We start from the raw sequence: 71,882 nt of genomic DNA, 5'->3' as shown, positions 1-71,882 counted from the left end.
CGGCTCTTACCTCCGGAGAGCATCCTACCTTCGTCTTTCGCGTCTTTTGTAGTCTACATCTTAGCAAAACGCTTTTCCACTATGTCTGGCTAGGAAAAACTGTGCCAGCACAGAAAACATCTCCCATCGTGTTCTAGAAGTTGCACGGATGTCTGCCAAGTGTTTGGCAGGAAGAAAAGAAAAGTTGTCCAAAACAGCTTCCAATCGAATGTTCCTGTGATTGGAAAAGTCAGGAGAGTGCAAAGGTACTGTTTTCTATCAGTTGGCAAGGTGCGCACACAATCCCAGTGTTGTACAGCTTGCTTCTTCACCTTCCCGAAGCTGCCGCTCTCGCCGGCTGCCGGAGCCCAAGAAGCGGCTTCTTCGCGCAAAGACGATTGTGCCGCTCACAGTGCTCTCCTTAGCGCGGCTTCTGCCGAAAGACGCCCGGCAGCGGCTCTTACCTCCGGAGAGCATCCTACCTTCGTCTTTCGCGTCTTTTGTAGTCTACATCTTAGCAAAACGCTTTTCCACTATGTCTGGCTAGGAAAAACTGTGCCAGCACAGAAAACATCTCCCATCGTGTTCTAGAAGTTGCACGGATGTCTGCCAAGTGTTTGGCAGGAAGAAAAGAAAAGTTGTCCAAAACAGCTTCCAATCGAATGTTCCTGTGATTGGAAAAGTCAGGAGAGTGCAAAGGTACTGTTTTCTATCAGTTGGCAAGGTGCGCACACAATCCCAGTGTTGTACAGCTTGCTTCTTCACCTTCCCGAAGCTGCCGCTCTCGCCGGCTGCCGGAGCCCAAGAAGCGGCTTCTTCGCGCAAAGACGATTGTGCCGCTCACAGTGCTCTCCTTAGCGCGGCTTCTGCCGAAAGACGCCCGGCAGCGGCTCTTACCTCCGGAGAGCATCCTACCTTCGTCTTTCGCGTCTTTTGTAGTCTACATCTTAGCAAAACGCTTTTCCACTATGTCTGGCTAGGAAAAACTGTGCCAGCACAGAAAACATCTCCCATCGTGTTCTAGAAGTTGCACGGATGTCTGCCAAGTGTTTGGCAGGAAGAAAAGAAAAGTTGTCCAAAACAGCTTCCAATCGAATGTTCCTGTGATTGGAAAAGTCAGGAGAGTGCAAAGGTACTGTTTTCTATCAGTTGGCAAGGTGCGCACACAATCCCAGTGTTGTACAGCTTGCTTCTTCACCTTCCCGAAGCTGCCGCTCTCGCCGGCTGCCGGAGCCCAAGAAGCGGCTTCTTCGCGCAAAGACGATTGTGCCGCTCACAGTGCTCTCCTTAGCGCGGCTTCTGCCGAAAGACGCCCGGCAGCGGCTCTTACCTCCGGAGAGCATCCTACCTTCGTCTTTCGCGTCTTTTGTAGTCTACATCTTAGCAAAACGCTTTTCCACTATGTCTGGCTAGGAAAAACTGTGCCAGCACAGAAAACATCTCCCATCGTGTTCTAGAAGTTGCACGGATGTCTGCCAAGTGTTTGGCAGGAAGAAAAGAAAAGTTGTCCAAAACAGCTTCCAATCGAATGTTCCTGTGATTGGAAAAGTCAGGAGAGTGCAAAGGTACTGTTTTCTATCAGTTGGCAAGGTGCGCACACAATCCCAGTGTTGTACAGCTTGCTTCTTCACCTTCCCGAAGCTGCCGCTCTCGCCGGCTGCCGGAGCCGAAGAAGCGGCTTCTTCGCGCAAAGACGATTGTGCCGCTCACAGTGCTCTCCTTAGCGCGGCTTCTGCCGAAAGACGCCCGGCAGCGGCTCTTACCTCCGGAGAGCATCCTACCTTCGTCTTTCGCGTCTTTTGTAGTCTACATCTTAGCAAAACGCTTTTCCACTATGTCTGGCTAGTAAAAACTGTGCCAGCACAGAAAACATCTCCCATCGTGTTCTAGAAGTTGCACGGATGTCTGCCAAGTGTTTGGCAGGAAGAAAAGAAAAGTTGTCCAAAACAGCTTCCAATCGAATGTTCCTGTGATTGGAAAAGTCAGGAGAGTGCAAAGGTACTGTTTTCTATCAATTGGCAAGGTGCGCACACAATCCCAGTGTTGTACAGCTTGCTTCTTCACCTTCCCGAAGCTGCCGCTCTCGCCGGCTGCCGGAGCCCAAGAAGCGGCTTCTTCGCGCAAAGACGATTGTGCCGCTCACAGTGCTCTCCTTAGCGCGGCTTCTGCCGAAAGACGCCCGGCAGCGGCTCTTACCTCCTGAGAGTGGCAGCTTCGGGAAGGTGAAGAAGCAAGCTGTACAACACTGGGATTGTGTGCGCACCTTGCCAATTGATAGAAAACAGTACCTTTGCACTCTCCTGACTTTTCCAATCACAGGAACATTCGATTGGAAGCTGTTTTGGACAACTTTTCTTTTCTTCCTGCCAAACACTTGGCAGACATCCGTGCAACTTCTAGAATACGATGGGAGATGTTTTCTGTGCTGGCACAGTTTTTCCTAGCCAGACATAGTGGAAAAGCGTTTTGCTAAGATGTAGACTACAAAAGACGCGAAAGACGAAGGTAGGATGCTCTCCGGAGGTAAGAGCCGCTGCCGGGCGTCATTCGGCAGAAGCCGCGCTAAGGAGAGCCCTGTGAGCGGCACAATCGTCTTTGCGCGAAGAAGCCGCTTCTTGGGCTCCGGCAGCCGGCGAGAGCGGCAGCTTCGGGAAGGTGAAGAAGCAAGCTGTACAACACTGGGATTGTGTGCGCACCTTGCCAACTGATAGAAAACAGTACCTTTGCACTCTCCTGACTTTTCCAATCACAGGAACATTCGATTGGAAGCTGTTTTGGACAACTTTTCTTTTCTTCCTGCCAAACACTTGGCAGACATCCGTGCAACTTCTAGAACACGATGGGAGATGTTTTCTGTGCTGGCACAGTTTTTCCTAGCCAGACATAGTGGAAAAGCGTTTTGCTAAGATGTAGACTACAAAAGACGCGAAAGACGAAGGTAGGATGCTCTCCGGAGGTAAGAGCCGCTGCCGGGCGTCTTTCGGCAGAAGCCGCGCTAAGGAGAGCCCTGTGAGCGGCACAATCGTCTTTGCGCGAAGAAGCCGCTTCTTGGGCTCCGGCAGCCGGCGAGAGCGGCAGCTTCGGGAAGGTGAAGAAGCAAGCTGTACAACACTGGGATTGTGTGCGCACCTTGCCAACTGATAGAAAACAGTACCTTTGCACTCTCCTGACTTTTCCAATCACAGGAACATTCGATTGGAAGCTGTTTTGGACAACTTTTCTTTTCTTCCTGCCAAACACTTGGCAGACATCCGTGCAACTTCTAGAACACGATGGGAGATGTTTTCTGTGCTGGCACAGTTTTTCCTAGCCAGACATAGTGGAAAAGCGTTTTGCTAAGATGTAGACTACAAAAGACGCGAAAGACGAAGGTAGGATGCTCTCCGGAGGTAAGAGCCGCTGCCGGGCGTCTTTCGGCAGAAGCCGCGCTAAGGAGAGCACTGTGAGCGGCACAATCGTCTTTGCGCGAAGAAGCCGCTTCTTGGGCTCCGGCAGCCGGCGAGAGCGGCAGCTTCGGGAAGGTGAAGAAGCAAGCTGTACAACACTGGGATTGTGTGCGCACCTTGCCAACTGATAGAAAACAGTACCTTTGCACTCTCCTGACTTTTCCAATCACAGGAACATTCGATTGGAAGCTGTTTTGGACAACTTTTCTTTTCTTCCTGCCAAACACTTGGCAGACATCCGTGCAACTTCTAGAACACGATGGGAGATGTTTTCTGTGCTGGCACAGTTTTTCCTAGCCAGACATAGTGGAAAAGCGTTTTGCTAAGATGTAGACTACAAAAGACGCGAAAGACGAAGGTAGGATGCTCTCCGGAGGTAAGAGCCGCTGCCGGGCGTCTTTCGGCAGAAGCCGCGCTAAGGAGAGCACTGTGAGCGGCACAATCGTCTTTGCGCGAAGAAGCCGCTTCTTGGGCTCCGGCAGCCGGCGAGAGCGGCAGCTTCGGGAAGGTGAAGAAGCAAGCTGTACAACACTGGGATTGTGTGCGCACCTTGCCAACTGATAGAAAACAGTACCTTTGCACTCTCCTGACTTTTCCAATCACAGGAACATTCGATTGGAAGCTGTTTTGGACAACTTTTCTTTTCTTCCTGCCAAACACTTGGCAGACATCCGTGCAACTTCTAGAACACGATGGGAGATGTTTTCTGTGCTGGCACAGTTTTTCCTAGCCAGACATAGTGGAAAAGCGTTTTGCTAAGATGTAGACTACAAAAGACGCGAAAGACGAAGGTAGGATGCTCTCCGGAGGTAAGAGCCGCTGCCGGGCGTCTTTCGGCAGAAGCCGCGCTAAGGAGAGCACTGTGAGCGGCACAATCGTCTTTGCGCGAAGAAGCCGCTTCTTGGGCTCCGGCAGCCGGCGAGAGCGGCAGCTTCGGGAAGGTGAAGAAGCAAGCTGTACAACACTGGGATTGTGTGCGCACCTTGCCAATTGATAGAAAACAGTACCTTTGCACTCTCCTGACTTTTCCAATCACAGGAACATTCGATTGGAAGCTGTTTTGGACAACTTTTCTTTTCTTCCTGCCAAACACTTGGCAGACATCCGTGCAACTTCTAGAACACGATGGGAGATGTTTTCTGTGCTGGCACAGTTTTTCCTAGCCAGACATAGTGGAAAAGCGTTTTGCTAAGATGTAGACTACAAAAGACGCGAAAGACGAAGGTAGGATGCTCTCCGGAGGTAAGAGCCGCTGCCGGGCGTCTTTCGGCAGAAGCCGCGCTAAGGAGAGCCCTGTGAGCGGCACAATCGTCTTTGCGCGAAGAAGCCGCTTCTTGGGCTCCGGCAGCCGGCGAGAGCGGCAGCTTCGGGAAGGTGAAGAAGCAAGCTGTACAACACTGGGATTGTGTGCGCACCTTGCCAACTGATAGAAAACAGTATCTTTGCACTCTCCTGACTTTTCCAATCACAGGAACATTCGATTGGAAGCTGTTTTGGACAACTTTTCTTTTCTTCCTGCCAAACACTTGGCAGACATCCGTGCAACTTCTAGAACACGATGGGAGATGTTTTCTGTGCTGGCACAGTTTTTCCTAGCCAGACATAGTGGAAAAGCGTTTTGCTAAGATGTAGACTACAAAAGACGCGAAAGACGAAGGTAGGATGCTCTCCGGAGGTAAGAGCCGCTGCCGGGCGTCTTTCGGCAGAAGCCGCGCTAAGGAGAGCACTGTGAGCGGCACAATCGTCTTTGCGCGAAGAAGCCGCTTCTTGGGCTCCGGCAGCCGGCGAGAGCGGCAGCTTCGGGAAGGTGAAGAAGCAAGCTGTACAACACTGGGATTGTGTGCGCACCTTGCCAACTGATAGAAAACAGTACCTTTGCACTCTCCTGACTTTTCCAATCACAGGAACATTCGATTGGAAGCTGTTTTGGACAACTTTTCTTTTCTTCCTGCCAAACACTTGGCAGACATCCGTGCAACTTCTAGAACACGATGGGAGATGTTTTCTGTGCTGGCACAGTTTTTCCTAGCCAGACATAGTGGAAAAGCTTTTTGCCGAGGTGTAGATGAGAAGAGGAGCTAAAGACGAAGGTAGGATGCTCTCCGGAGGTAAGAGCCGCTGCCGGGCGTCTTTCGGCAGAAGCCGCGCTAAGGAGAGCCCTGTGAGCGGCACAATCGTCTTTGCGCGAAGAAGCCGCTTCTTGGGCTCCGGCAGCCGGCGAGAGCGGCAGCTTCGGGAAGGTGAAGAAGCAAGCTGTACAACACTGGGATTGTGTGCGCACCTTGCCAACTGATAGAAAACAGTACCTTTGCACTCTCCTGACTTTTCCAATCACAGGAACTTTCGATTGGAAGCTGTTTTGGACAACTTTTCTTTTCTTCCTGCCAAACACTTGGCAGACATCCGTGCAACTTCTAGAACACGATGGGAGATGTTTTCTGTGCTGGCACAGTTTTTCCTAGCCAGACATAGTGGAAAAGCGTTTTGCTAAGATGTAGACGACAAGAGAGGCTAAAGAGTGGATGTTAGCAAATGACACCCATCTTCAAAAAAGGCAATTAAGAGGACTCGCCATAGTACAAACCAGCCAGCCTCTTTTTTATCCCCAGGAAGTTGATGAAGCAGCTCTTCCTGGAAATCCTTGCCAGGCACATGACAGATGACCAAATAATGTAGTTAGCATGATTTTTCAGGGGAATTTCATGCTGAACATCACTTTAAACTCCTCTGATGAATCAACTTGACTGGTAGATGAAGGGAATATTATCTGCCTGGGCTTCAGGGAGGTTTTTGACATACCTCTACATGGCATCACACATACATATGGAAGCAATAGTGCAAAGGGGAGGGAATCAGTGTCTTTTCAGTGATGCTGAGGGAAAAGACAAGAGGCAGTGGGCACACACTGAAATACAGTAGATTGCCTTTGAACATCAGTAAATGTTTCTTTACTGTCAGGGTGACTGAACCACGGCACAGACTGCCCAGAAAGATTGTGGAGCCTGGATCTTTGAAGACATTAAAAGTACACCCAGATAGAATCCTGGGCAAGAGGCTCTAGGTATCCTGGTTTAGGCAGGGGGGTTGGGCCTGGTTAGCCCCACCAACCCCTTCCACTCTCTTTCATTCTGTGCTAGTGAATTCTCTTCAAGATGCATTTCAAAGCACTGGCATGACAAAGTTCTGTGCAGACAGAGATCCAAATGGACATGGCATCTAAGTTCCTTAAGCAGTGTTCAAGAAGAATGTAAAACTCTGGCACAAGTGTCTCTTCCCTAACTGAATCCCTTTCATGGGAAAATTCCCAGCTCTAGAAAGATCTTCTGATACGCATGCTTAAGACTGACACTGGCTGAGCAAATTTCTCCCTATGTATATCTAAGACCAGTTAGGATCTTCACCCAAAGTGCTGTCAACATAGTCACAGAATGCCTATTGTTAAGAAGTGACAGCTTCCATCAGAATGGCAGCTATTGGTCCACAAAATGGATTAATGGATGGGAATTATCTACGTGGGTTAAAAACAAAAATAAAGAGTTGGTCTTTATTTATCAATTTCATGGCAATATTGATAAGGGAAGAAAAAGATCTAAGTCCTTGACTTTCTGGACTCGAGGAAAGATTTTAAAAATTCCTTGTAAAAATGTATGATCACAATCAGACTATTGAAACCATTTTAGTTGGGAACAAAGTTCCAAAATTGTCTAGATAGTGGCAAAGAAGCCAAGAAAATAGGAAAGAAACAAAAAGAGAGCAAAAGAGTCAGCTTCAGTGTACAAGCTCGTTCTAGAAGTAGTCTGCTGGGAAAAGGAACCCCCAGCTAAATTTCCAATGTATTCCTGCGCTTGATTCAGTAACTGGTCAATGTAAAAACCAATCCTTTTGTACAACTTCTTCCAGCAACAAAAACTCCAACAGGTTGACACTACCATCATGCCTGTTCCAGACATATTTAAAAGAGAAATGATGATTTTCTTGAAAACCTACTTACATAAAAGTTGCAAGATGGTGGAGGGATTCCCACATCCTCCTTCCTCCATCTGGCTTGAAAGTATATTTGATAAAATATGCAACAAAGCACATGATTTATAAGGGAGAGTCAAATGGATGATTTGGGAATCGATCTCTTGTTGATAGTAAACTTCATATCCACTCGGTGTGACCTTTTTAAAACAAAATGTGGAGCTGAGGCATGAATCTGCCACAACAATTGTAAAGCAAACATACACACTCCCCTTCATATGCCCCCCCCTCCACACACACCTAGGCACACACAGAGATCAGCATAGCAGATCATGAACACCTTGGAAAAGACTGAAATGCTAAATGCCTCTCTTGATGGGCAAAAGAGCTGGTGCAGTAATTCAAATGCCTGGTACAAAAATTCTGTTTAATATTTAGCTCCTATTTAAAACACAGCTTTTCATTTCATTCTATTTACAGAATATTTTCATTTCATTTGTTTCTTTAAAATTACTTAGTTCTCACCTGTTGTATGTCTAGGAATATTTTCTTCCAAAAATAGAAAAAAATAGATGATATCTTTTCAGCAGAAAACATTGGTTGATACAATTTTAAACCATCATGATATGGAAGAATTCTTCTGTCCCTCTCGAAGGTGGAAGAAGCATTTGGATCACAGATCATCTACAATGAAATACTTGACATGTTTAAGATGCTTTCAATCAATTTTGATTGTCAATTGCTTATTTGTTGTAAACAGTAATTTTTCAGTGAAGGGAAAGTGTGTGTGGTATATCTACATGATATGTTCAAAGGCAGTTCCTACTAATGGCCAGGCTGAATTCCAGTAAATAATGTCCCGAATGATATTTTGCCGCCTTCTTTGGCACTTCATGAAATCTTACCCCGATGAAGTGCTGAAACACAGAGATTTTCTCTTAGAGAGTGTCTCATGTTGTAACCTATCCCATGGATTTTATGCTGTAATTCTTATCTCTTTTAAAATTTACTATCTTCTGTACAGTTTTCATGAAACTTTCTGTTACAGTAGTGAATAGCACAGATAAATGTCATTTTGTACAACTTTGAATTTACCCCAAGAGCTGAGAGAAAACTTGATCCTATACTTCAATCCGAGTTTCTTCTATAGTCCAACTTTGTTTCTCTACCATCAAGCTTCTCCTTTGTTGCTGCTCCAAGCCCCGTCCAGGGTGACCTTGAATACTTTCAGGGATGGGACACCCACAACTTCTCTGGGCAACCTGTTCCAGTGTTCCAGCACTCCCACAGTAAAAAAGGCCTTCCTTTCATCTAATATGTGTAGGAAATCATAAATCTAGGCATAGAAGCTTGGAGTGCAAATTTGAAATTCTTTGGATTTGAAGCACATTTTATATGAATACTGACTTACAGATGACTAAAAGATGTTGATGGGCATTTGAGCTGACAAGTTTTGAAAAAGTGCACGGAAATTAAAATTGAAACCACTAAAATTAAAAACTCCTTGCCATTTTCTTTTTCCTCTCCTATTCAAAATTGCATATGTCAGATATCAGTGCTTCATGCAAACCTCTCAGATGCTCTCAGAGAAAAAGCTTTTCTTTCAGACTAAGTTGCGGTTGACGTAGAACACTAGCAGGAGTGAAAGATTTTCTGGGCATCGGGGCAGCCCGTTCTCCTTGGATTTGTGTGCAGAATGCATTTTATCCAAACTGGAAAATAGATCCCAGCTCTGTTCTATTCATCATCCTTACTTCATCAGGCCAGAAGATTCTGTGAAAAGTAGCCTGTGGACCTTGAAGACAGCGCATGTGAACCAGATGAGAGGTGATAGAGAAGTTGAGGGAGAGAAGAAAGAGCATGAGGCTGAAACCAGAAAGTATTTCTCCACGTGATCATGGAAGATTGCAGGAGCCACTTGGTACTATCAAACCAGCCCAACTTGGCACTTGTGCCACCTTGGGTCTGGGAGCCATGTTGCATATCGTGCATTTTAAGGAGCCAGCTGGCCACACCCAGCCATATGCCCCCAAACACAAACCAAGGCCCTTTTCTCTGGCAAACAAAACTCAACTGCCCCTCTTCTGGATGGCAGATTGCAGGAACCACTTGGTACTATCAAACCAGCCCAACTTGGCACTGGTGCCACCATGGGTCTGGTCACCATCCTGCCTATTGTAGCTTTTCAGGAGCCAGCCGGTCACTCTCAGCCATAGGCCCCCAAACACAAACCTCGGCCCGTTTCCCTGGCAAACAAAAGTAAGCTGCCCCGCTTCTGCATGGCAGATTGCAGGAGCTACTTAGTACTATCAAATCAGCCCGACTTGGCACAGGTGCCACCTTGGATCTGGGAACCATCCTGTGTATCGTGGATTTTCAGGGGCCAGCCGGCCACTCTCAGCCATATGCCCCCAAAAACAAACCACGGACCTTTTCTCTGGCAAACAAAAATCAGCTGCCCCACTTCTGGATGGCAGATTGCAGGAGCCACTTGGGACTATCACACCAGCACAACATGGCACTGCTGCCACCTTGGATCTGGGAACAATCCTGCGTATCGTACATATTCAGGAACCAGCCGAACACTCCCAGCCACAGGCCCCCAAACACAAACAACGGCCCTTTTCTCTGGCAAACAAAACTCAACTGCCCCTCTTCTGGATGGCAAATTGCAGGACGCACTTGGTAGTACAAAAAGAGCCCGACTTGGCAGTGGTGCCACCTTGGCTCTGGGAACCATCCTGCGTATCGAGCATTTTAAGGAGCCAGCCGGCAATTCCCAGCCGTATGCCCCAAAAAGAAACCATGGACCTTTTCTCTGGCAAAAAAAACTCAGCTGTCCCGCTTCTGGATGGCAGATTGCAGGAGTTACTTTGAACCATACAACCAGCCTTACTTGGCACTGGTGCCACCTTGGATCTGGGAACCATCCTGCCTATCGTTGATTTTCAGGGGCCAGCCGGCCACTCTCAGCCATAGGCCCCCAAACACAAACCACAGCCCTTTTCTCTAGCAAACAAAATTCAACTGCCCCGCTTCTGGATGGCAAATTGCAGGAGCCACTGGGTACTACAAAAACAGCCTGACTTGGCACTGGTGCCACCTTGCGTCTGGTTACCATGCGGCGTATCGTGCATTTTAAGGAGCCAGGTGGCCACTCCCAGCCATATGCCCCCAAACACAACCCACGGCCCTTTTCTCTGGCAAACAAAACTCAGCTGCCCCGCTTCTGGATGGCAGATTGCAGGAGACACTTGGTACTATCAAACCAGCCCGACTTGGCACTGGTGCCACCTTGGGTCTGGGAACCATGCTGCGTATCGTGGATTTTCAGGAGCCAGCCGGCTACTCCCAGCCACAGGCCCCCAACAAAAACCACGGCCCTTTTTTCTCGCAAACAAAACTTAGCTGCCTCACTTCTGGATGGCAGATTGCAGGAGCCACTTGGTGTAATCAAACCAGCCCGACTTGGCACTGGTGCCACCTTGGGTCTGGGAACCATCCTGCGTATCGTGGATTCTAAGGAGCCAGCCGGCCACTCCCAGCCACAGGCCCCCAAACAAAATCAACGGCGCTGTTCCCTGGAAAACAAAACACGCCTGCCAACTTTTTGATGGAGTTTGCAGGAGCCACTTGGTACTATCAAACCAGCCCGACTTGGCACTGGTGCCACCTTGGGTCTGGGAACCATCCTGCGTATCGTGGATTCTAAGGAGCCAGCCGGCCACTCCTAGCCACAGGCCCCCAAACAAAAACCTAGGCCTATTTCTCTGGCAAACAAAAGTAAGCTGCCCTGCTTCTGGATGGCAGATTGCAGGAGACACTTGGTACTATCAAACCAGCCCAACTTGGCACTGGTGCCACCTTGGATCTGGGAACCATGCTCTGTATCGTGGATATTCAGGGGCCAGCCGGCCACTCTCAGCCATATGCCCCCAAAAACAAACCACGGACCTTTTCTCTGGCAAACAAAACTCAACTGCCCCACTTCTGGATGGCAGATTGCAGGAGCCACTTGGGACTATCACACCAGCACAACATGGCACTGCTGCCACCTTGGATCTGGGAACAATCCTGCGTATCGTACATATTCAGGAACCAGCCGAACACTCCCAGCCACAGGCCCCCAAACACAAACAACGGCCCTTTTCTCTGGCAAACAAAACTCAACTGCCCCTCTTCTGGATGGCAAATTGCAGGACGCACTTGGTACTACAAAAAGAGCCCGACTTGGCAGTGGTGCCACCTTGGCTCTGGGAACCATCCTGCGTATCGAGCATTTTAAGGAGCCAGCCGGCAATTCCCAGCCGTATGCCCCAAAAAGAAACCATGGACCTTTTCTCTGGCAAAAAAATCTCAGCTGTCCCGCTTCTGGATGGCAGATTGCAGGAGTTACTTTGAACCATACAACCAGCCTTACTTGGCACTGGTGCCACCTTGGATCTGGGAACCATCCTGCCTATCGTTGATTTTCAGGGGCCAGCCGGCCACTCTCAGCCATAGGCCCCCAAACACAAACCACAGCCCTTTTCTCTAGCAAACAAAATTCAACTGCCCCGCTTCTGGATGGCAAATTGCAGGAGCCACTGGGTACTACAAAAACAGCCTGACTTGGCACTGGTGCCACCTTGCGTCTGGTTACCATGCGGCGTATCGTGCATTTTAAGGAGCCAGGTGGCCACTCCCAGCCATATGCCCCCAAACACAACCCACGGCCCTTTTCTCTGGCAAACAAAACTCAGCTGCCCTGCTTCTGGATGGCAGATTGCAGGAGACACTTGGTACTATCAAACCAGCCCGACTTGGCACTGGTGCCACCTTGGGTCTGGGAACCATCCTGCGTATTGTGGATTGTCAGGAGACAGCCAACCACTCTCGGCCACAGAGCCCAATCAAAAACAAAGGTCCGTTTCCCTGGCAAAAAAAACTCAGCTGCCCCGCTTCTGGATGGGAGATTGCAGGAGCCACTGGGTACTATGAAACCAGCCCTACTTGGCACTGGTGCCACATTGCATCTGGGAACCATGCTGCGTATCGTGGATTTTCAGGAGCCAGCCGGCCACTGCCAGCCACAGGCCCCCAAACACAAACCACAGCCTTTTTCTCTGGCAAACAAAACTCAGCTGCCCCGCTTCTGGATGGCAGATTGCAGGAGCCACTTGGTACTATCAAACCAGCCCGACTTGGCACTGGTGCCACCTTGGGTCTGGGAACCATCCTGCCTATCGTGGATTTTAAGGAGCCAGCCGGCTACTCCCAGCCACAGGCCCCCAACAAAAACCACGGCCCTTTTTTCTCGCAAACAAAACTTAGCTGCCTCACTTCTGGATGGCAGATTGCAGGAGCCACTTGGTGTAATCAAACCAGCCCGACTTGGCACTGGTGCCACCTTGGGTCTGGGAACCATCCTGCGTATCGTGGATTCTAAGGAGCCAGCCGGCTACTCCCAGCCACAGGCCCCCAACAAAAACCACGGCCCTTTTTTCTCGCAAACAAAACTTAGCTGCCCCGCTTCTGGATGGCAGATTGCAGGAGCCACTTGGTACTATCAAACCAGCCCGACTTGGCACTGGTGCCACCTTGGGTCTGGGAACCATCCTGCGTATCGTGGATTCTAAGGAGCCAGCCGGCCACTCCTAGCCACAGGCCCCCAAACAAAAACCTAGGCCTATTTCTCTGGCAAACAAAAGTAAGCTGCCCTGCTTCTGGATGGCAGATTGCAGGAGACACTTGGTACTATCAAACCAGCCCAACTTGGCACTGGTGCCACCTTGGATCTGGGAACCATGCTCTGTATCGTGGATATTCAGGGGCCAGCCGGCCACTCTCAGCCATATGTCCCCAAACAGAAACCTCGGCCCGTTTCTCTGGCAAACAAAACTCAACTGCCCCTCTTCTGGATGGCAAATTGCAGGATGAACTTGATACTAAAACCGCAGGCCGACTTGGTAGTGGTGACACCTTGGGCCTGGGAACCATCATGCGTATCGAGCATTTTAAGGAGCCAGCCGGCCACTCCCAGCAATATGCCCCCAAAAACAATCCACGGAATTTTCCTCTGGCAAACAAAAATCAGCTGCCTCGCTTCTGGATGGCAGATTGCAGGAGCCACTTTGCACCATCAAACCAGCCCGACTTGGCACTGGTGCCACATTGCATCTGGGAACCATGCTGCCTAGCGTGGATTTTCAGGAGCCAGCCGGCCACTCTCAGCTATATGCCCCCAAACAAAACCCACGGCCCGTTTCCCTGGCAAACAAAATTAAGCTGCCCCGCTTCTGGATGGCAGATTGCAGGACGCACTTGGTAGTATCAAACCAGCAAAACTTGGCACTGGTGCCACCTTGGGTCTGGGAACCATCCTGTGTATCGTGGGTTCAAAGGAGCCAGCCGGTCACTCCCAGCCACAGGCCCCCAAATACAAACAATGTCGCTTTTCCCTGGAAAACAAAACTCGCCTGCCAACTTTTTGATGGCAGATTGCAGGAGCCACTTGGTACTATCAAACCAGCCCAACTTGGCACTGGTGCCACCATGGGTCTGGTAACCATCCTGCCTATTGTAGCTTTCCAGGAGCCAGCCGGACACTCCCAGCCATAGGTCCCCAGTCACAAACCTCGGCCCGTTTCCCTGGCAAACAAAAGTAAGCTACCCCGCTTCTGGATGGCAGATTGCAGGAGCCACTTGGTACTATCAAACCAGCCCAACTTGGCACTGGTGCCACCTTGGGTCTGGGAACCATGCTGCGTAACACAGATTCTAAGGCGCCAGTCGGCCACTACGAGCCACAAGCCCCCAAACACAAACAACGGCGCTATTCTCTGGCAAACAAAACTCAACTGCCCCTCTTCTGGATGGCAAATTGCAGGACGCACTTGGTACTATAAAAACAGCCCGACTTGGCACTGGTGCCCCCTTGGGTCTGGGAACCATCCTGCGTATCGATCTTTTTAATGAGACAGCCGGCCACTCCCAGCCATATGCCCCCAAACAAAACCCACGGCCCTTTTCTCTGGCAAACAAAACTCAACTGCACCGCTTCTGGATGGCAGATTGCAGGAGCCACTTGGTACTATCAAACCAGCCCGACTTGGCACTGGTGCCACCTTGGGTCTGGGAACCATCCTGCGTATTGTGGGTTATCAGGAGCCAGCCGAACACTCTCGGCCACAGACCCCAATTAAAAACAACGGCCGGTTTCACAGGCAAACAAAACTCAGCTGCCCCGCTTCTGGATGGGAGATTGCAGGAGGCACTTGGTGTAATCAAACCAGCCCGACTTGGCACTGGTGCCACCTTGGGTCTGGGAACCATCCTGCGTATCGTGGATTCTAAGGAGCCAGCCGGCCACTCCTAGCCACAGGCCCCCAAACAAAAACCTAGGCCTATTTCTCTGGCAAACAAAAGTAAGCTGCCCTGCTTCTGGATGGCAGATTGCAGGAGACACTTGGTACTATCAAACCAGCCCGACTTGGCACTGGTGCCACCTTGGATCTGGGAACCATGCTCTGTATCGTGGATATTCAGGGGCCAGCCGGCCACTCTCAGCCATATGTCCCCAAACAGAAACCTCGGCCCGTTTCTCTCGCAAACAAAACTCAACTGCCCCTCTTCTGGATGGCAAATTGCAGGATGAACTTGATACTAAAACCGCAGGCCGACTTGGTAGTGGTGACACCTTGGGCCTGGGAACCATCATGCGTATCGAGCATTTTAAGGAGCCAGCCGGCCACTCCCAGCAATATGCCCCCAAAAACAATCCACGGAATTTTCCTCTGGCAAACAAAAATCAGCTGCCTCGCTTCTGGATGGCAGATTGCAGGAGCCACTTTGCACCATCAAACCAGCCCGACTTGGCACTGGTGCCACATTGCATCTGGGAACCATGCTGCCTAGCGTGGATTTTCAGGAGCCAGCCGGCCACTCTCAGCTATATGCCCCCAAACAAAACCCACGGCCCGTTTCCCTGGCAAACAAAATTAAGCTGCCCCGCTTCTGGATGGCAGATTGCAGGACGCACTTGGTACTATCAAACCAGCAAAACTTGGCACTGGTGCCACCTTGGGTCTGGGAACCATCCTGCGTATCGTGGGTTCAAAGGAGCCAGCCGGTCACTCCCAGCCACAGGCCCCCAAATACAAACAATGTCGCTTTTCCCTGGAAAACAAAACTCGCCTGCCAACTTTTTGATGGCAGATTGCAGGAGCCACTTGGTACTATCAAACCAGCCCAACTTGGCACTGGTGCCACCTTGGGTCTGGGAACCATGCTGCGTAACACAGATTCTAAGGCGCCAGTCGGCCACTACGAGCCACAAGCCCCCAAACACAAACAACGGCGCTATTCTCTGGCAAACAAAACTCAACTGCCCCTCTTCTGGATGGCAAATTGCAGGACGCACTTGGTACTATAAAAACAGCCCGACTTGGCACTGGTGCCCTCTTGGGTCTGGGAACCATCCTGGGTATCGATCTTTTTAATGAGACAGCCGGCCACTCCCAGCCATATGCCCCCAAACACAACCCACGGCCCTTTTCTCTGGCAAACAAAACTCAACTGCACCGCTTCTGGATGGCAGATTGCAGGAGCCACTTGGTACTATCAAACCAGCCCGACTTGGCACTGGTGCCACCTTGGGTCTGGGAACCATCCTGCGTATTGTGGGTTATCAGGAGCCAGCCGAACACTCTCGGCCACAGACCCCAATTAAAAACAACGGCCCGTTTCACAGGCAAACAAAACTCAGCTGCCCCGCTTCTGGATGGGAGATTGCAGGAGCCACTGGGTACTATGAAACCAGCCCTACTTGGCACTGATGCCACCTTGGGTCTGGGAACCATGCTGCGTATCATGGATTTTCAGGAGCCAGCCGGCCACTGCCAGCCACAGGCCCCGAAACACAAAAAACAGCCTTTTTCTCTGGCAAACAAAATTCAGCTGCCCCGCTTCTGGATGGCAGATTGCAGGAACCACTTGGTACTAACAAACCAGCCCGACTTGGCACTGATGCCACCTTGGGTCTGGGAACCATCCTGTGTATCGTGGATTCTAAGGAGCCAGCTGGCCACTCCCAGCCACAGGCCCCAAAACACACACAACGGTGCTTTTCCCTGGAAAACAAAACTCGCCTGCCAAACTTTTGATGGCAGATTGCAGGAGCCACTTGGTATTATCAAACCAGCCCAACTTGGCACTGGTGCCACCATGGGTCTGGTCACCATCCTGCCTATCGTAGCTTTTCAGGAGCCAGCCAGCCACCCCCAGCCAGAGGCCCCCAGACAAATATTTCGGCCCGTTTCCCTGGCAAACAAAAGTAAGCTGCCCCGCTTCTGGATGGCAGATTGCAGGAGCCACTTGGTACCATCAAACCAGCCCAACTTGGCACTGGTGCCAACTCAGGTCTGGGAACCATGCTGCGTATCGTGGGTTCTAAGGAGCCAGCTGGCCACTCCCAGCCACAGGCACCCAAACACAAACAACGGCGCTTTTCCCTGGAAAACAAAACTCGCCTGCCAACTTTTTGATGGCAGATTGCAGGAGCCACTTGGTACTATCAAACCAGCCCAACTTGGCACTGGTGCCACCATGGGTCTGGTCACCATCCTGCCTATCGTAGCTTTTCAGGAGCCAGCCGGTCACTCCCAGCCATAGGCCCCCAGACACAAACCTCGGCCCGTTTCCCTGGCAAACAAAAGTAAGCTGCCCCGCTTCTGCATGGCAGATTGCAGGAGCTACTTAGTACTATCAAACCAGCCCGACTTGGCACTGGTGACACCTCTGGTCTGGGAACCATCCTGCCTATCGTGGATTTTCAGGGGCCAGCCGGCCACTCTCAGCCATATGCCCCAAAAACAAACCACGGCCCTTTTCTCTGGCAAACAAAACTCAACTGCCCCTCTTCTGGATGGCAAATTTTAGGACGCACTTTGTACTACGAAAACCGCCCGACGTGGCACTGGTGCCACCTTGTGTCAGGGAACCATCCTGCATATCGAGCTTTTTAAGGAGCCAGCCGGCCACGCCCAGCCATACACCCCCAAAAACAAACCACGGACCATATCTCTTGGAAACAAAAATCCGCTGCCCCGCGTCTGGATGGCAGATTGCAGGAGCCACTTTGCACCATCAAACTAGCCCGACTTGGCACTGGTGCCAACTCAGGTCTGGGAACAATCCTGCATATCGTGGATTCTAAGGAGCCAGCCGGCCACTCCCTGCCACAGGCCCCCAAACAAAAACAACGGCGCTTTTCCCTGGAAAACAAAATTCGCCTGCCAGCATTTTGATGGCAGATTGCAGGAGCCACTTGGTACTATCAAACCAGCCCAACTTGGCACTGGTGCCACCATGGGTCTGGTCACCATCCTGCCTATCGTAGCTTTTCAGGACCTAGACGGTCACTCCCAGCCATAGGCCCCGTGACACAAAGCTCAGCCCGTTTCCCTGACAAAAAAAAGTAAGCTGCCCCGCTTCTGGATGGCAGATTGCAGGACGCACTTGGTACTATCAAACCAGCCCGACTTGGCACTGGTGCTACCTCAGGTCTGGGAACCATCCTGCGTATCGTGGAGTCTAAGGAGCCAGCCGGCCACTCCCAGCCTCAGGCCCCCAAACACAAACATCGGCGCTTTTCCCTGGAAAACAAAACTCGCCTGCCAACTTTTTGATGGCAGATTGCCGGAGCCACTTGGTACTATCAAACCAGCCCAACTTGGCACTGGTGCCACCTTGGGTCTGGGAACCATCCGGCGTATCGTGTGTTTAAAGGAGCCAGCCGGCCACTCCAGCCACAGGCCCGCAGACACAAACAACGGCGCTTTTCCCTGGAAAACAAAGCTTGCCTGCTGACTTTTGATGGCAGATTGCAGGAGCCACTTTGTACTTTGAAATCAGCCGAACATGGCTCTGGTGCCACCATGGGTCTGGTCACCATCCTGCCTATCGTAGCTTTTCAGGAGCCAGGCGGTCACTCCCAGCCATAGGCCCCCAGACACAAAGCTCGGCCCGTTTCCCTGGCAAACAAAAGTAAGCTACCCCGCTTCTGGATGGCAGATTGCAGGACGCACTTGGTACTATCAAACCAGCCCAACTTATCACTGGTGCCACCTCAGGTCAGGGAACCATCCTGCGTATTGTGGATTCTAAGGAGCCAGCCGGCCACTCCCAGCCACAGGCCCCCAAACACAAACAACGGCGCTTTTCCCTGGAAAACAAAACTCGCCTGCCAACTTTTTGATGGCAGATTGCAGGAGCCACTTGGTACTATCAAACCAGCCCAACTTGGCACTGGTGCCACCATGGGTCTGGTCACCTTCCTGCCTATCGTAGCTTTTCAGGAGCCAGCCGGTCACTCCCTGCCATAGGCCCCCAAACACAAACCTCGGCCCGTTTCCCTGGCAAACAAAAGTAAGCTGCCCCGCTTCTGGATGGCAGATTGCAGGACGCACTTGGTACTATCAAACCAGCCCGACTTGGCACTGGTGCTACCTCAGGTCTGGGAACCATCCTGCGTATCGTGGAGTCTAAGGAGCCAGCCGGCCACTCCCAGCCTCAGGCCCCCAAACACAAACATCGGCGCTTTTCCCTGGAAAACAAAACTCGCCTGCCAACTTTTTGATGGCAGATTGCCGGAGCCACTTGGTACTATCAAACCAGCCCAACTTGGCACTGGTGCCACCATGGGTCTGGTCACCATCCTGCCTATCGTAGCTTTTCAGGAGCCAGCCGGTCACTCCCAGCCATAGACCCCAGACACAAACCTCGGCCCGTTTCCCTGGCAAAAAAAAGTAAGCTGCCCCGCTTCTGGATGGCAGATTGCAGGAGCCACTTTGCACCATCAAACTAGCCCGACTTAGCACTGGTGCCACCTCAGGTCTGGGAACCATCCTGCGTATCGTGGATTCTAAGGAGCCAGCCGGACACTCCCAGCCACAGGCCCTCAAACACAAACAGCGGCGCTTTTCCCTGGAAAACAAAACTCGCCTGCCAAATTTTGATGGCAGATTGCCGGAGCAACTTGGTACTATCAAACCAGCCCAACTTGGCACTGGTGCCACCATGGGTCTGGTCACCATCCTGCCTATCGTAGCTTTTCAGGAGCCAGCCGGTCAATCCAAGCCATAGGCCCCCAGACAAAACCTCGGCCATTTTCCCTGGCAAACAAAAGTAAGCCACCCCGCTTCTGCATGGATGATTGCAGGAGCCACTTTGCAGCATCCAACTAGCCCGACTTGGCACTGGTGCCACGTCAGGTCTGGGAACCATCCTGCGTATCGTGGATTCCAATTATAAAGCCGGCCACTCCCAGCCACAGGCCCCCAAACACAAACAACGGCGCTTTCCCCTGGAAATCAAAACTCGCCTGCCAAATTTTTGATGGCAGATTGCAGGAGCCACTTGGTACTATCAAACCAGCCCAACTTGGCACTGGTGCCACCATGGGTCTGGTCACCATCCTGCCTATCGTAGCTTTTCAGGACCTAGACGGTCACTCGCAGCCATAGGCCCCCAGACACAAAGCTCGGCCCGTTTCCCTGGCAAACGAGTAAGCTGCCCCGCTTCTGGATGGCAGATTGCAGGAACCACTTGGTACTATCAAACCAGCCCAACTTGGCACTGGTGCCACCTCAGGTCTGGGAACCATCCTGCCTATCGTGGATTCTAAGGAGCCATCCGGCCACTCCCACCCACAGGCACCCAAACACAAACAACGGCGCTTTTCCCTGGAAAACAAAACTCGCCTGCCAACTTTTTGATGGCGGATTGCAGGAGCCACTTGGTACTATCAAACCAGTCCAACTTGGCACTGGTGCCACCATGGATATGGTCACCATCCTGCCTATCGTAGCTTTTCAGGACCTAGCAGGTCACTCCCAGCCATAGGCCCCCAGACACAAAGCTCTGCCCGTTTCCCTGGCAAACAAAAGTAAGCTGTCCCGCTTCTGGATGGCAGATTGCAGGATCCAATAGGTATTATCAAACCTGCCCGACTTGGCACTGGTGCCACCTCTGGTCTGGGAACCATGCTGCGTATCGTGGATTCTAATTAGCCAGCCGGCCACTCCCACCCACAGGCGCCCAAACACAAACAACGGCGCTTTCCCCTGGAAAACAAAACTCGCCTGCCAACTTTTTGATGGCAGATTGCAGGAGCCACTTGGTACTATCAAACCAGCCCAACTTGGCACTGGTGCCACCATGGGTCTGGTCACCATCCTGCCTATCGTAGCTTTTCAGGAGCCAGCCTGTCACTCCAAGCCATAGGCCCCCAGACACAAACCTCGGCCCGTTTCCCTGGCAAACAAAAGTAAGCTGCCCCGCTTCTGGATGGAAGATTGCAGGAGCCACTTGGTACTATAAAACCAGCCCTACTTGGCACTGGTGCCACCTCTGGTCTGGGAACCATGCTGCGTATCGTGGATTCTAAGGAGCCAGCCGGCCACTCCCAGCCACAGGCCCCCAAACACAAACAACGGCGCTTTTCCCTGGAAAACAAAAATCGCCTGCCAACTTTTTGATGGCAGATTGCAGGAGCCACTTGGTACTATCAAACCAGCCCAACTTGGCACTGGTGCCACCTTGGGTCTGGTCACCATCCTGCCTATCGTAGCTTTTCAGGAGCCAGCCGGTCACTCTCAGCCATAGGCCCCCAGACACAAACCTCGGCCCGTTTCCCTGGCAAACAAAAGTAAGCTGCCCCGCTTCTGGACGGCAGATTGCAGGAATAACTTGGTACTATGAAACCAGCCCAACTTGGCACTGGTGCCACCTTGGGTCTGGGAACCATCCTGCGTATCGTGGATTCTAAGGAGCCAGCCGGTCACTCCCAGCCACAGGCCCCCAAACACAAACAACGGCGCTTTTCCCTGGAAAACAAAACTGGCCTGCCAATATTTTGATGGCAGATTGCAGGAGCCACTTGGTACTATCAAATCAGCCCAACTTGGCACTGGTGCCACCATGGGTCTGGTCACCATCCTGCCTATCGTAGCTTTTCAGGAGCCAGCCGGTCCCTCCCTGCCATAGGCCCCCAGAGAAAAACCTCGGCCCGTTTCCCTGGCAAACAAAAGTAAGCTGCTCCGCTTCTGGATGGCAGATTGCAGGAGCCACTTTGCACCATCAAACTAGCCCGACTTGGTACTGGTGCCACCTCTGGTCTGGGAACCATCCTGCGTATCGTGGAGACTAAGGAACCAGACGGCCACTCCAGCCACAGGCCCCCAGACACAAACAACGGCGCTTTTCCCTGGAAAACAAAACTCGCCTGCCAAGTTTTTGATGGCAGATTGCAGGAGCCACTTGGTACTATCAAACCAGCCCAACTTGGCACTGGTGCCACCATGGGTCTGGTCACCATCCTGCCTATCGTAGCTTTTCAGGAGCCAGCCGGTCACTCGCAGCCATAGGCCCCCAGACACAAAGCTCGGCCCGTTTCCCTGGCAAACAAAAGTAAGCTACCCCGCTTCTGGATGGCAGATTGCAGGAGCCACTTTGCACCATCAAACTAGCCCGACTTGGCACTGGTGCCACCTCAGGTCTGGGAATGAGCCTGGGTATGGTGGATTCTAAGGAGCCAGCCGGCCACTCCCAGCCACAGGCCCCCAAACACAAACAACGGCGCTTTCCCCTGGAAAACAAAACTCGCCTGCCAACTTTTTGATGGCAGATTGCAGGAGTCACTTGGTACTATCCAACCAGCCCAACTTGGCACTGGTGCCACCATGGGTCTGGTCACCTTCCTGCCTATCGTACCTTTTCAGGAGCCAGCCGGTCACTCCCAGCCATAGGCCCCCAGACACAAAGCTCGGCCCGTTTCCCTGGCAAACAAAAGTAAGCTGCCCCGCTTCTGGATGGCAGATTGCAGGAGCCACTTTACACCATCAAACTAGCCCGACTTGGCACTGGTGCCACCTCAGGTCTGGGAACCATGCTGCGTATCGTGGATTCTAATTAGCCAGCCGGTCAATCCCTGCCATAGGCCCCCAAACACAAACAAGGGCGCTATTCACTGGAAAACAAAACTCGCCTGCCAAATTTTGATGGCAGATTGCCGGAGCCACTTGGTACTATCAAACCAGCCCAACTTGACAGTGGTGCCACCATGGGTCTGGTCACCATCCTGCCTATCGTAGCTTTTCAGGAGCCAACCGGTCACTCCCAGCCATAGGCCCTTAGACACAAACCTCGGCCCGTTTCCCTGGCAAACAAAAGTTAGCTGCCCCGCTTCTGGATGGCAGATTGCAGGACGCACTTGGTACTATCAAACCAGCCCGACTTGGCACTGGTGCCACGACAAGTCTGGGAACCATCCTGCGTATCGTGGATTCTAAGGAGCCAGCCGGCCACTCCCTGCCACAGGCACCCAAACACAAACAACGGCGCTTTTCCCTGGAAAACAAAACTCGCCTGCCAACTTTTTGATGGCGGATTGCAGGAGCCACTTGGTACTATCAAACCAGCCCAACTTGGCACTGGTGCCACCATGGATGTGGTCACCATCCTGCCTATCGTAGCTTTTCAGTACCTAGCAGGTCACTCCCAGCCATAGGCGCCCAGACACAAAGCTCGGCCCGTTTCCCTGGCAAACAAAATTAAGCTGCCCCGCTTCTGAATGGCAGATTGCATGAACCACTTGGTAGTATAAAACCAGCCCGACTTGGCACTGGTGCCACCTCTGGTCTGGGAACCATCCTGTGTATCGTGGATTCTAAGGAGCCAGCCGGTCACTCCCAGCCACAGGCCCCCAAACACAAACAACAGCGCTTTTCCCTGGAAAACAAAACTCGCCTGCCAACATTTTGATGGCAGATTGCAGGAGCCACTTGGTACTATCAAATCAGCCCAACTTGGCACTGGTGCCACCTTGGGTCTGGTCACCATCCTGCCTATCGTAGCTGTTCAGGCGCCACCCGGTCACTCCCAGCCATAGGCCCCCAGAGAAAAACCTCGGCCCGTTTCCCTGGCAAAGAAAAGTAAGCTACCCCGCTTCTGGATGGCAGATTGCAGGAGCCACTTTGCACCATCAAACTGGCCCGACTTGTCACTGGTGCCACCTCAAGTCTGGGAACCATCCTGCGTATCGTGGATTCCAATTAGCAAGCCGGCCACTCCCAGCCACAGGCCCCCAAACACAAACAACGGCGCTTTTCCCTGGAAAACAAAACTCGCCTGCCAAATTTTTGATGGCAGATTGCAGGAGCCACTTGGTACTATCAAACCAGCCCAACTTGGCACTGGTGCCACCATGGGTCTGGTCACCATCCTGCCTATCGTAGCTTTTCAGGACCTAGACGGTCACTCCCAGCCATAGGCCCCGTGACACAAAGCTCAGCCCGTTTCCCTGACAAAAAAAAGTAAGCTGTCCCGCTTCTGGATGGCAGATTGCAGGACGCACTTGGTAGTATCAAACCAGCCCGACTTGGCACTGGCGCCACCTCACGTCTGGGAACCATCCTGCGTATCGTGGATTCTAAGCAGCCAGCCGGCCACTCCCAGCCACAGGCCCCCAAACACAAACAACGGCGCTTTTCCCTGGAAAACAAAACTCGCCTGCCAATTTTTGATGGCAGATTGCAGGAGCCACTTGGTACTATCAAACCAGCCCAACTTGGCACTGGTGCCACCATGGGTCTGGTCACCATCCTGCCTATCGTAGCTTTTCAGGAGCCAGCCGGTCACTCGCAGCCATAGGCCCCCAGACACAAAGCTCGGCCCGTTTCCCTGGCAAACAAAATTAAGCTGCCCCGCTTCTGGATGGCAGATTGCATGAACCACTTGGTAGTATAAAACCAGCCCGACTTGGCACTGGTGCCACCTCTGGTCTGGGAACCATCCTGTGTATCGTGGATTCTAAGGAGCCAGCCGGTCACTCCCAGCCACAGGCCCCCAAACACAAACAACAGCGCTTTTCCCTGGAAAACAAAACTCGCCTGCCAACATTTTGATGGCAGATTGCAGGAGCCACTTGGTACTATCAAATCAGCCCAACTTGGCACTGGTGCCACCTTGGGTCTGGTCACCATCCTGCCTATCGTAGCTGTTCAGGCGCCACCCGGTCACTCCCAGCCATAGGCCCCCAGAGAAAAACCTCGGCCCGTTTCCCTGGCAAAGAAAAGTAAGCTACCCCGCTTCTGGATGGCAGATTGCAGGAGCCACTTTGCACCATCAAACTGGCCCGACTTGTCACTGGTGCCACCTCAAGTCTGGGAACCATCCTGCGTATCGTGGATTCCAATTAGCAAGCCGGCCACTCCCAGCCACAGGCCCCCAAACACAAACAACGGCGCTTTTCCCTGGAAAACAAAACTCGCCTGCCAAATTTTTGATGGCAGATTGCAGGAGCCACTTGGTACTATCAAACCAGCCCAACTTGGCACTGGTGCCACCATGGGTCTGGTCACCATCCTGCCTATCGTAGCTTTTCAGGACCTAGACGGTCACTCCCAGCCATAGGCCCCGTGACACAAAGCTCAGCCCGTTTCCCTGACAAAAAAAAGTAAGCTGTCCCGCTTCTGGATGGCAGATTGCAGGACGCACTTGGTAGTATCAAACCAGCCCGACTTGGCACTGGCGCCACCTCACGTCTGGGAACCATCCTGCGTATCGTGGATTCTAAGCAGCCAGCCGGCCACTCCCAGCCACAGGCCCCCAAACACAAACAACGGCGCTTTTCCCTGGAAAACAAAACTCGCCTGCCAAGTTTTTGATGGCAGATTGCAGGAGCCACTTGGTACTATCAAACCAGCCCAACTTGGCACTGGTGCCACCATGGGTCTGGTCACCATCCTGCCTATCGTAGCTTTTCAGGAGCCAGCCGGTCACTCGCAGCCATAGGCCCCCAGACACAAAGCTCGGCCCGTTTCCCTGGCAAACAAAAGTAAGCTACCCCGCTTCTGGATGGCAGATTGCAGGAGCCACTTTGCACCATCAAACTAGCCCGACTTGGCACTGGTGCCACCTCAGGTCTGGGAATGAGCCTGGGTATGGTGGATTCTAAGGAGCCAGCCGGCCACTCCCAGCCACAGGCCCCCAAACACAAACAACGGCGCTTTCCCCTGGAAAACAAAACTCGCCTGCCAACTTTTTGATGGCAGATTGCAGGAGCCACTTGGTACTATCCAACCAGCCCAACTTGGCACTGGTGCCACCATGGGTCTGGTCACCTTCCTGCCTATCGTAGCTTTTCAGGAGCCAGCCGGTCACTCCCAGCCATAGGCCCCCAGACACAAAGCTCGGCCCGTTTCCCTGGCAAACAAAAGTAAGCTGCCCCGCTTCTGGATGGCAGATTGCAGGAGCCACTTTACACCATCAAACTAGCCCGACTTGGCACTGGTGCCACCTCAGGTCTGGGAACCATGCTGCGTATCGTGGATTCTAATTAGCCAGCCGGTCAGTCCCTGCCATAGGCCCCCAAACACAAACAAGGGCGCTATTCACTGGAAAACAAAACTCGCCTGCCAAATTTTGATGGCAGATTGCCGGAGCCACTTGGTACTATCAAACCAGCCCAACTTGACAGTGGTGCCACCATGGGTCTGGTCACCATCCTGCCTATCGTAGCTTTTCAGGAGCCAACCGGTCACTCCCAGCCATAGGCCCTTAGACACAAACCTCGGCCCGTTTCCCTGGCAAACAAAAGTTAGCTGCCCCGCTTCTGGATGGCAGATTGCAGGACGCACTTGGTACTATCAAACCAGCCCGACTTGGCACTGGTGCCACGACAAGTCTGGGAACCATCCTGCGTATCGTGGATTCTAAGGAGCCAGCCGGCCACTCCCTGCCACAGGCACGCAAACACAAACAACGGCGCTTTTCCCTGGAAAACAAAACTCGCCTGCCAACTTTTTGATGGCGGATTGCAGGAGCCACTTGGTACTATCAAACCAGCCCAACTTGGCACTGGTGCCACCATGGATGTGGTCACCATCCTGCCTATCGTAGCTTTTCAGTACCTAGCAGGTCACTCCCAGCCATAGGCGCCCAGACACAAAGCTCGGCCCGTTTCCCTGGCAAACAAAATTAAGCTGCCCCGCTTCTGGATGGCAGATTGCATGAACCACTTGGTAGTATAAAACCAGCCCGACTTGGCACTGGTGCCACCTCTGGTCTGGGAACCATCCTGTGTATCGTGGATTCTAAGGAGCCAGCCGGTCACTCCCAGCCACAGGCCCCCAAACACAAACAACAGCGCTTTTCCCTGGAAAACAAAACTCGCCTGCCAACATTTTGATGGCAGATTGCAGGAGCCACTTGGTACTATCAAATCAGCCCAACTTGGCACTGGTGCCACCTTGGGTCTGGTCACCATCCTGCCTATCGTAGCTGTTCAGGCGCCACCCGGTCACTCCCAGCCATAGGCCCCCAGAGAAAAACCTCGGCCCGTTTCCCTGGCAAAGAAAAGTAAGCTACCCCGCTTCTGGATGGCAGATTGCAGGAGCCACTTTGCACCATCAAACTGGCCCGACTTGTCACTGGTGCCACCTCAAGTCTGGGAACCATCCTGCGTATCGTGGATTCCAATTAGCAAGCCGGCCACTCCCAGCCACAGGCCCCCAAACACAAACAACGGCGCTTTTCCCTGGAAAACAAAACTCGCCTGCCAAATTTTTGATGGCAGATTGCAGGAGCCACTTGGTACTATCAAACCAGCCCAACTTGGCACTGGTGCCACCATGGGTCTGGTCACCATCCTGCCTATCGTAGCTTTTCAGGACCTAGACGGTCACTCCCAGCCATAGGCCCCGTGACACAAAGCTCAGCCCGTTTCCCTGACAAAAAAAAGTAAGCTGTCCCGCTTCTGGATGGCAGATTGCAGGACGCACTTGGTAGTATCAAACCAGCCCGACTTGGCACTGGCGCCACCTCACGTCTGGGAACCATCCTGCGTATCGTGGATTCTAAGCAGCCATCCGGCCACTCCCACCCACAGGCCCCCAAACACAAACAACGGCGCTTTTCCCTGGAAAACAAAACTCGCCTGCCAACATTTTGATGGCAGATTGCAGGAGCCACTTGGTACTATCAAACCAGCCCAACTTGGCACTCGTGCCACCATGGGTCTGGTCACCATCCTGCCTATCATAGCTTTTCAGGAGCCAGCCGGTCACTCCCAGCCATAGGCCCCCAGACACAAACCTCGGCCCGTTTCCCTGGCAAACAAAAGCAAGCTGCCCCGCTTCTGGATGGCAGATTGCAGGAGCCACTTCGCACCATCAAACTAGCCCGACTTGGCACTGGTGCCACCTCAGGTCTGGGAACCATGCTGCGTATCGTGGATTCTAATTAGCCATCCGGCCACTCCCACCCACAGGCCCCCAAACACAAACAACGGCGCTTTTCCCTGGAAAACAAAACTCGCCTGCCAAATTTTGATGGCAGATTGCCGGAGCCACTTGGTACTATCAAACCAGCCCAACTTGGCACTGGTGCCACCATGGGTCTGGTCACCATCCTGCCTATCGTAGCTTTTCAGGAGCCAGCCGGCAACTCCCTGCCACAGGCCCCCAAACACAAACAACGGCGCTTTTCCCTGGATAACAAAATTCGCCTGCCAATTTTTTGATGGCAGATTGCAGGAGCCACTTGGTACTATCAAATCAGCCCAACTTGGCACTGGTGCCACCATGGGTCTGGTCACCATACTGCCTATCGTAGCTTTTCAGGAGCCAGCCGGTCACTCCCAGCCATAGGCCCCCAGACACAAACCTCGGCCCGTTTCCCTGGCAAACAAAAGTAAGCTGCCCCGCTTCTGGATGGCAGATTGCAGGAGCCACTTGGTACTATCAAACCAGCCCAACTTGGCACTGGTGCCACCACTGGTCTGGGAACCATGCTGAGTATCGTGGATTCTAAGGAGACATCCGGCCACTCCCAGCCACAGGCCCCCAGACACAAACAACGGCGCTTTTCCCTGGAAAACAAAACTCGCCTGCCAAGTTTTTGATGGCAGATTGCAGGAGCCACTTGGTACTATCAAACCAGCCCAACTTGGCACTGGTGCCGTCATGGGTCTGGTCACCATCCTGCCTATCGTAGCTTTTCACGAGCCAGCCGGTCACTTCCAGGCTTAGGCCCCCAGACACAATCCTCGGACCGTTTCCCTGGCAAACAAAAGTAAGCTGACCCGCTTCTGGATGGCAGATTGCAGGAACCACTTGGTACTATCAAACCAGCCCAACTTGGCACTGGTGCCACCATGGGTCTGGGAAGCATCCTGCGTATCGTGGATTCTAAGGAGCCATCCGGCCACTCCCACCCACAGGCCCCCAAACACAAACAACGGCGCTTTTCCCTGGAAAACAAAAGTAAGCTGCCCCGCTTCTGGATGGCAGATTGCAGGAGCCACTTTGCACCATCCAACTAGCCCGACTTGGCACTGGTGCCACCTCAGGTCTGGGAACCATCCTGCGTATCGTGGATTCTAATTAGCCATTCGGCCACTTCCACCCACAGGCCCCTAAACACAAACAACGGCGCTTTTCCCTGGAAAACAAAACTCGCCTGCCAATTTTTGATGGCAGATTGCAGGAGCCACTTGGTACTATCAAACCAGCCCAACTTGGCACTGGTGCCACCATGGGTCTGGTCACCATCCTGCCTATCGTAGCTTTTCAGGAGCCAGCCGGTCACTCCCAGCCATAGGCCCCCAGACACAAAGCTCGGCCCGTTTCCCTGGCAAGGAAAAGTAAGCTGTCCCGCTTCTGGATGGCAGATTGCAGGAGCCACTTTGCACCATCAAACTAGCCCGACTTGGCACTGGTGCCACCTCAGGTCTGGGAATGAGCCTGGGTATCGTGGATTCTAAGGAGCCAGCCGGCCACTCCCAGCCACAGGCCCCCAAACACAAACAACGGCGCTTTTCCCTGGAAAACAAATCTCGCCTGCCAACTTTTTGATGGCAGATTGCAGGAGCCACTTGGTACTATCAAACCAGCCCAACTTGGCACTGGTGCCACCTTGGGTCTGGTCACCATCCTGCCTATCGTAGCTTTTCAGGAGCCAGCCGGTCACTCCCAGCCATAGGCCCCAGACACAAACCTCGGCCCGTTTCCCTGGCAAACAAAAGCAAGCTGCCCCGCTTCTGGATGGCAGATTGCAGGAGCCACTTTGCACCATCAAACTAGCCCGACTTGGCACTGGTGCCACCTCAGGTCTGGGAACCATGCTGCGTATCGTGGATTCTAATTAGCCATCCGGCCACTCCCAGCCACAGGCCCCCAAACACAAACAACGGCGCTTTTCCCTGGAAAACAAAACTCGCCTGCCAAATTTTGATGGCAGATTGCCGGAGCCACTTGGTACTATCAAACCAGCCCACCTTGACACTGGTGCCACCATGGGTCTGGTCACCATCCTGCCTATCGTAGCTTTTCAGGAGCCAGCCGGTCACTCCCAGCCATAGGCCCCCAGACACAAAGCTCGGCCCGTTTCCCTGGCAAACAAAAGTAAGCTGCCCCGCTTCTGGATGGCAGATTGCAGGAGCCACTTTTCACCATCAAACCAGCCCAACTTGGCACTGGTGCCACCACTGGTCTGGGAACCATCCTGCGTATCATGGATTCTAAGGAGCCCGCCGGCCACTCCCAGCCACAGGCCCCCAAACACAAACAACGGCGCTTTTCCCTGGATAACAAACTCGCCTGCCAAGTTTTTGATGGCAGATTGCAGGAGCCACTTGGTACTATCAAACCAGCCCAACTTGGCACTGGTGCCACCATGGGTCTGGTCACCATCCTGCCTATCGTAGCTTTTCAGGAGCCAGCCGGTCACTCCCAGCCATAGGCCCCGAGACACAAACCTCGGCCCGTTTCCCTGGCAAACAAAAGTAAGCTGCCCCGCTTCTGGATGGCAGATTGCAGGACGCACTTGGTACTATCAAACCAGCCCAACTTGGCACTGGTGCCACCTCAGGTCTGGGAACCATCCTGCGTATCGTGGATTCTAAGGAGCCAGCCGGCCACTCCCAGCCATAGGCCCCCAAAAAAAAACAACGGCGCTTTTCCCTGGAAAACAAAACTTGCCTGCCAAATTTTTGATGGCAGATTGCAGGAGCCACTTGGTACTATCAAACCAGCCCAACTTGGCACTGGTGCCACCATGGGTCTGGTCACCATCCTGCCTATCGTAGCTTTTCAGGAGCCAGCCGGTCACTCCCAGCCGTAGGCCCACAGACACAAAGCTCGGCCCGTTTCCCTGACAAACAAAAGTAAGCTGTCCCGCTTCTGGATGGCAGATTGCAGGACGCACTTGGTACTATCAAACCAGCCCGACTTGGCACTGGTGCCACCTCTGGTCTGGGAACCATCCTGCGTATGGTAGATTCTAAGCAGCCAGCCGGCCACTCCCAGCCACAGGCCCCCAAACACAAACAACGGCGCTTTTCCCTTGAAAACAAAACTCGTCTGCCAACTTTTTGATGGCAGATTGCCGGAGCCACTTGGTACTATCAAACCAGCCCAACTTGGCACTAATGCCACCATGGGTCTCGTCACCATCCTGCCTATCGTAGCTTTTCAGGAGCCAGCCGGCCACTCCCTGCCACAGGCCCCCAAACACAAACAACGGCGCTTTTCCCTGGAAAACAAAATTCGCCTGCCAACTTTTTGATGGCAGATTGCAGGAGCCACTTGGTACAATCAAATCAGCCCAACTTGGCACTGGTGCCACCATGGGTCTGGTCACCATCCTGCCTATCGTAGCTTTTCAGGAGCCAGCCGGTCACTCCCAGCCATAGGCCCCCAGACACAAACCTCGGCCCGTTTCCCTGGCCAACAAATGTAAGCTGCCCCGCTTCTGGATGGCAGATTGCAGGAACCACTTGGTACTATCAAACCAGCCCAACTTGGCACTGGTGCCACCTTTGGTCTGGGAACCATGCTGAGTATCGTGGATTCTAAGGAGCCAGCCGGCCACTCCCAGCCACAGGCCCCCAAACAAAAACAACGGCGCTTTTCCCTGGAAAACAAAACTCGCCTGCCAAGTTTTTGATGGCAGATTGCAGGAGCCACTTGGTACTATCAAACCAGCCCAACTTGGCACTGGTGCCGTCATGGGTCTGGTCACCATCCTGCCTATCGTAGCTTTTCACGAGCCAGCCGGTCACTTCCAGGCTTAGGACCCCAGACACAAACCTCGGACCGTTTCCCTGGCAAACAAAAGTAAGCTGCCCCGATTCTGGATGGCAGATTGCAGGAGCCACTTGGTACTATCAAACCAGCCCAACTTGGCACTGGTGCCACCTCTGGTCTGGGAACCATCCTGCGTATCGTGGATTCTAAGGAGCCAGCCGACCACTCCCAGCCACAGGCCGCCAAACACAAACAACGGCGCTTTTCCCTGGAAAACAAAACTCGCCTGCCAACTTTTTGATGGCAGATTGCAGGAGCCACTTGCTACTATCAAACCAGCCCAACTTGGCACTGGTGCCGCCATGGGTCTGGTCACCATCCTGCCTATCGTAGCTTTTCACGAGCCAGCCGGTCACTCCCAGCCATAGGCCCCCAGACAAAAACCTCGGCCCGTTTCCCTGGCAAACAAAAGTAAGCTGCCCCGCTTCTGGATGGCAGATTGTAGGACGCACTTGTTACTATCTAACCCGCCCGACTTGGCACTGGTGCCACCACTGGTCTGGGAACCATCCTGCGTATCGTGGATTCTAAAGAGCCAGCCGGCCACTCCCAGCCACAGGCACCCAAACACAAACAACGGCGCTTTTCCCTGGAAAACAAAACTCGCCTGCCAACTTTTTGATGGCAGATTGCAGGAGCCACTTGGTACTATCAAACCAGCCCAACTTGGCACTGCTGCCACCATGGGTCTGGTCACCATCCTGCCTATCGTAGCTTTTCAGGAGCCAGCCGGTCACTCCCAGCCATAGGCCCCCAGACAAAAACCTCGGCCCGTTTCCCTGGCAAACAAAAGTAAGCTGCCCCGCTTCTGGATGGCAGATTGCAGGATCCACTTGGTACTATCAAACCAGCCCGACTTGGCACTGGTGCCACCTCTGGTCTGGGAACCATCCTGCGTATCGTGGATTTTATGGAGCCAGCCGGTCAGTCCCAGCCATAGGCCCCCAAACACAAACAACGATCCGTTTCCCTGGCAAACAAAAGTAAGCTGCCCCGCTTCTGGATGGCAGATTGCAGGAACCACTTGGTAGTATCAAACCAGCCCAACTTGGCACTGGTGGCACCTCTTGTCTGGGAACCATGCTGCGTATCGTGGTTTCTAAGGAGCCAGCCGGCCACTCCCAACCATAGACCCCCAGACACAAACCTCGGCCCGTTTCCCTGGAAAACAAAAGTAAGCTACCCCGATTCTGGATGGCAGATTGCAGGAGCCACTTGGTACTATCAAATCAGCCCAACTTGGCACTGGTGCCACCATGGGTCTGGTAAACATCCTGCCTATCGTAGCTTTTCAGGAGCCAGCCGGCCACTCTCAGCCATATGCCCCCAAAAACAAACCACGTCCCTTTTCTCTGGCAAACAAAACTCAACTGCCCCTCTTCTGGATGGCAAATTTTAGGACGCACTTTGTACTACGAAAACCGCCCGACGTGGCACTGGTGCCACCTTGTGTCAGGGAACCATCCTGCATATCGAGCTTTTTAAGGAGCCAGCCGGCCACACCCAGCCATAAACCCCCAAAAACAAACCACGGACCATTTCTCTTGGAAACAAAAATCCGCTGCCCCGCGTCTGTATGGCAGATTGCAGGAGCCACTTTGCACCATCAAACCAGCCCGACTTGGCACTGGTGCCACCTTGGGTCTGGGAACAATCCTGCATATCGTGGATTCTAAGGAGCCAGCCGGCCACTCCCAGCCACAGGCCCCCAAACACAAACAACGGCGCTTTTCCCTGGAAAACAAAATTCGCATGCCAAATTTTGATGGCAGATTGCAGGAGCCACTTGGTACTATCAAATCATCCCAACTTGGCACTGGTGCCACTCTGGGTCTGGGAACCATCCTGCCTATTGTAGCATTTCAGGAGCCAGCCGGTCACTCCCAGCCATAGGCCCCCAGACACAAACCTCGGACCGTTTCCCTGGCAAACAAAATTAAGCTGCCCTGATTCTGGATGGCAGATTGCAGGAGCCACTTGGTTGTGTCAAACCAGCCCGACTTGGCACTGGTGCCACCTTGGGTCTGGGAACCATCCTGCGTATCGTGGATTCTAAGCAGCCACCCGGCCACTCTGAGCCACAGGCCCCCAAACAAAAACTACGGCGCTTTTCCCTGGAAAACAAAACTCGCCTGCCAACTTTTTGATGGCAGATTGCAGGAGCCACTTGGTACTATCAAACCAGCCCAACATTGGCACTGGTGCCACCACTGGTCTGGGAACCATCCTGCCTATCGTAGCTTTTCACGAGCCAGCCGGTCACTCCCAGCCATAGACCCCCAGACACAAACCTCGGCCCGTTTCCCTGGCAAACAAAAGTAAGCTGCCCCGCTTTTGGATGGCAGATTGCAGGAGCCACGTTGCACCATCAAACCAGCCCCACTTGGCACTGGTGCCACCTTGGGTCTGGGAACAAGTTGGGCTGGTTTGATAGTACCAAGTGGCTCCTGCAATCTGCCATCCAGAAGCGGGACAGCTTACTTTTGTTTCCCAGGGAAACGGGCCGAGGTATTTGTCTGGGGGCCTATGGCTGGGAGTGACCGGCTGACTACTGAAAAGCTACGATAGGCAGGATGGTTACCAGACTCATGGTGCCACCAGTGCCAAGTCGGGCTGGTTTGATAATACTAAATAGCTCCTGCAATCTGCCATCCAGACGCGGGGCAGCGGATTTTTGTTTGCTGGAGGAAAGTTCCGTGGTTTTTTTTTTGGGGGTATATGACTGGACGTGGCCGGCTGGCTCCATAAAAAGCTCTATACACAGGATTGTTCCCTGACCCAAGGTGGCATCAGTGCCAAGTCGGGCTGTTTTCGTAGTACCAAGTGCGTCCTGCAATTTGCCATCCAGAAGCGGGGCAGCCTACTTTTGTTTGCCAGGGAAACGTGCCGAGGTATTTGTCTGGGGGCCTATGGCTGGGAGTGAGCGGCTGGCTCCTGAAAAGCTACGATAGGCAGGATGGTGACCAGACCCATGGTGGCACCAGTGCCAAGTTGGGCTGGTTTGATAGTACCAAGTGGCTCCTGCAATCTGCCATCAAGAAGTTGGCAGGCGAGTTTTGTTTTCCAGGGAAAAGCGCCGTTGTTTTTGTTTAGAGGCCTGTGGCTGGGAGTGGCCGCCTGTCCTCGTAGAATCTACGTTACGCAGCATGGTTCCCAGACCAGAGGTGGCACCAGGGCCAAGTCGGGCTGGTTTGTAAGTACCAACTGCATCCTGCAATCTGCCATCCAAAAGCGGGGCAGCTTACTTTTGTTTGCCAGGGAAACGGGCCGAGGTTTGTGTCCGGGGGCCTATGGCAGGGAGTGACCGGCTGGCTCCTGAAAAGCTACGATAGGCAGGATGTTTACCAGACCCATGGTGGCACCAGTGCCAAGTTGGGCTGATTTGATAGTACCAAGTGGCTCCTGCAATCTGCCATCCAGAATCGGGGTAACTTACTTTTGTTTTCCAGGGAAACGGGCCGAGGTTTGTGTCTGGGGGTCTATGGCTGGGAGTGACCGGCTGGCTCCTGAAAAGCTACGATAGGCAGGATGGTTCCCAGACCAGAGGTGGCACCAGTGCCAAGTTGGGCTGGTTTGATAGTACCAAGTGGCTCCTGCAATCTGCCATCAAAAAGTTGGCAGGCGAGTTTTGTTTTCCAGGGAAAAGCGCCGTTGTTTGTGTTTGGGGGCCTGTGGCTCAGAGTGGCCGGGTGGCTGCTTAGAATCCACGTTACGCAGGATGGTTCCCAGACCCAAGGTGGCACCAGTTCCAAGTCGGGCTGGTTTGACACAACCAAGTGGCTCCTGCAATCTGCCATCCAGAATCGGGGCAGCTTAATTTTGTTTGCCAGGGAAACGGTCCGAGGTTTGTGTCTGGGGGCCTATGGCTGGGAGTGACCGGCTGGCTCCTGAAATGCTACAATAGGCAGGATGGTTCCCAGACCCATAGTGGCACCAGTGCCAAGTTGGGATGATTTGATAGTACCAAGTGGCTCCTGCAATCTGCCATCAAAATGCTGGCAGGCGAATTTTGTTTTCCAGGGAAAAGCGCCGTTGTTTTTGTTTGGGGGCCTATGGCAGGGAGTGGCCGGCTGGCTCCTTAGAATCCACGATATGCAGGATTGTTCCCAGACCCAAGGTGGCACCAGTGCCAAGTCGGGCTGGTTTGATGGTGCAAAGTGGCTCCTGCAATCTGCCATCCAGACGCGGGGCAGCGGATTTTTGTTTCCAAGAGGAATGGTCCGTGGTTTGTTTTTGGGGGTATATGGCTGGGCGTGGCCGGCTGGCTCCTTAAAAAGCTCGATATGCAGGATGGTTCCCTGACACAAGGTGGCACCAGTGCCACGTCGGGCGGTTTTCGTAGTACAAAGTGCGTCCTAAAATTTGCCATCCAGAAGAGGGGCAGTTGAGTTTTGTTTGCCAGAGAAAAGGGCCGTGGTTTGTTTTTGGGGCATATGGCTGAGAGTGGCCGGCTGGCCCCTGAAAATCCACGATAGGCAGGATGGTTCCCAGACCAGAGGTGTCACCAGTGCCAAGTCGGGCTGGTTTGATAGTACTAAGTAGCTCCTGCAATCTGCCATCCAGAAGCGGGGCAGCTTACTTTTGTTTGCCAGGGAAACGGGCTGAGGTTTGTGTCTGGGGGCCTATGGCTGGGAGTGACCGGCTGGCTCCTGAAAAGCTACGATAGGCAGGATGGTGACCAGACCCATGGTGGCACCAGTGCCAAGTTGGGCTGGTTTGATAGTACCAAGTGGCTCCTGCAATCTGCCATCAAAAAGTTGGCAGGCGAGTTTTGTTTTCCAGGGAAAAGCGCCGTTGTTTGTGTTTGGGGGCCTGTGGCTGGGAGTGGCCAGCTGGCTCCTTAGAACCCACGATAGGCAGGATGGTTCCCAGACCTGAGTTGGCACCAGTGCCAAGTTGGGCTGGTTTGATGGTACCAAGTGGCTCCTGCAATCTGCCATCCAGAAGCGGGGCAGCTTACTTTTGTTTGCCAGGGAAACGGGCCGAAATATTTGTCTGGGGGCCTCTGGCTGGGGGTGGCTGGCTGGCTCCTGAAAAGCTACGATAGGCAGGATGGTGACCAGACCCAAGGTGGCACCAGTGCCAAGTCGGGCTGGTTTGATAGTACCAAGTGGCTCCTGCAATCTGCCATCCAGAAGCGGTGCAGTTGAGTTTTGTTTGCCAGAGAAAAGGGCCGTGGGTTGTGTTTGGGGGCCTGTGGCTGGCAGTGGCCGGCTGGCTCCTGAAAATCCATGATACGCAGCATGGTTCCCAGATGCAATGTGGCACCAGTGCCAAGTAGGGCTGGTTTCATAGTACCCAGTGGCTCCTGCAATCTCCCATCCAGAAGCGGGGCAGCTGAGTTTTGTTTGCCTGTGAAACGGGCCGTTGTTTTTAATTGGGGTCTGTGGCCGAGAGTGTTCGGCTGGCTCCTGACAACCCACAATACGCAGGATGGTTCCCAGACCCAAGGTGGCACCAGTGCCAAGTCGGGCTGGTTTGATAGTACCAAGTGGCTCCTGCAATCTGCCATCCAGAAGCGGTGCAGTTGAGTTTTGTTTGCCAGAGAAAAGGGCCGTGGGTTGTGTTTGGGGGCATATGGCTGGGAGTGGCCGGCTGTCTCATTAAAAAGATCGATACGCAGGATGGTTCCCAGACCCAAGGGGGCACCAGTGCCAAGTCGGGCTGTTTTTATAGTACCAAGTGCGTCCTGCAATTTGCCATCCAGAAGAGGGGCAGTTGAGTTTTGTTTGCCAGAGAATAGCGCCGTTGTTTGTGTTTGGGGGCTTGTGGCTCGTAGTGGCCGACTGGCGCCTTAGAATCTGTGTTACGCAGCATGGTTCCCAGACCCAAGGTGGCACCAGTGCCAAGTTGGGCTGGTTTGATAGTACCAAGTGGCTCCTGCAATCTGCCATCCAGAAGCGGGGTAGCTTACTTTTGTTTGCCAGGGAAACGGGCCGAGGTTTGTGACTGGGGACCTATGGCTGGGAGTGAGCGGCTGGCTCCTGGAAAGCTACGATAGGCAGGATGGTTACCAGACCCATGGTGGCACCAGTGCCAAGTTGGGCTGGTTTGATAGTACCAAGTGGCTCCTGCAATCTGCCATCAAAAAGTTGGCAGGCGAGTTTTGTTTTCCAGGGAAAAGCGACATTGTTTGTATTTGGGGGCCTGTGGCTGGGAGTGACCGGCTGGCTCCTTTGAACCCACGATACGCAGGATGGTGCCCAGACCCAAGGTGGCACCAGTGCCAAGTTTTGCTGGTTTGATACTACCAAGTGCGTCCTGCAATCTGCCATCCAGAAGCGGGGCAGCTTAATTTTGTTTGCCAGGGAAACGGGCCGTGGGTTTTGTTTGGGGGCATATAGCTGAGAGTGGCCGGCTGGCTCCTGAAAATCCACGCTAGGCAGCATGGTTCCCAGATGCAATGTGGCACCAGTGCCAAGTCGGGCTGGTTTGATGGTGCAAAGTGGCTCCTGCAATCTGCCATCCAGAAGCGAGGCAGCTGATTTTTGTTTGCCAGAGGAAAATTCCGTGGATTGTTTTTGGGGGCATATTGCTGGGAGTGGCCGGCTGGCTCCTTAAAATGCTCGATACGCATGATGGTTCCCAGGCCCAAGGTGTCACCACTACCAAGTCGGCCTGCGGTTTTAGTATCAAGTTCATCCTGCAATTTGCCATCCAGAAGAGGGGCAGTTGAGTTTTGTTTGCCAAAGAAACGGGCCGAGGTTTCTGTTTGGGGACATATGGCTGAGAGCGGCCGGCTGGCCCCTGAATATCCACGATACAGAGCATGGTTCCCAGATCCAAGGTGGCACCAGTGCCAAGTTGGGCTGGTTTGATAGTACCAAGTGTCTCCTGCAATCTGCCATCCAGAAGCAGGGCAGCTTACTTTTGTTTGCCAGAGAAATAGGCCTAGGTTTTTGTTTGGGGGCCTGTGGCTAGGAGTGGCCGGCTGGCTCCTTAGAATCCACGATACGCAGGATGGTTCCCAGACCCAAGGTGGCACCAGTGCCAAGTCGGGCTGGTTTGATAGTACCAAGTGGCTCCTGCAAACTCCATCAAAAAGTTGGCAGGCGTGTTTTGTTTTCCAGGGAACAGCGCCGTTGATTTTGTTTGGGGGCCTGTGGCTAGGAGTGGCCGGCTGGCTCCTTAGAATCCACGATACGCAGGATGGTTCCCAGACCCAAGGTGGCACCAGTGCCAAGTCGGGCTGGTTTGATTACACCAAGTGGCTCCTGCAATCTGCCATCCAGAAGTGAGGCAGCTAAGTTTTTTTTGCGAGAAAAAAGGGCCGTGGTTTTTGTTGGGGGCCTGTGGCTGGGAGTAGCCGGCTGGCTCCTTAAAATCCACGATAGGCAGGATGGTTCCCAGACCCAAGTTGGCACCAGTGCCAAGTCGGGCTGGTTTGATAGTACCAAGTGGCTCCTGCAATCTGCCATCCAGAAGCGGGGCAGCTGAGTTTTGTTTGCCAGAGAAAAAGGCTGTGGTTTGTGTTTGGGGGCCTATGGCTGGCAGTGGCCGGCTGGCTCCTGAAAATCCACGATACGCAGCATGGTTCCCAGACCCAAGGTGGCACCAGTGCCAAGTGGGGCTCGTTTGACAGTGTCAAGTGCCTCCTGCAATCTCCCATCCAGAAGCGGGGCAGCTGAGTTTTTTTTGCCAGGGAAACGGACCTTTGTTTTTGATTGGGCTCTGTGGCCGAGAGTGGTTGGCTGTCTCCTGACAATCCACAATACGCAGGATGGTTCCCAGACCCAAGGTGGCACCAGTGCCAAGTCGGGCTGGTTTGATAGTACCAAGTGTCTCCTGCAATCTGCCATCCAGAAGCGGGGCAGCTGAGTTTTGTTTGCCAGAGAAAAGGGCCGTGGGTTGTGTTTGGGGGCATATGGCTGGGAGTGGCCACCTGGCTCCTTAAAATGCACGATACGCCGCATGGTAACCAGACGCAAGGTGGCACCAGTGCCAAGTCAGGCTGTTTTTGTAGTACCCAGTGGCTCCTGCAATTTGCCATCCAGAAGCGGGGCAGTTGAATTTTGTTTGCTAGAGAAAAGGGCTGTGGTTTGTGTTTGGGGGCCTATGGCTGAGAGTGGCCGGCTGGCCCCTGAAAATCAACGATAGGCAGGATGGTTCCCAGATCCAAGGTGGCACCAGTGCCAAGTAAGGCTGGTTGTATGGTTCAAAGTAACTCCTGCAATCTGCCATCCAGAAGCGGGACAGCTGAGTTTTTTTTGCCAGAGAAAAGGTCCATGGTTTCTTTTTGGGGCATACGGCTGGGAATTGCCGGCTGGCTCCTTAAAATGCTCGATACGCAGGATGGTTCCCAGAGCCAAGGTGGCACCACTGCCAAGTCGGGCTCTTTTTGTAGTACCAAGTGCGTCCTGCAATTTGCCATCCAGAAGAGGGGCAGTTGAGTTTTGTTTGCCAGAGAAAAGGGCCGTTGTTTGTGTTTGGGGGCCTGTGGCTGGGAGTGTTCGGCTGGTTCCTGAATATGTACGATACGCAGGATTGTTCCCAGATCCAAGGTGGCAGCAGTGCCATGTTGTGCTGGTGTGATAGTCCCAAGTGGCTCCTGCAATCTGCCATCCAGAAGTGGGGCAGCTGATTTTTGTTTGCCAGAGAAAAGGTCCGTGGTTTGTTTTTGGGGGCATATGGCTGAGAGTGGCCGGCTGGCCCCTGAAAATCCACGATACACAGGATGGTTCCCAGATCCAAGGTGGCACCTGTGCCAAGTCGGGCTGATTTGATAGTACTAAGTAGCTCCTGCAATCTGCCATGCAGAAGCGGGGCAGCTTACTTTTGTTTGCCAGGGAAACGGGCCGAGGTTTGTGTTTGGGGGCCTATGGCTGAGAGTGACCGGCTGGCTCCTGAAAAGCTACAATAGGCAGGATGGTGACCAGACCCATGGTGGCACCAGTGCCAAGTTGGGCTGGTTTGATAGTACCAAGTGGTTCCTGCAATCTGCCATCCAGAAGCAGGGCAGCTGAGTTTTGTTTGCCAGAGAAAAGGGCCTTGGTTTGTGTTTGGGGGCATATGGCTGGGTGTGGCCAGCTGGCTCCTTAAAATGCACGATATGCAACATGGCTCCCAGACCCAAGGTGGCACAAGTGCCAAGTTGGGCTGGTTTGATAGTACCAAGTGGCTCCTGCAATCTTCCATGATCACGTGGAGAAATACTTTCTGGTTTCAGCCTCATGCTCTTTCTTCTCTCCCTCAACTTCTCTATCACCTCTCATCTGGTTCACATGCGCTGTCTTCAAGGTCCACAGGCTACTTTTCACAGAATCTTCTGGCCTGATGAAGTAAGGATGATGAATAGAACAGAGCTGGGATCTATTTTCCAGTTTGGATAAAATGCATTCTGCCACAAATCCAAGGAGAACGGGCTGCCCCGATGCCCAGAAAATCTTTCACTCCTGCTAGTGTTCTACGTCAACCGCAACTTAGTCTGAAAGAAAAGCTTTTTCTCTGAGAGCATCTGAGAGGTTTGCATGAAGCACTGATATCTGACATATGCAATTTTGAATAGGAGAGGAAAAAGAAAATGGCAAGGAGTTTTTAATTTTAGTGGTTTCAATTTTAATTTCCGTGCACTTTTTCAAAACTTGTCAGCTCAAATGCCCATCAACATCTTTTAGTCATCTGTAAGTCAGTATTCATATAAAATGTGCTTCAAATCCAAAGAATTTCAAATTTGCACTCCAAGCTTCTATGCCTAGATTTATGATTTCCTACACATATTAGATGAAAGGAAGGCCTTTTTTACTGTGGGAGTGCTGGAACACTGGAACAGGTTGCCCAGAGAAGTTGTGGGTGTCCCATCCCTGAAAGTATTCAAGGTCACCTTGGACGGGGCTTGGAGCAGCAACAAAGGAGAAGCTTGATGGTAGAGAAACAAAGTTGGACTATAGAAGAAACTCGGATTGAAGTATAGGATCAAGTTTTCTCTCAGCTCTTGGGGTAAATTCAAAGTTGTACAAAATGACATTTATCTGTGCTATTCACTACTGTAACAGAAAGTTTCATGAAAACTGTACAGAAGATAGTAAATTTTAAAAGAGATAAGAATTACAGCATAAAATCCATGGGATAGGTTACAACATGAGACACTCTCTAAGAGAAAATCTCTGTGTTTCAGCACTTCATCGGGGTAAGATTTCATGAAGTGCCAAAGAAGGCGGCAAAATATCATTCGGGACATTATTTACTGGAATTCAGCCTGGCCATTAGTAGGAACTGCCTTTGAACATATCATGTAGATATACCACACACACTTTCCCTTCACTGAAAAATTACTGTTTACAACAAATAAGCAATTGACAATCAAAATTGATTGAAAGCATCTTAAACATGTCAAGTATTTCATTGTAGATGATCTGTGATCCAAATGCTTCTTCCACCTTCGAGAGGGACAGAAGAATTCTTCCATATCATGATGGTTTAAAATTGTATCAACCAATGTTTTCTGCTGAAAAGATATCATCTATTTTTTTCTATTTTTGGAAGAAAATATTCCTAGACATACAACAGGTGAGAACTAAGTAATTTTAAAGAAACAAATGAAATGAAAATATTCTGTAAATAGAATGAAATGAAAAGCTGTGTTTTAAATAGGAGCTAAATATTAAACAGAATTTTTGTACCAGGCATTTGAATTACTGCACCAGCTCTTTTGCCCATCAAGAGAGGCATTTAGCATTTCAGTCTTTTCCAAGGTGTTCATGATCTGCTATGCTGATCTCTGTGTGTGCCTAGGTGTGTGTGGAGGGGGGGGCATATGAAGGGGAGTGTGTATGTTTGCTTTACAATTGTTGTGGCAGATTCATGCCTCAGCTCCACATTTTGTTTTAAAAAGGTCACACCGAGTGGATATGAAGTTTACTATCAACAAGAGATCGATTCCCAAATCATCCATTTGACTCTCCCTTATAAATCATGTGCTTTGTTGCATATTTTATCAAATATACTTTCAAGCCAGATGGAGGAAGGAGGATGTGGGAATCCCTCCACCATCTTGCAACTTTTATGTAAGTAGGTTTTCAAGAAAATCATCATTTCTCTTTTAAATATGTCTGGAACAGGCATGATGGTAGTGTCAACCTGTTGGAGTTTTTGTTGCTGGAAGAAGTTGTACAAAAGGATTGGTTTTTACATTGACCAGTTACTGAATCAAGCGCAGGAATACATTGGAAATTTAGCTGGGGGTTCCTTTTCCCAGCAGACTACTTCTAGAACGAGCTTGTACACTGAAGCTGACTCTTTTGCTCTCTTTTTGTTTCTTTCCTATTTTCTTGGCTTCTTTGCCACTATCTAGACAATTTTGGAACTTTGTTCCCAACTAAAATGGTTTCAATAGTCTGATTGTGATCATACATTTTTACAAGGAATTTTTAAAATCTTTCCTCGAGTCCAGAAAGTCAAGGACTTAGATCTTTTTCTTCCCTTATCAATATTGCCATGAAATTGATAAATAAAGACCAACTCTTTATTTTTGTTTTTAACCCACGTAGATAATTCCCATCCATTAATCCATTTTGTGGACCAATAGCTGCCATTCTGATGGAAGCTGTCACTTCTTAACAATAGGCATTCTGTGACTATGTTGACAGCACTTTGGGTGAAGATCCTAACTGGTCTTAGATATACATAGGGAGAAATTTGCTCAGCCAGTGTCAGTCTTAAGCATGCGTATCAGAAGATCTTTCTAGAGCTGGGAATTTTCCCATGAAAGGGATTCAGTTAGGGAAGAGACACTTGTGCCAGAGTTTTACATTCTTCTTGAACACTGCTTAAGGAACTTAGATGCCATGTCCATTTGGATCTCTGTCTGCACAGAACTTTGTCATGCCAGTGCTTTGAAATGCATCTTGAAGAGAATTCACTAGCACAGAATGAAAGAGAGTGGAAGGGGTTGGTGGGGCTAACCAGGCCCAACCCCCCTGCCTAAACCAGGATACCTAGAGCCTCTTGCCCAGGATTCTATCTGGGTGTACTTTTAATGTCTTCAAAGATCCAGGCTCCACAATCTTTCTGGGCAGTCTGTGCCGTGGTTCAGTCACCCTGACAGTAAAGAAACATTTACTGATGTTCAAAGGCAATCTCCTGTATTTCAGTGTGTGCCCACTGCCTCTTGTCTTTTCCCTCAGCATCACTGAAAAGACACTGATTCCCTCCCCTTTGCACTATTGCTTCCATATGTATGTGTGATGCCATGTAGAGGTATGTCAAAAACCTCCCTGAAGCCCAGGCAGATAATATTCCCTTCATCTACCAGTCAAGTTGATTCATCAGAGGAGTTTAAAGTGATGTTCAGCATGAAATTCCCCTGAAAAATCATGCTAACTACATTATTTGGTCATCTGTCATGTGCCTGGCAAGGATTTCCAGGAAGAGCTGCTTCATCAACTTCCTGGGGATAAAAAAGAGGCTGGCTGGTTTGTACTATGGCGAGTCCTCTTAATTGCCTTATTTGAAGATGGGTGTCATTTGCTAACATCCACTCTTTAGCCTCTCTTGTCGTCTACATCTTAGCAAAACGCTTTTCCACTATGTCTGGCTAGGAAAAACTGTGCCAGCACAGAAAACATCTCCCATCGTGTTCTAGAAGTTGCACGGATGTCTGCCAAGTGTTTGGCAGGAAGAAAAGAAAAGTTGTCCAAAACAGCTTCCAATCGAATGTTCCTGTGATTGGAAAAGTCAGGAGAGTGCAAAGGTACTGTTTTCTATCAGTTGGCAAGGTGCGCACACAATCCCAGTGTTGTACAGCTTGCTTCTTCACCTTCCCGAAGCTGCCGCTCTCGCCGGCTGCCGGAGCCCAAGAAGCGGCTTCTTCGCGCAAAGACGATTGTGCCGCTCACAGGGCTCTCCTTAGCGCGGCTTCTGCCGAAAGACGCCCGGCAGCGGCTCTTACCTCCGGAGAGCATCCTACCTTCGTCTTTAGCTCCTCTTCTCATCTACACCTCGGCAAAAAGCTTTTCCACTATGTCTGGCTAGGAAAAACTGTGCCAGCACAGAAAACATCTCCCATCGTGTTCTAGAAGTTGCACGGATGTCTGCCAAGTGTTTGGCAGGAAGAAAAGAAAAGTTGTCCAAAACAGCTTCCAATCGAATGTTCCTGTGATTGGAAAAGTCAGGAGAGTGCAAAGGTACTGTTTTCTATCAGTTGGCAAGGTGCGCACACAATCCCAGTGTTGTACAGCTTGCTTCTTCACCTTCCCGAAGCTGCCGCTCTCGCCGGCTGCCGGAGCCCAAGAAGCGGCTTCTTCGCGCAAAGACGATTGTGCCGCTCACAGTGCTCTCCTTAGCGCGGCTTCTGCCGAAAGACGCCCGGCAGCGGCTCTTACCTCCGGAGAGCATCCTACCTTCGTCTTTCGCGTCTTTTGTAGTCTACATCTTAGCAAAACGCTTTTCCACTATGTCTGGCTAGGAAAAACTGTGCCAGCACAGAAAACATCTCCCATCGTGTTCTAGAAGTTGCACGGATGTCTGCCAAGTGTTTGGCAGGAAGAAAAGAAAAGTTGTCCAAAACAGCTTCCAATCGAATGTTCCTGTGATTGGAAAAGTCAGGAGAGTGCAAAGGTACTGTTTTCTATCAGTTGGCAAGGTGCGCACACAATCCCAGTGTTGTACAGCTTGCTTCTTCACCTTCCCGAAGCTGCCGCTCTCGCCGGCTGCCGGAGCCCAAGAAGCGGCTTCTTCGCGCAAAGACGATTGTGCCGCTCACAGTGCTCTCCTTAGCGCGGCTTCTGCCGAAAGACGCCCGGCAGCGGCTCTTACCTCCGGAGAGCATCCTACCTTCGTCTTTCGCGTCTTTTGTAGTCTACATCTTAGCAAAACGCTTTTCCACTATGTCTGGCTAGGAAAAACTGTGCCAGCACAGAAAACATCTCCCATCGTGTTCTAGAAGTTGCACGGATGTCTGCCAAGTGTTTGGCAGGAAGAAAAGAAAAGTTGTCCAAAACAGCTTCCAATCGAATGTTCCTGTGATTGGAAAAGTCAGGAGAGTGCAAAGGTACTGTTTTCTATCAGTTGGCAAGGTGCGCACACAATCCCAGTGTTGTACAGCTTGCTTCTTCACCTTCCCGAAGCTGCCGCTCTCGCCGGCTGCCGGAGCCCAAGAAGCGGCTTCTTCGCGCAAAGACGATTGTGCCGCTCACAGTGCTCTCCTTAGCGCGGCTTCTGCCGAAAGACGCCCGGCAGCGGCTCTTACCTCCGGAGAGCATCCTACCTTCGTCTTTCGCGTCTTTTGTAGTCTACATCTTAGCAAAACGCTTTTCCACTATGTCTGGCTAGGAAAACCCGTGCCAGCACAGAAAACATCTCCCATCGTTTTCTAGAAGTTGCACGGATGTCTGCCAAGTGTTTGGGAGGAAGAAAAGAAAAGTTGTCCAAAACAGCTTCCAATCGAATGTTCCTGTGATTGGAAAAGTCAGGAGAGTGCAAAGGTACTGTTTTCTATCAGTTGGCAAGGTGCGCACACAATCCCAGTGTTGTACAGCTTGCTTCTTCACCTTCCCGAAGCTGCCACTCTCAGGAGGTAAGAGCCGCTGCCGGGCGTCTTTCGGCAGAAGCTGCGCTAAGGAGAGCACTGTGAGCGGCACAATCGTCTTTGCGCGAAGAAGCCGCTTCTTGGGCTCCGGCAGCCGGCGAGAGCGGCAGCTTCGGGAAGGTGAAGAAGCAAGCTGTACAACACTGGGATTGTGTGCGCACCTTGCCAATTGATAGAAAACAGTACCTTTGCACTCTCCTGACTTTTCCAATCACAGGAACATTCGATTGGAAGCTGTTTTGGACAACTTTTCTTTTCTTCCTGCCAAAAACTTGGCAGACATCCGTGCAACTTCTAGAACACGATGGGAGATGTTTTCTGTGCTGGCACAGTTTTTCCTAGCCAGACATAGTGGAAAAGCGTTTTGCTAAGATGTAGACTACAAAAGACGCGAAAGACGAAGGTAGGATGCTCTCCGGAGGTAAGAGCCGCTGCCGGGCGTCTTTCGGCAGAAGCCGCGCTAAGGAGAGCCCTGTGAGCGGCACAATCGTCTTTGCGCGAAGAAGCCGCTTCTTGGGCTCCGGCAGCCGGCGAGAGCGGCAGCTTCGGGAAGGTGAAGAAGCAAGCTGTACAACACTGGGATTGTGTGCGCACCTTGCCAACTGATAGAAAACAGTACCTTTGCACTCTCCTGACTTTTCCAATCACAGGAACATTCGATTGGAAGCTGTTTTGGACAACTTTTCTTTTCTTCCTGCCAAACACTTGGCAGACATCCGTGCAACTTCTAGAACACGATGGGAGATGTTTTCTGTGCTGGCACAGTTTTTCCTAGCCAGACATAGTGGAAAAGCGTTTTGCTAAGATGTAGACTACAAAAGACGCGAAAGACGAAGGTAGGATGCTCTCCGGAGGTAAGAGCCGCTGCCGGGCGTCTTTCGGCAGAAGCCGCGCTAAGGAGAGCACTGTGAGCGGCACAATCGTCTTTGCGCGAAGAAGCCGCTTCTTGGGCTCCGGCAGCCGGCGAGAGCGGCAGCTTCGGGAAGGTGAAGAAGCAAGCTGTACAACACTGGGATTGTGTGCGCACCTTGCCAATTGATAGAAAACAGTACCTTTGCACTCTCCTGACTTTTCCAATCACAGGAACATTCGATTGGAAGCTGTTTTGGACAACTTTTCTTTTCTTCCTGCCAAACACTTGGCAGACATCCGTGCAACTTCTAGAACACGATGGGAGATGTTTTCTGTGCTGGCACAGTTTTTCCTAGCCAGACATAGTGGAAAAGCGTTTTGCTAAGATGTAGACTACAAAAGACGCGAAAGACGAAGGTAGGATGCTCTCCGGAGGTAAGAGCCGCTGCCGGGCGTCTTTCGGCAGAAGCCGCGCTAAGGAGAGCACTGTGAGCGGCACAATCGTCTTTGCGCGAAGAAGCCGCTTCTTGGGCTCCGGCAGCCGGCGAGAGCGGCAGCTTCGGGAAGGTGAAGAAGCAAGCTGTACAACACTGGGATTGTGTGCGCACCTTGCCAACTGATAGAAAACAGTACCTTTGCACTCTCCTGACTTTTCCAATCACAGGAACATTCGATTGGAAGCTGTTTTGGACAACTTTTCTTTTCTTCCTGCCAAACACTTGGCAGACATCCGTGCAACTTCTAGAACACGATGGGAGATGTTTTCTGTGCTGGCACAGTTTTTCCTAGCCAGACATAGTGGAAAAGCGTTTTGCTAAGATGTAGACTACAAAAGACGCGAAAGACGAAGGTAGGATGCTCTCCGGAGGTAAGAGCCGCTGCCGGGCGTCTTTCGGCAGAAGCCGCGCTAAGGAGAGCCCTGTGAGCGGCACAATCGTCTTTGCGCGAAGAAGCCGCTTCTTGGGCTCCGGCAGCCGGCGAGAGCGGCAGCTTCGGGAAGGTGAAGAAGCAAGCTGTACAACACTGGGATTGTGTGCGCACCTTGCCAACTGATAGAAAACAGTACCTTTGCACTCTCCTGACTTTTCCAATCACAGGAACATTCGATTGGAAGCTGTTTTGGACAACTTTTCTTTTCTTCCTGCCAAACACTTGGCAGACATCCGTGCAACTTCTAGAACACGATGGGAGATGTTTTCTGTGCTGGCACAGTTTTTACTAGCCAGACATAGTGGAAAAGCGTTTTGCTAAGATGTAGACTACAAAAGACGCGAAAGACGAAGGTAGGATGCTCTCCGGAGGTAAGAGCCGCTGCCGGGCGTCTTTCGGCAGAAGCCGCGCTAAGGAGAGCACTGTGAGCGGCACAATCGTCTTTGCGCGAAGAAGCCGCTTCTTGGGCTCCGGCAGCCGGCGAGAGCGGCAGCTTCGGGAAGGTGAAGAAGCAAGCTGTACAACACTGGGATTGTGTGCGCACCTTGCCAACTGATAGAAAACAGTACCTTTGCACTCTCCTGACTTTTCCAATCACAGGAACATTCGATTGGAAGCTGTTTTGGACAACTTTTCTTTTCTTCCTGCCAAACACTTGGCAGACATCCGTGCAACTTCTAGAACACGATGGGAGATGTTTTCTGTGCTGGCACAGTTTTTCCTAGCCAGACATAGTGGAAAAGCGTTTTGCTAAGATGTAGACTACAAAAGACGCGAAAGACGAAGGTAGGATGCTCTCCGGAGGTAAGAGCCGCTGCCGGGCGTCTTTCGGCAGAAGCCGCGCTAAGGAGAGCACTGTGAGCGGCACAATCGTCTTTGCGCGAAGAAGCCGCTTCTTGGGCTCCGGCAGCCGGCGAGAGCGGCAGCTTCGGGAAGGTGAAGAAGCAAGCTGTACAACACTGGGATTGTGTGCGCACCTTGCCAACTGATAGAAAACAGTACCTTTGCACTCTCCTGACTTTTCCAATCACAGGAACATTCGATTGGAAGCTGTTTTGGACAACTTTTCTTTTCTTCCTGCCAAACACTTGGCAGACATCCGTGCAACTTCTAGAACACGATGGGAGATGTTTTCTGTGCTGGCACAGTTTTTCCTAGCCAGACATAGTGGAAAAGCGTTTTGCTAAGATGTAGACTACAAAAGACGCGAAAGACGAAGGTAGGATGCTCTCCGGAGGTAAGAGCCGCTGCCGGGCGTCTTTCGGCAGAAGCCGCGCTAAGGAGAGCACTGTGAGCGGCACAATCGTCTTTGCGCGAAGAAGCCGCTTCTTGGGCTCCGGCAGCCGGCGAGAGCGGCAGCTTCGGGAAGGTGAAGAAGCAAGCTGTACAACACTGGGATTGTGTGCGCACCTTGCCAACTGATAGAAAACAGTACCTTTGCACTCTCCTGACTTTTCCAATCACAGGAACATTCGATTGGAAGCTGTTTTGGACAACTTTTCTTTTCTTCCTGCCAAACACTTGGCAGACATCCGTGCAACTTCTAGAACACGATGGGAGATGTTTTCTGTGCTGGCACAGTTTTTCCTAGCCAGACATAGTGGAAAAGCGTTTTGCTAAGATGTAGACTACAAAAGACGCGAAAGACGAAGGTAGGATGCTCTCCGGAGGTAAGAGCCGCTGCCGGGCGTCTTTCGGCAGAAGCCGCGCTAAGGAGAGCCCTGTGAGCGGCACAATCGTCTTTGCGCGAAGAAGCCGCTTCTTGGGCTCCGGCAGCCGGCGAGAGCGGCAGCTTCGGGAAGGTGAAGAAGCAAGCTGTACAACACTGGGATTGTGTGCGCACCTTGCCAACTGATAGAAAACAGTACCTTTGCACTCTCCTGACTTTTCCAATCACAGGAACATTCGATTGGAAGCTGTTTTGGACAACTTTTCTTTTCTTCCTGCCAAACACTTGGCAGACATCCGTGCAACTTCTAGAACACGATGGGAGATGTTTTCTGTGCTGGCACAGTTTTTACTAGCCAGACATAGTGGAAAAGCGTTTTGCTAAGATGTAGACTACAAAAGACGCGAAAGACGAAGGTAGGATGCTCTCCGGAGGTAAGAGCCGCTGCCGGGCGTCTTTCGGCAGAAGCCGCGCTAAGGAGAGCACTGTGAGCGGCACAATCGTCTTTGCGCGAAGAAGCCGCTTCTTGGGCTCCGGCAGCCGGCGAGAGCGGCAGCTTCGGGAAGGTGAAGAAGCAAGCTGTACAACACTGGGATTGTGTGCGCACCTTGCCAACTGATAGAAAACAGTACCTTTGCACTCTCCTGACTTTTCCAATCACAGGAACATTCGATTGGAAGCTGTTTTGGACAACTTTTCTTTTCTTCCTGCCAAACACTTGGCAGACATCCGTGCAACTTCTAGAACACGATGGGAGATGTTTTCTGTGCTGGCACAGTTTTTCCTAGCCAGACATAGTGGAAAAGCGTTTTGCTAAGATGTAGACTACAAAAGACGCGAAAGACGAAGGTAGGATGCTCTCCGGAGGTAAGAGCCGCTGCCGGGCGTCTTTCGGCAGAAGCCGCGCTAAGGAGAGCACTGTGAGCGGCACAATCGTCTTTGCGCGAAGAAGCCGCTTCTTGGGCTCCGGCAGCCGGCGAGAGCGGCAGCTTCGGGAAGGTGAAGAAGCAAGCTGTACAACACTGGGATTGTGTGCGCACCTTGCCAACTGATAGAAAACAGTACCTTTGCACTCTCCTGACTTTTCCAATCACAGGAACATTCGATTGGAAGCTGTTTTGGACAACTTTTCTTTTCTTCCTGCCAAACACTTGGCAGACATCCGTGCAACTTCTAGAACACGATGGGAGATGTTTTCTGTGCTGGCACAGTTTTTCCTAGCCAGACATAGTGGAAAAGCGTTTTGCTAAGATGTAGACGACAAGAGAGGCTAAAGAGTGGATGTTAGCAAATGACACCCATCTTCAAAAAAGGCAATTAAGAGGACTCGCCATAGTACAAACCAGCCAGCCTCTTTTTTATCCCCAGGAAGTTGATGAAGCAGCTCTTCCTGGAAATCCTTGCCAGGCACATGACAGATGACCAAATAATGTAGTTAGCATGATTTTTCAGGGGAATTTCATGCTGAACATCACTTTAAACTCCTCTGATGAATCAACTTGACTGGTAGATGAAGGGAATATTATCTGCCTGGGCTTCAGGGAGGTTTTTGACATACCTCTACATGGCATCACACATACATATGGAAGCAATAGTGCAAAGGGGAGGGAATCAGTGTCTTTTCAGTGATGCTGAGGGAAAAGACAAGAGGCAGTGGGCACACACTGAAATACAGGAGATTGCCTTTGAACATCAGTAAATGTTTCTTTACTGTCAGGGTGACTGAACCACGGCACAGACTGCCCAGAAAGATTGTGGAGCCTGGATCTTTGAAGACATTAAAAGTACACCCAGATAGAATCCTGGGCAAGAGGCTCTAGGTATCCTGGTTTAGGCAGGGGGGTTGGGCCTGGTTAGCCCCACCAACCCCTTCCACTCTCTTTCATTCTGTGCTAGTGAATTCTCTTCAAGATGCATTTCAAAGCACTGGCATGACAAAGTTCTGTGCAGACAGAGATCCAAATGGACATGGCATCTAAGTTCCTTAAGCAGTGTTCAAGAAGAATGTAAAACTCTGGCACAAGTGTCTCTTCCCTAACTGAATCCCTTTCATGGGAAAATTCCCAGCTCTAGAAAGATCTTCTGATACGCATGCTTAAGACTGACACTGGCTGAGCAAATTTCTCCCTATGTATATCTAAGACCAGTTAGGATCTTCACCCAAAGTGCTGTCAACATAGTCACAGAATGCCTATTGTTAAGAAGTGACAGCTTCCATCAGAATGGCAGCTATTGGTCCACAAAATGGATTAATGGATGGGAATTATCTACGTGGGTTAAAAACAAAAATAAAGAGTTGGTCTTTATTTATCAATTTCATGGCAATATTGATAAGGGAAGAAAAAGATCTAAGTCCTTGACTTTCTGGACTCGAGGAAAGATTTTAAAAATTCCTTGTAAAAATGTATGATCACAATCAGACTATTGAAACCATTTTAGTTGGGAACAAAGTTCCAAAATTGTCTAGATAGTGGCAAAGAAGCCAAGAAAATAGGAAAGAAACAAAAAGAGAGCAAAAGAGTCAGCTTCAGTGTACAAGCTCGTTCTAGAAGTAGTCTGCTGGGAAAAGGAACCCCCAGCTAAATTTCCAATGTATTCCTGCGCTTGATTCAGTAACTGGTCAATGTAAAAACCAATCCTTTTGTACAACTTCTTCCAGCAACAAAAACTCCAACAGGTTGACACTACCATCATGCCTGTTCCAGACATATTTAAAAGAGAAATGATGATTTTCTTGAAAACCTACTTACATAAAAGTTGCAAGATGGTGGAGGGATTCCCACATCCTCCTTCCTCCATCTGGCTTGAAAGTATATTTGATAAAATATGCAACAAAGCACATGATTTATAAGGGAGAGTCAAATGGATGATTTGGGAATCGATCTCTTGTTGATAGTAAACTTCATATCCACTCGGTGTGACCTTTTTAAAACAAAATGTGGAGCTGAGGCATGAATCTGCCACAACAATTGTAAAGCAAACATACACACTCCCCTTCATATGCCCCCCCCTCCACACACACCTAGGCACACACAGAGATCAGCATAGCAGATCATGAACACCTTGGAAAAGACTGAAATGCTAAATGCCTCTCTTGATGGGCAAAAGAGCTGGTGCAGTAATTCAAATGCCTGGTACAAAAATTCTGTTTAATATTTAGCTCCTATTTAAAACACAGCTTTTCATTTCATTCTATTTACAGAATATTTTCATTTCATTTGTTTCTTTAAAATTACTTAGTTCTCACCTGTTGTATGTCTAGGAATATTTTCTTCCAAAAATAGAAAAAAATAGATGATATCTTTTCAGCAGAAAACATTGGTTGATACAATTTTAAACCATCATGATATGGAAGAATTCTTCTGTCCCTCTCGAAGGTGGAAGAAGCATTTGGATCACAGATCATCTACAATGAAATACTTGACATGTTTAAGATGCTTTCAATCAATTTTGATTGTCAATTGCTTATTTGTTGTAAACAGTAATTTTTCAGTGAAGGGAAAGTGTGTGTGGTATATCTACATGATATGTTCAAAGGCAGTTCCTACTAATGGCCAGGCTGAATTCCAGTAAATAATGTCCCGAATGATATTTTGCCGCCTTCTTTGGCACTTCATGAAATCTTACCCCGATGAAGTGCTGAAACACAGAGATTTTCTCTTAGAGAGTGTCTCATGTTGTAACCTATCCCATGGATTTTATGCTGTAATTCTTATCTCTTTTAAAATTTACTATCTTCTGTACAGTTTTCATGAAACTTTCTGTTACAGTAGTGAATAGCACAGATAAATGTCATTTTGTACAACTTTGAATTTACCCCAAGAGCTGAGAGAAAACTTGATCCTATACTTCAATCCGAGTTTCTTCTATAGTCCAACTTTGTTTCTCTACCATCAAGCTTCTCCTTTGTTGCTGCTCCAAGCCCCGTCCAGGGTGACCTTGAATACTTTCAGGGATGGGACACCCACAACTTCTCTGGGCAACCTGTTCCAGTGTTCCAGCACTCCCACAGTAAAAAAGGCCTTCCTTTCATCTAATATGTGTAGGAAATCATAAATCTAGGCATAGAAGCTTGGAGTGCAAATTTGAAATTCTTTGGATTTGAAGCACATTTTATATGAATACTGACTTACAGATGACTAAAAGATGTTGATGGGCATTTGAGCTGACAAGTTTTGAAAAAGTGCACGGAAATTAAAATTGAAACCACTAAAATTAAAAACTCCTTGCCATTTTCTTTTTCCTCTCCTATTCAAAATTGCATATGTCAGATATCAGTGCTTCATGCAAACCTCTCAGATGCTCTCAGAGAAAAAGCTTTTCTTTCAGACTAAGTTGCGGTTGACGTAGAACACTAGCAGGAGTGAAAGATTTTCTGGGCATCGGGGCAGCCCGTTCTCCTTGGATTTGTGTGCAGAATGCATTTTATCCAAACTGGAAAATAGATCCCAGCTCTGTTCTATTCATCATCCTTACTTCATCAGGCCAGAAGATTCTGTGAAAAGTAGCCTGTGGACCTTGAAGACAGCGCATGTGAACCAGATGAGAGGTGATAGAGAAGTTGAGGGAGAGAAGAAAGAGCATGAGGCTGAAACCAGAAAGTATTTCTCCACGTGATCATGGAAGATTGCAGGAGCCACTTGGTACTATCAAACCAGCCCAACTTGGCACTTGTGCCACCTTGGGTCTGGGAGCCATGTTGCATATCGTGCATTTTAAGGAGCCAGCTGGCCACACCCAGCCATATGCCCCCAAACACAAACCAAGGCCCTTTTCTCTGGCAAACAAAACTCAGCTGCCCTGCTTCTGGATGGCAGATTGCAGGAACCACTTGGTACTATCAAACCAGCCCAACTTGGCACTGGTGCCGCCATGGGTCTGGTCACCATCCTGCCTATTGTAGCTTTTCAGGAGCCAGCCGGTCACTCTCAGCCATAGGCCCCCAAACACAAACCTCGGCCCGTTTCCCTGGCAAACAAAAGTAAGCTGCCCCGCTTCTGGATGGCAGATTGCAGGAGCTACTTAGTACTATCAAATCAGCCCGACTTGGCACAGGTGCCACCTTGGATCTGGGAACCATCCTGTGTATCGTGGATTTTCAGGGGCCAGCCGGCCACTCTCAGCCATATGCCCCCAAAAACAAACCACGGACCTTTCCTCTGGCAAACAAAAATCAGCTGCCCCACTTCTGGATGGCAGATTGCAGGAGCCACTTGGGACTATCACACCAGCACAACATGGCACTGCTGCCACCTTGGATCTGGGAACAATCCTGCGTATCGTACATATTCAGGAACCAGCCGAACACTCCCAGCCACAGGCCCCCAAACACAAACAACGGCCCTTTTCTCTGGCAAACAAAACTCAACTGCCCCTCTTCTGGATGGCAAATTGCAGGACGCACTTGGTACTACAAAAAGAGCCCGACTTGGCAGTGGTGCCACCTTGGCTCTGGGAACCATCCTGCGTATCGAGCATTTTAAGGAGCCAGCCGGCAATTCCCAGCCGTATGCCCCAAAAAGAAACCATGGACCTTTTCTCTGGCAAAAAAAACTCAGCTGTCCCGCTTCTGGATGGCAGATTGCAGGAGTTACTTTGAACCATACAACCAGCCTTACTTGGCACTGGTGCCACCTTGGATCTGGGAACCATCCTGCCTATCGTTGATTTTCAGGGGCCAGCCGGCCACTCTCAGCCATAGGCCCCCAAACACAAACCACAGCCCTTTTCTCTAGCAAACAAAATTCAACTGCCCCGCTTCTGGATGGCAAATTGCAGGAGCCACTGGGTACTACAAAAACAGCCTGACTTGGCACTGGTGCCACCTTGCGCCTGGTTACCATGCGGCGTATCGTGCATTTTAAGGAGCCAGGTGGCCACTCCCAGCCATATGCCCCCAAACACAACCCACGGCCCTTTTCTCTGGCAAACAAAACTCAGCTGCCCCGCTTCTGGATGGCAGATTGCAGGAGACACTTGGTACTATCAAACCAGCCCGACTTGGCACTGGTGCCACCTTGGGTCTGGGAACCATCCTGCGTATTGTGGATTGTCAGGAGACAGCCGACCACTCTCGGCCACAGAGCCCAATCAAAAACAAAGGTCCGTTTCCCTGGCAAAAAAAACTCAGCTGCCCCGCTTCTGGATGGGAGATTGCAGGAGGCACTTGACACTGTCAAACGAGCCCCACTTGGCACTGGTGCCACCTTGGGTCTGGGAACCATGCTGCGTATCGTGGATTTTCAGGAGCCAGCCGGCCACTGCCAGCCACAGGCCCCCAAACACAAACCACAGCCTTTTTCTCTGGCAAACAAAACTCAGCTGCCCCGCTTCTGGATGGCAGATTGCAGGAGCCACTTGGTACTATCAAACCAGCCCGACTTGGCACTGGTGCCACCTTGGGTCTGGGAACCATCCTGCCTATCGTGGATTTTAAGGAGCCAGCCGGCTACTCCCAGCCACAGGCCCCCAACAAAAACCACGGCCCTTTTTTCTCGCAAACAAAACTTAGCTGCCTCACTTCTGGATGGCAGATTGTAGGAGCCACTTGGTGTAATCAAACCAGCCCGACTTGGCACTGGTGCCACCTTGGGTCTGGGAACCATCCTGCGTATCGTGGATTCTAAGGAGCCACCCGGCCACTCTGAGCCACAGGCCCCCAAACAAAATCAACGGCGCTGTTCCCTGGAAAACAAAACACGCCTGCCAACTTTTTGATGGAGTTTGCAGGAGCCACTTGGTACTATCAAACCAGCCCGACTTGGCACTGGTGCCACCTTGGGTCTGGGAAACATCCTGCGTATCGTGGATTCTTAGGAGCCAGCCGGCCACTCCTAGCCACAGGCCCCCAAACAAAAACCTAGGCCTATTTCTCTGGCAAACAAAAGTAAGCTGCCCTGCTTCTGGATGGCAGATTGCAGGAGACACTTGGTACTATCAAACCAGCCCAACTTGGCACTGGTGCCACCTTGGGTCTGGGAACCATCCTGCGTATCGTGGATTCTAAGGAGCCAGCTGGCCACTCCCAGCCACAGGCCCCCAAACACAAACAACGGCGCTTTTCCCTGGAAAACAAAACTCGCCTGCCAACTTTTTGATGGCAGATTGCAGGAGCCACTTGGTACTATCAAATCAGCCCAACTTGGCACTGGTGCCACCATGGGTCTGGTCACCATCCTGCGTATCGTAGCTTTTCAGGAGCCAGCCGGTCACTCCCAGCCATAGGCCCCCAGACAAAAACCTCGGCCCGTTTCCCTGGCAAACAAAAGTAAGCTGCCCCGCTTCTGGATGGCAGATTGCAGTACGCACTTGGTACTATCAAACCAGCCCGACTTGGAAATGGTGCCACCTTGGGTCTGGGAACCATCCTGCGTATCGTGGATTCTAAGGAGCCAGCGGGCCACTCCCAGCCACAGGCCCCCAAATACAAACAACGGCGCTTTTCCCTGGAAAACAAAACTCGCCTGCCAAATTTTTGATGGCAGATTGCAGGAGCCACTTGGTACTATCAAATCAGCCCAACTTGGCACTGGTGCCACCATGGATCTGGTCACCATCCTGCCTATCGTAGCTTTTCAGGTGCCAGCCGGTCACTCCCAGCCATAGGAACCCAGACACAAACCTCGGCCCGTTTCCCTGGCAAACAAAAGTAAGCTGCCCCGCTTCTGGATGGCAGATTGCAGGAGCCACTTTGCACCATCAAACTGGCCCGACTTGTCACTGGTGCCACCTCAAGTCTGGGAACCCTCCTGCGTATCGTGGATTCCAATTAGCAAGACGGCCACTCCCAGCCACAGGCCCCCAAACACAAACAACGGCGCTTTTCCCTGGAAAACAAAACTCGCCTGCCAACTTTTTGATGGCAGATTGCAGGAGCCACTTGGTACTATCAAACCAGCCCAACTTGGCACTGCTGACACCATGGGTCTGGTCACCATCCTGCCTTTCGTAGCTTTTCAGGAGCCAGCCGGTCACTCCCAGCCATAGGCCCCCAGACACAAAGCTCGGCCCGTTTCCCTGGCAAACAAAAGTAAGCTGCCCCGCTTCTGGATGGCAGATTTCAGGATCCACTTGTTATTATCAAACCAGCCCGACTTGGTACTGGTGCCACCTCTGGTCTGGGAACCATCCTGCGTATCTTGGATTCTAAGGAGCCAGCCGGCCACTCCCAGCCACAGGCCCCCAAAAAAAAACATCGGCGCTTTTCCCTGGAAAACAAAACTCGCCTGCCAACATTTTGATTGCAGATTGCAGGAACCACTTGGTACTATCAAACCAGCCCAACTTGGCACTGGTGCCAACTTGGGTCTGGGAACCATCCGGCGTATCGTGTGTTTAAAGGAGCCAGCCGGCCACTCCAGCCACAGGCCCGCAGACACAAACAACGGCGCTTTTCCCTGGAAAACAAAACTCGCCTGCCAACTTTTGATGGCAGATTGCAGGAGCCACTTGGTACTATCAAACCAGCCCAACTTGGCACTGGTGCCACCATGGGTCTGGTCACCATCCTGCCTATCGTAGCTTTTCAGGAGCCAGCCGGTCACTCCCAGCCATAGGCCCCCAGACACAAACCTCGGCCCGTTTCCCTGGCAAACAAAAGTAAGCTGCCCCGCTTCTGGATGGCAGATTGCAGGACGCACTTGGTACTATCAAACCAGCCCGACTTGGCACTGGTGCTACCTCAGGTCTGGGAACCATCCTGCGTATCGTGGATTCTAAGGAGCCAGCCGGCCACTCCCAGCCACAGGCCCCCAAACACAAACATCGGCGCTTTTCCCTGGAAAACAAAACTCGCTTGCCAACTTTTTGATGGCAGATTGCCGGAGCCACTTGGTACTATCAAACCAGCCCAACTTGGCACTGGTGCCACCATGGGTCTGGTCACCATCCTGCCTATCGTAGCTTTTCAGGAGCCAGCCGGTCACTCCCAGCCATAGACCCCAGACACAAACCTCGGCCCGTTTCCCTGGCAAAAAAAAGTAAGCTGCCCCGCTTCTGGATGGCAGATTGCAGGAGCCACTTTGCACCATCAAACTAGCCCGACTTGGCACTGGTGCCACCTCAGGTCTGGGAACCATCCTGCGTATCGTGGATTCTAAGGAGCCAGCCGGACACTCCCAGCCACAGGCCCTCAAACACAAACAGCGGCGCTTTTCCCTGGAAAACAAAACTCGCCTGCCAAATTTTGATGGCAGATTGCCGGAGCAACTTGGTACTATCAAACCAGCCCAACTTGGCACTGGTGCCACCATGGGTCTGGTCACCATCCTGCCTATCGTAGATTTTCAGGACCTAGCCGGTCACTCCCAGCCATAGGCCCCCAGACACAAACCTCGGCCCGTTTCCGTGGCAAACAAAACTAAGCGGCGCCGCTTGTGGATGGCAGATTGCAGGACGCACTTGGTACTATCAAACCAGCCCGACTTGGCACTGGTGCCACCTCTGGTCTGGGAACCATCCTGCGTATCGTGGATTCCAATTAGCAAGCTGGCCACTCCCAGCCACAGGCCCCCAAACACAAACAACGGCGCTTTTCCCTGGAAAACAAAACTCGCCTGCCAACATTTTGATGGCAGATTGCAGGAGCCACTTGGTACTATCAAATCAGCCCAACATGGCACTGGTGCCACCATGGGTCTTGGAACCATCCTGCCTATCGTAGCTGTTCAGGCGCCAGCCGGTCACTCCCAGCCATAGGCCCCCAGAGAAAACCTCGGCCCTTTTCCCTGGAAAACAAAAGTAAGCTGCCCCGCTTCTGGATGGCAGATTGCAGGAGCCACTTTGCACCATCAAACTGGCCCGACTTGTCACTGGTGCCACCTCAGGTCTGGGAACCATCCGGCGTATCGTGGATTCCAATTAGAAGCTGGCCACTCCCAGCCACAGGCCCCCAAACACAAACAACGGCGCTTTTCCCTGGAAAACAAAACTCGCCTGCCAACATTTTGATGGCAGATTGCAGGAGCCACTTGGTACTATCAAACCAGCCCAACTTGGCACTGGTGCCACCATGGGTCTGGTCACCATCCTGCCTATCGTAGCTTTTCAGGACCTAGACGGTCACTCCCAGCCATAGGCCCCCAGACACAAAGCTCTGCCCGTTTCCCTGGCAAAAAAAAGTAAGCTGTCCCGCTTCTGGATGGCAGATTGCAGGATCCACTTGGTAGTATCAAACTGGCCCGACTTGGCACTGGTGCCACCTCTGGTCTGGGAACCATCCTGCGTATCGTGGATTCTAAGCAGCCAGCCGGCCACTCCCAGCCACAGGCCCCCAAACACAAACAACGGCGCTTTTCCCTGGAAAACAAAACTCGCCTGCCAACTTTTTGATGGCAGATTGCAGGAGCCACTTGGTACTATCAAACCAGCCCAACTTGGCACTGGTGCCACCATGGGTCTGGTCACCATCCTGCCTATCGTAGCTTTTCAGGAGCCAGCCGGTCACTCCCAGCCATAGGCCCCCAGACACAAACCTCGGCCCGTTTCCCTGGCAAACAAAAGTAAGCTGCCCCGCTTCTGGATGGCAGATTGCAGGAGCCACTTTGCACCATCAAACTAGCCCGACTTGGCACTGGTGCCACCTCAGGTCTGGGAACCATGCTGCGTATCGTGGATTCTAATTAGCCAGCCGGTCACTCCCTGCCATAGGCCCCCAAACACAAACAAGGGCGCTATTCGCTGGAAAACAAAACTCGCCTGCCAACTTTTTGATGGCAGATTGCCGGAGCCACTTGGTACTATCAAACCAGCCCAACTTGGCACTGGTGCCACCATGGGTCTGGTCACCATCCTGCCTATCGTAGCTTTTCAGGAGCCAGCCGGTCACTCCCAGCCATAGGCCCCCAGACACAAACCTCGGCCCGTTTCCCTGGCAAACAAAAGTAAGCTGCCCCGCTTCTGGATGGCAGATTGCAGTACGCACTTGGTACTATCAAACCAGCCCGACTTGGCACTGGTGCCACCTCTGGTCTGGGAACCATCCTGCGTATCGTGGATTCTAAGGAGCCAGCCGGCCACTCCCAGCCATAGGCCCCCAAACAAAAACAACGGCGCTTTTCCCTGGAAAACAAAACTCGCCTGCCAACTTTTTGATGGCAGATTGCAGGAGCCACTTGGTACTATCAAACCAGCCCAACTTGGCACTGGTGCCACCATGGGTCTGGTCACCATCCTGCCTATCGTAGCTTTTCAGGACCTAGACGGTCACTCCCAGTCATAGGCCCCCAGACACAAAGCTCTGCCCGTTTCCCTGGCAAACAAAAGTAAGCTGTCCCGCTTCTGGATGGCAGATTGCAGGATCCACTAGGTAGTATCAAACCAGCCCGACTTGGCACTGGTGCCACCTCTGGTCTGGGAACCATCCTGCGTATCGTGGATTCTAAGCAGCCAGCCGGCCACTCCCAGCCACAGGCCCCCAAACACAAACAACGGCGCTTTTCCCTGGAAAACAAAACTCGCCTGCCAACTTTTTGATGGCAGATTGCAGGAGCCACTTGGTACTATCAAACCAGCCCAACTTGGCACTGGTGCCACCATGGGTCTGGTCACCATCCTGCCTATCGTAGCTTTTCAGGAGCCAGCCGGTCACTCCCAGCCATAGGCCCCCAGACACAAACCTCGGCCCGTTTCCCTGGCAAACAAAAGTAAGCTGCCCCGCTTCTGGATGGCAGATTGCAGGAGCCACTTTGCACCATCAAACTAGCCCGACTTGGCACTGGTGCCACCTCAGGTTTGGGAACCATGCTGCGTACCATGGATTCTAATTAGCCAGCCGGTCACTCCCTGCCATAGGCCCCCAAACACAAACAAGGTCGCTATTCACTGGAAAACAAAACTCGCCTGCCAAATTTTGATGGCAGATTGCCGGAGCCACTTGGTACTATCAAACCAGCCCAACTTGACAGTGGTGCCACCATGGGTCTGGTCACCATCCTGCCTATCGTAGCTTTTCAGGAGCCAGCCGGTCACTCCCAGCCATAGGCCCCCAGACACAAACCTCGGCCCGTTTCCCTGGCAAACAAAAGTAAGCTGCCCCGCTTCTGGATGGCAGATTGCAGTACGCACTTGGTACTATCAAACCAGCCCGACTTGGCACTGGTGCCACCTCTGGTCTGGGAACCATCCTGCGTATCGTGGATTCTAAGGAGCCAGCCGGCCACTCCCAGCCACAGGCCCCCAAACAAAAACAACGGCGCTTTTCCCTGGAAAACAAAACTCGCCTGCCAACTTTTTGATGGCAGATTGCAGGAGCCACTTGGTACTATCAAACCAGCCCAACTTGGCACTGGTGCCACCATGGGTCTGGTCACCATCCTGCCTATCGTAGCTTTTCAGGAGCCAGCCGGTCACTCCCAGCCATAGGCCCCCAGACACAAACCTCGGCCCGTTTCCCTGGCAAACAAAAGTAAGCTGCCCCGCTTCTGGATGGCAGATTGCAGGAGCCACTTTGCACCATCAAACTAGCCCGACTTGGCACTGGTGCCACCTCAGGTCTGGGAACCATCCTCCCGATCGTGGATTCTAAGGAGCCAGTCGGCCACTCCCAGTCACAGGCCCCCAAACACAAACAACGGCGCTTTTCCCTGGATAACAAACTCGCCTGCCAACTTTTTGATGGCAGATTGCAGGAGCCACTTGGTACTATCAAACCAGCCCAACTTGGCACTGGTGCCACCATGGGTCTGGTCACCATCCTGCCTATCGTAGCTTTTCAGGATCTAGACAGTCACTCCCAGCAATAGGCCCCGTGACACAAAGCTCAGCCGGTTTCCCTGACAAAAAAAAGTAAGCTGTCCCGCTTCTGGATGGCAGATTGCAGGATCCACTAGGTAGTATCAAACCAGCCCGACTTGGCACTGGTGCCACGTCAGGTCTGGGAACCATCCTGCGTATCGTGGATTCTAAGCATCCAGCCGGCCACTCCCAGCCACAGGCCCCCAAACAAAAACAACGGCGCTTTTCCCTGGAAAACAAAACTCGCCTGCCAACATTTTGATGGCAGATTGCAGGAACCACTTGTTACTATCAAACCAGCCCAACTTGGCACTGGTGCCACCATGGGTCTGGTCACCATCCTGCCTATCGTAGCTTTTCAGGAGCCAGCCGGTCACTCCCTGCCATAGGCCCCGAGATACAAACCTCGGCCCGTTTCCCTGGCAAACAAAAGTAAGCTGCCCCGCTTCTGGATGGCAGATTGCAGGAGCCACTTGGTACTATCAAACCAGCCCGACTTGGCACTGGTGCCACCTCTGGTCTGGGAACCATCCTGCGTATCGTGGATTTTATGGAGCCAGCCGGTCATTCCCAGCCATAGGCCCCCAAACACAAACAACGGTCCGTTTCCCTGGCAAACAAAAGTAAGCTGCCCCGCTTCTGGATGGCAGATTGCAGCAGCCACTTGGTAGTATCAAACCAGCCCAACTTGGCACTGGTGGCACCTCTTGTCTGGGAACCATGCTGCGTATCGTGGTTTCTAAGGAGCCAGCCGGCCACTCCCAACCATAGACCCCCAGACACAAACCTCGGCCCGTTTCCCTGGAAAACAAAAGTAAGCTACCCCGATTCTGGATGGCAGATTGCAGGAGCCACTTGGTACTATCAAATCAGCCCAACTTGGCACTGGTGCCACCATGGGTCTGGTAAACATCCTGCCTATCGTAGCTTTTCAGGAGCCAGCCGGCCACTCTCAGCCATATGCCCCCAAAAACAAACCACGGCCCTTTTCTCTGGCAAACAATACTCAACTGCCCCTCTTCTGGATGGCAAATTTTAGGACGCACTTTGTACTACGAAAACCGCCCGACGTGGCACTGGTGCCACCTTGTGTCAGGGAACCATCCTGCATATCGAGCTTTTTAAGGAGCCAGCCGGCCACGCCCAGCCATAAACCCCCAAAAACAAACCACGGACCATTTCTCTTGGAAACAAAAATCCGCTGCCCCGCGTCTGGATGGCAGATTGCCGGAGCCACTTTGCACCATCAAACCAGCCCGACTTGGCACTGGTGCCACCTTGGGTCTGGGAACAATCCTGCATATCGTGGATTCTAAGGAGCCAGCCGGCCACTCCCAGCCACAGGCCCCCAAACACAAACAACGGCGCTTTTCCCTGGAAAACAAAATTCGCCTGCCAACTTTTTGATGGCAGATTGCAGGAGCCACTTGGTACTATCAAATCATCCCAACTTGGCACTGGTGCCACTATGGGTCTGGGAACCATCCTGCCTATTGTAGCATTTCAGGAGCCAGCCGGTCACTCCCAGCCATAGGCTCCCAGACACAAACCTCGGACCGTTTCCCTGGCAAACAAAATTAAGCTGCCCCGATTCTGGATGGCAGATTGCAGGAGCCACTTGGTTGTGTCAAACCAGCCCGACTTGGCACTGGTGCCACCTTGGGTCTAGGAACCATCCTGCGTATCGTGGATTCTAAGAAGCCACCCGGCCACTCTGAGCCACAGGCCCCCAAACAAAAACTACGGCGCTTTTCCCTGGAAAACAAAACTCGCCTGCCAACTTTTTGATGGCAGATTGCAGGAGCCACTTGGTACTATCAAACCAGCCCAACTTGGCACTGGTGGCACCTCTTGTCTGGGAACCATCCTGCCTATCGTAGCTTTTCAGGAGCCAGCCGGTCACTCCCAGCCATAGACCCCCAGACACAAACCTCGGCCCGTTTCCCTGGCAAACAAAAGTAAGCTGCCCCGCTTTTGGATGGCAGATTGCAGGAGCCACGTTGCACCATCAAACCAGCCCCACTTGGCACTGGTGCCACCTTGGGTCTGGGAACAAGTTGGGCTGGTTTGATAGTACCAAGTGGCTCCTGCAATCTGCCATCCAGAAGCGGGACAGCTTACTTTTGTTTCCCAGGGAAACGGGCCGAGGTATTTGTCTGGGGGCCTATGGCTGGGAGTGACCGGCTGACTACTGAAAAGCTACGATAGGCAGGATGGTTACCAGACTCATGGTGCCACCAGTGCCAAGTCGGGCTGGTTTGATAATACTAAATAGCTCCTGCAATCTGCCATCCAGACGCGGGGCAGCGGATTTTTGTTTGCTGGATAAAAGTTCCGTGGGTTTTTTTTGGGGGTATATGACTGGACGTGGCCGGCTGGCTCCTTAAAAAGCTCTATACGCAGGATTGTTCCCTGACCCAAGGTGGCATCAGTGCCAAGTCGGGCTGTTTTCGTAGTACCAAGTGAGTCCTGCAATTTGCCATCCAGAAGCGGGGCAGCCTACTTTTGTTTGCCAGGGAAACGTGCCGAGGTATTTGTCTGGGGGCCTATGGCTGGGAGTGAGCGGCTGGCTCCTGAAAAGCTACGATAGGCAGGATGGTGACCAGACCCATGGTGGCACCAGTGCCAAGTTGGGCTGGTTTGATAGTACCAAGTGGCTCCTGCAATCTGCCATCAAGAAGTTGGCAGGCGAGTTTTGTTTTCCAGGGAAAAGCGCCGTTGATTTTATTTAGAGGCCTGTGGCTGGGAGTGGCCGCCTGTCCTCGTAGAATCTACGTTACCCAGCATGGTTCCCAGAGCCAAGGTGGCACCAGGGCCAAGTCGGGCTGGTTTGTAAGTACCAAGTGCATCCTGCAATCTGCCATCCAAAAGCGGGGCAGCTTACTTTTGTTTGCCAGGGAAACGGGCAGAGGTTTGTGTCCGGGGGCCTATGGCAGGGAGTGACCGGCTGGCTCCTGAAAAGCTACGATAGGCAGGATGTTTACCAGTCCCATGGTGGCACCAGTGCCAAGTTGGGCTGATTTGATAGTACCAAGTGGCTCCTGCAATCTGCCATCCAGAATCGGGGTAACTTACTTTTGTTTTCCAGGGAAACGGGCCGAGGTTTGTGTCTGGGGGTCTATGGCTGGGAGTGACCGGCTGGCTCCTGAAAAGCTACGATAGGCAGGATGGTTCCCAGACCAGAGGTGGCACCAGTGCCAAGTTGGGCTGGTTTGATAGTACCAAGTGGCTCCTGCAATCTGCCATCAAAAAGTTGGCAGGCGAGTTTTGTTTTCCAGGGAAAAGCGCCGTTGTTTGTGTTTGGGGGCCTGTGGCTCAGAGAGGCCGGGTGGCTGCTTAGAATCCACGTTACGCAGGATGGTTCCCAGACCTGAGTTGGCACCAGTGCCAAGTTGGGCTGGTTTGATGGTGCAAAGTGGCTCCTGCAATCTGCCATCCAGAAGCGGGGCAGCTTACTTTTGTTTGCCAGGGAAACGGGCCGAAATATTTGTCTGGGGGCCTCTGGCTGGGGGTGGCTGGCTGGCTCCTGAAAAGCTACGATAGGCAGGATGGTGACCAGACCCATGGTGGCACCAGTGCCAAGTTGGGCTGGTTTGATAATACCAAGTGGCTCCTGCAATCTGCCATCAAAAGTTTGGCAGGCGAGTTTTGTTTTCCAGGGAAAAGCACCGTTGTGTGTGTTTTGGGGCCTGTGGCTGGGAGTGGCCAGCTTGCTAATTGGAATCCACGATACGCCGGATGGTTCCCAGACCTGAGGTGGCACCAGTGCCAAGTCGGGCTGGTTTGTTAGTACCAAGTGGTTCCTGCAATCTGCCATCCAGAAGCGGGGCAGCTGAATTTTGTTTGCCAGAGAAAAAGGCTGTTGTTTGTGTTTCGGGGCCTGTGGCTGGCAGTGCCCGGCTGGCTTCTGAAAATCCATGATACGCAGCATGGTTCCCAGACCTGAGGTGGCATCAGTGCCAAGTTGGGCTGGTTTGATAGTACCAAGTGGTTCCTGCAATCTGCCATCCAGAAGCGGGGCAGCTTACTTTTGTTTGCCAGGGAAACGGTCCGAGGTTTGTGTCTGGGGGCCTAAGCCTGGAAGTGACCGGCTGGCTCGTGAAAAGCTACGATAGGCAGGATGGTGACCAGACCCATGACGGCACCAGTGCCAAGTTGGGCTGGTTTGATAGTACCAAGTGGCTCCTGCAATCTGCCATCAAAAACTTGGCAGGCGAGTTTTGTTTTCCAGGGAAAAGCGCCGTTGTTTGTGTTTGGGGGCCTGTGGTTGGGAGTGGCCGGCTGGCTCCTTAGAATCCACGATACTCAGCATGGTTCCCAGACCAGAGGTGGCACGAGTGCCAAGTTGGGCTGGTTTGATAGTACCAAGTGGCTCCTGCAATCTGCCATCAAAAAGTTGGCAGGCAAGTTTTGTTTTCCAGGGAAAAGTGCCGTTGTTTTTGTTTGGGGGCCTATGGCTGGGAGTGGCCGGCTGGCTCCTTAGAATCCACGATACGCAGGATGGTTCCCAGACCTGAGGTGGCACCAGTGCCAAGTTGGGCTGGTTTGATACTCCCAAGTGCGTCCTGCAATCTGCCATCCAGAAGCGGGGTAGCTTACTTTTTTTTGCCAGGGAAACGGGCCGAGCTTTTTGTCTCGGGGTATATGGCTGGGGGTGACCGGCTGGCTCCTGAAAAGCTACGATAGGCAGGATGGTGACCAGACCCATGGTGGCACCAGTGCCAAGTTGGGCTCGTTTGATAGTACCAAGTGGCTCCTGCAATCTGCCATCAAAAATTTGGCAGGTGAGTTTTGTTTTCCAGGGAAAAGCGCCGTTGTTTGTGTTTGGGGGCCTGTGGCTGGGAGTGGCCGGCTGGCTGCTTAGAATCCACGATACGCAGGATGGTTCCCAGACCAGAGGTGACACCAGTGACAAGTCGGGCTGGTTTGATAGTACCAAGTGCGTCCTGCAATCTGCCATCCAGAAGCGGGGTAGCTTACTTTTGTTTGCCAGGGAAACGGGCCGAGGTTTTTCTCTGGGGGCCTATGGCTGGGAGTGACCGGCTGGCTCCTGAAAAGCTACGATAGGCAGGATGGTGACCAGACCCATGGTGGCACCAGTGCCAAGTTGGGCTGGTTTGATAGTACCAAGTGGCTCCTGCAATCTGCCCTCAAAATTTGGCAGGCGAGTTTTGTTTTCCAGGGAAAAGCGCCGTTGTTTGTGTTTGGGGGACTGTGGCAGGGAGTGGCCGGCTGGCTCCTTAGAATCCACGATACGCAGGATGGTTCCCAGACCTGACGTGGCACCAGTGCCAAGTCGGGCTGGTTTTATAGTACCAAGTGGTTCCTGCAATCTGCCATCCAGAAGCGGGGCAGCTTACTTTTGTTTGCCAGGGAAACGGGCCAAGCTTTGTGTCTGGGCGCCTATGGCTGGGAGTGACCTGCTAGGTCCTGAAAAGCTACGATAGGCAGGATGGTGACCATATCCATGGTGGCACCAGTGCCAAGTTGGGCTGGTTTGATAGTACCAAGTGGCTCCTGCAATCCGCCATCAAAAAGTTGGCAGGCGAGTTTTGTTTTCCAGGGAAAAGCGCCGTTGTTTGTGTTTGGGTGCCTGTGGCACGGAGTGGCTGGCTGGCTGCTTAGAATCCACGATACGCAGGATGGTTCCCAGACGTGAGGTGGCACCAGTGCCAAGTTGGGCTGGTTTGATACTACCAAGTGCGTCCTGCAATCTGCCATCCAGAAGCTGGGTAGCTTACTTTTTTTTGCCAGGGAAACGGGCCGAGGTTTTTGTCTCGGGGCCTGTGGCTGGGGGTGACCGGCTGGCTCCTGAAAAGCTACGATAGGCAGGATGGTGACCAGACCCATGGTGGCACCAGTGCCAAGTTGGGCTGATTTGATAGTACCAAGTGGCTCCTGCAATCTGCCATCAAAAATTTGGCAGGCGAGTTTTGTTTTCCAGGGAAAAGCGCCGTTGTTTGTGTTTGGGGGCCTGTGGATGGGAGTGGCCGGCTGGCTCCTTAGAACACACGATACGCAGGATGGTTCCCAGACCAGAGGTGGCACCAGTGACAAGTCGGTCTGGTTTGATACTACCAAGTGCGTCCTGCAATCTGCCATCCAGAAGCGGGGCAGCTTACTTTTGTTTGCTAGGGAAACGGGCCGAGGTTTGTGTCTGGGGGCCTATGGCTGGGAGTGACCGGCAGGCTCCTGAAAATCTACGATAGGCAGGATGGTGACCAGACCCATGGTGGCACCAGTGCCAAGTTGGGCTGGTTTGATAGTACCAAGTGGCTCCTGTAATCTGCCATCAAAAAGTTGGCAGGCGAGTTTTGTTTTCCAGGGAAAAGCGCCGTTGTTTTTGTTTGGGGGCCTGTGGCTGGGAGTGGCCGGCTGGCTCCTTAGAATCCACGATACGCAGGATGGTTCCCAGACCAGACGTTGCACCAGTGCCAAGTCGGGCTAGTTTGATGGTGCAAAGTGACTCCTGCAATCTGCCATCCAGAAGCGGGGTAGCTTAATTTTGTTTGCCAGGGAAACGGGCCGAGCTTTGTGTCTGGGGGCCTATGGCTGGGAGTGACCGGCTGGCTCCTGAAAAGCTATGATAGGCAGGATGGTGACCAGACCCAAGGTGGCACCAGTGCCAAGTTGGGCTGATTTGATAGTACCAAGTGGCTCCTGCAATCTGCCATCAAAAAGTTGGCACGCGAGTTTGTTATCCAGGGAAAAGCGCCGTTGTTTTTGTTTGGGGGCCTGTGGCTGGGAGTGGCCGGCTGGCTCCTTAGAATCCACGATACGGAGGATGGTTCCCAGACCAGAGGTGGCACCAGTGCCAAGTTTTGCTGGTTTGATGGTGCAAAGTGGCTCCTGCAATCTGCCATCCACATGCGGGATAACTTAGTTTTGTTTGCCAGGGAAACGGGCCGAGGTTTGTGTCTGGGGGCCTATGGCTGGGAGTGACCGGCTGGCTCCTGAAAAGCTACGATAGGCAGGATGGTGACCAGACCCATGGTGGCACCAGTGCCAAGTTGGGCTGGTTTGATAGTACCAAGTGGCTCCTGCAATCTGCCATCAAAAAGCTTGCAGGCGAGTTTTGTTTTCCAGGGAAAAGCGCCGTTGTTTGTATTTGGGGGCCTGTGGCTGGGAGTGGCCGCCTGGCGCCTTAGAATCTACGTTACGCAGCATGGTTCCCAGACCCAAAGTGGCACCAGTGTCAAGTTGGGCTGGTTTGATAGTACCAAGTGGCTCCTGCAATCTGCCATCCAGAAGCGGGGTAGCTTACTTTTGTTTGCCAGGGAAACGGGCAGAGCTTTCTGTCTGGGGGCCTATGGTTGGGAGTAACCGGCTGGCTCCTGAAAAGCTACGATAGGCAGGATGGTTCCCAGATCCAAGATGGCACCAGTGCCAAGTCGGGGTGGTTTGATGGTGCAAAGTGGCTCCTGCAATCTGCCATCCTGACGCGGGGCAGCGGATTTTTGTTTCCAAGAGAAATGGTCCGTGGTTTGTTTTTGGGGGTATATGGCTGGGCGTGGCCTGCTGGCTCCTTAAAAAGCTACGATAGGCAGGATGGTTCCCTGACCCAAGGTGGCACCAGTGCCAAGTCGGGCGGTTTTCGTAGTACAAAGTGCGTCCTAAAATTTGCCATCCAGAAGAGGGGCAGTTGAGTTTTGTTTACCAGAGAAAAGGGCCGTGGTTTGTTTTTGGGGGCATATGGCTGATAGTGGCCGTCTGGCCCCTGAAAATCCACGATGGGCAGGATGGTTCCCAGACCTGAGGTGGCACCAGTGCCAGGTCGGGCTGGTTTGATAGTACTAAATAGCACCTGCAATGTGCCATGCAGAAGCGGGGCAGCTTACTTTTGTTTGCCAGGGAAACGGGCCGAGGTTTGTGTCTGGGGGCCTATGGCTGGGAGTGACCGCCTGGCTCCTGAAAAGCTACGATAGGCAGGATGGTGACCAGACCCATGGTGGCACCAGTGCCAAGTTGGGCTGGTTTGATAGTACCAAGTGGCTCCTGCAATCTGCCATCAAAAAGTTGGCAGGCGAGTTTTGTTTTCCAGGGAAAAGCGCCGTTGTTTGTGTTTGGGGGACTGTGGCTGGGAGTGGCCGGCTGGCTCCTTAGAACACACGATACGCAGGATGGTTCCCAGACCCAAGGTGGCACCAGTGCCACGTCGGGCTGGTTTGATGGTGCCAAGTGGTTCCTGCAATCTGCCATCCTGAAGCGGGGTAGCTTACCTTTGTGTGCCAGGGAAACGGGCCGAGGTTTATGACTGGGGGCCTAGGGCTAGGAGTGACCGGCTGGCTCCTGAAAAGCTACGATAGGCAGGATGGTGACCAGATCCATGGTGGCACCAGTGCCAAGTTGGGCTGGTTTGATAGTACCAAGTGGCTCCTGCAATCTGCCATCAAAAAGTTGGCAGGCGAGTTTTGTTTTCCAGGGAAAAGCGCCGTTGTTTGTGTTTGGGGGACTGTGGGTGGGAGTGGCCGGCTGGCTCCTTAGAACACACGATACGCAGGATGGTTCCCAGACCCAAGGTGGCACTAGTGCCAAGTCGGGCTGGTTTGATAGTACCAAGTGGCTCCTGCAATCTGCCATCCAGAAGCGGGGAAGCTTACTTTTGTTTGCCAGGGAAACGGACCGAGGTTTTTTTTGGGGGCCTATGGCTGGGAGTGACCGGCTGGCTCCTTAGAATCCACGATACGCAGCATGGTTCCCAGACCAGAGGTGGCACCAGTGCCAAGTCGGGCTGGTTTGATGGTGCAAAGTGGCTCCTGCAATCTGCCATCCAGAAGTGCGGTAGCTTACTTTTGTGTGCCAGGGAAACAGGCCGAGGTTTGTGTCTGGGGGCCTATGGCTGGGAGTGACCGGCTGGCTCCTGAAAAGCTACGATAGGCAGGATGGTGACCAGACCCATGGTGGCACCAGTGCCAAGTTGGGCTGGTTTGATAGTACCAAGTGGCTCCTGCAATCTGCCATCAAAATGTTGGCAGGCGAGTTTTGTTTTCCAGGGAAAAGCGCCGTTGTGTGTGTTTTGGGGCCTGTGGCTGGGAGTGGCCAGCTGGCTCCTTAGAATCCACGATACGCAGGATGGTTCCCAGACCCAAGGTGGCACCAGTGCCAAGTCGGGCTGGTTTGTTAGTACCAAGTGGTTCCTGCAATCTGCCATCCAGAAGCGGGGCAGCTGAATTTTGTTTGCCAGACAAAAAGGCTGTTGTTTGTGTTTCGGGGCCTGTGGCTGGCAGTGGCCGGCTGGCTCCTGAAAATCCATGATACACAGCATGGTTCCCAGACCCAAGGTGGCATCAGTGCCAAGTAGTGCTGGTTTTATAGTACCCAGTGGCTCCTGCAATCTCCCATCCAGAAGCGGGGCAGCTGAGTTTTGTTTGCCTGTGAAACGGGCCGTTGTTTTTAATTGGGGTCTGTGGCCGAGAGTGTTCGGCTGGCTCCTGACAACCTACAATACGCAGGATGGTTCCCAGACCCAAGGTGGCACCAGTGCCAAGTCGGGCTGGTTTGATAGTACCAAGTGGCTCCTGCAATCTGCCATCCAGAAGCGGTGCAGTTGAGTTTTGTTTGCCAGAGAAAAGGGCCGTGGGTTGTGTTTGGGGGCATATGGCTGGGAGTGGCCGGCTGTCTCATTAAAAAGATCGATACGCAGGATGGTTCCCAGACCCAAG

This window comes from Melospiza melodia, chromosome 1, assembly GCF_035770615.1.
Source record: "Melospiza melodia melodia isolate bMelMel2 chromosome 1, bMelMel2.pri, whole genome shotgun sequence".
NCBI classification, from domain to species: domain Eukaryota; kingdom Metazoa; phylum Chordata; class Aves; order Passeriformes; family Passerellidae; genus Melospiza; species Melospiza melodia.
Note: the sequence above shows the minus strand (reverse complement) of the source record.